Source organism: Eleginops maclovinus, chromosome 2 (assembly GCF_036324505.1).
Source record: "Eleginops maclovinus isolate JMC-PN-2008 ecotype Puerto Natales chromosome 2, JC_Emac_rtc_rv5, whole genome shotgun sequence".
NCBI classification, from domain to species: domain Eukaryota; kingdom Metazoa; phylum Chordata; class Actinopteri; order Perciformes; family Eleginopidae; genus Eleginops; species Eleginops maclovinus.
The window spans coordinates 1,645,194-1,708,866 of NC_086350.1; the positions used below are offsets into that span (position 1 = coordinate 1,645,194).

Consider the following 63,673-nt stretch of genomic DNA (forward strand, 5'->3'; position numbering starts at 1 on the left):
CCTTCATATTATTGAGTTCAACTAACCTAATACTGTATGTGAACTCTGCTGAATGAATACATTTAATGAAAGTCAAAGTTTCAGTTTGTTCAGTTCAAACAGAACCAGAAACGCTCTGCAGGTTTTTCTGCTGGAGGAAAAGCATCACTAATCTGGAGACTGACAGAAATGAAGGACACTTGTGATCAGGGGTCTCAGTGTTTCAGGCAGGGCTCCTGGAGTACGTTGCATATTAAACTGGGCTATTAAATGCACTGCCTGTAAAAACAACGATTTTAACAAAGGACACTAAGATAGTTCAATGATAAAGCATAGCCGTGGCTAACTGCTGCTGAATATTGACACCAAAGCACTGCTTACAGCTTATCTGAAACATCCAATTGTTTTCCTGCAGACCGTTTGTGCTTTCACCCACCGCTACTGTGTTACATATCCCGCAATCACTTCTGATCCTTTGCTGCTTTCACTTTTGAGATCTGTCACAACTGGAGATCCCTTTTAGTGTTGATGAAGTTCTTATCTCATACAAGAGGACGAAGTTTATTTTGGGCTGGCTGCACGCACAACTGACCGTAAAAGTCTTATTGTCTCTAACAGACGCTGAAGGAAAAGCTTCTCTCGGTCACAGATCAATCTGCAGAGACACGACTGAGCAGTGACGGATCAGCTGATCTGTTTTAGAGGAAAAACTTCAAGCACACAATCACATCTTGCATCCACTTTACAGTAAGTAATAATTACCTTTGATATTACCTTATTTATTTGATGTTTTGATGCTATTGAGTATGACTAAGTTCTGCAAGAAACCCTGAAAAATGGATGTAATTATGGGTCATGCAGTGTTTCGCATCCCAGCTGGACTCGTCTCGATTATACTCCAAGAATGATAGTCCTTATTAATGTCAGATTAATGTTCGTCCATTGCAAGCTAACTACCTCCCTTTCTCTCCAGCTCATCATGGTGGTCACGGAGTTCCTGCAGTTCACGTGCCGCGTGACTCCCCTATTGGATAAAATATTAATAATTAACGAACTAATGGATGTAATAAAAAACAATAGTAAGCAATTCAAAAGAATGTCTATGAGACTCGACATGCTGCAGAAGCTCGTGGCTTCAATTAAAATAATATATTAATTAAAGACTCTGAGGATGTCGAAGACGCTTGGAGAAAACTCGTAGAAGTTCTGACCGAAACCGAGGAGAAGTTGGAGGGGTTCAAAAACTCAAACTGTTTGCTGAAGTTTCTGAGATCAAGCTACTACGAAGCGGAGGTCATCGATCTGAACCAGAGTCTCAGTGATGCCTACGAGAGGCTCTCTGGAACTCTGCATGTACAACACAACGACATACAGGAGGAGCTGAAAAGGGTGCAGGAGGAGCAAAAAAGGGAGCAGGAGGAGCAGAAAAGGGAGCAGGGGGAGCAGAAAAAGGGAGCAGGAGGAGCAGAAAAGGGAGCTGGAGGAGGAGAAGCAGAAAAGGGAGCTGGACAGGAAGCAGGAGGAGGAGAAGCAGAAAAGGGATCTGGACAGGAAGCAGGAGGAGCTGAAAAGGGAGCAGGAGGAGCTGAAAAGGGAGCAGGAGGAGGAGAAGCAGAAAAGGGAGCTGGACAGGAAGCAGGAGGAGCTGAAAAGACAGCAGGAGGAGGAGAAGCAGAAAAGGAAGCTGGACAGGAAGCAGGAGGAGGAGAAGCAGAAAAGGGAGCTGGACAGGAAGCAGGAGGAGCTGAAAAGGGAGCTGGACATGAAGCAGGAGGAGCTGAAAAGGGAGCAGGAGGAGGAGAAGCAGAAAAGGAAGCTGGACAGGAAGCAGGAGGAGCTGAAGATGAGCTGGACAGGAAGCAAGAGGAGCAGAAAAGGGAGAAAGAGGAGCAGAAAGGGGAACAGGAGGAGGAAAAGCAGAAAAGGGAGCTGGACAAGAAGCAGGAGGAGCTGAAAAGGGAGCTGGACAGGAAGCAGGAGGAGCTGAAAAGGGAGCTGGACAGGAAGCAGGAGAAGCAGAAAAGGGAGCTGGACAGGAAGCAGGAGGAGCTGAAAAGGGAGCAGGAGGAGGAGAAACAGAAAAGGGAGCTGGACAGGAAGCAGGAGGAGCAGAAAAGGGAGCTGGGCGAAAGACTTGAAGAAAAAAACTGCATTATACTTTAAACTGCGGCATGTTGTCCAAGCCGCGTGTCAGGAGCAGCTGAGGAGCGCAGCAGAGTGCTTCATCAGGAAAAGCTCTTCAATGTTACCATAGAGTTAAAGGCAAGAATGAGCAAACACACTTTGGGCTTGTGCACATTAGGGTTTAATGATGGCCTAGCAATGTACAATCTGCGGTATGAGACAACTTGTTTCCAACGAATCAAATCAGACTGGTTTCAAGTTTTATTTTAGTTGTAGTACGATTCATCTTAATTGGTAGACAGAATCAGAAACCTCCATGTCATGTTTCAGCTAATGATCCATATTCAAATGAGTCACCTCATCGATCATATAACTGTATGGCACCAAAACATGCTGTGAAAGTACTCAATAATACCAGCTGTGTTTTTAGATGGTGCAATGAGACTCAAGAAATATGAAGCCCTCTGATCTGTGTCCTCATCAAAATACAGATTTGCTGCACAGAGGAATCTCTAAAACAGGATAGAAGAGTCTAAAACTAATATTGTTACAACTCATTAAAATCAGGAAGAATTCAAATAATGTGTTAAATTCAGTTTTTCTAGAAAGGAAGTGACTTTGTGTTTCAGTAGAACAAATTAAACTATGGAAACCAAACCTTGTTTTTGTACGAGACTGTGAACAGGTTTATTTCTGCTGTCGAGTTGATCATTTCAACATGGGGGTCTACAGAGAATGACTTGCTTTTGAACCAGGAGGCAATTTAAGGAAGTTCCGGGTGTTTTGTCTTCGTTCCAGAAGTTGGTGCTTTGAGTCAGAAGTCCGGGCTAATTGATGTTTACATCTGTGCCAATCGTATAATAAAACGACGGATGCGACTGCAAGAGACGACTTTGGGATGCTAACTTCCATCATCCCTGCATCACTCTTATTTGTTTATTTTACAGAATATTGGTTTTTGTTTTTAATGATTGGGTCCATTGCGCTCAGGGCTGGATTGGAGACAATGGTGGTGGGTAAAAAGGACATGGGGCTAACGTTTAGTCATGGGGGCCATGGTGTTGTAGACAGGTTTTTCTGCGGCCCATTCCTCTGTGTCCTCACGTCTGACACTAAATGTTTCTCTTGCTTTAGGGAAAAAACAGCTTTGAAGACAAGCTTGTTACAACTGATGTATTGGCTGCTAAGACAATCATTGGGTCCATGGTGCTGGTGGCAGGATTGGAGGAAATGGTGGTGGAAAAAGGGACGGAGTATATGGGGAGCATAGTGTAAATAACAGAGGGTGTGGGGCTACACATTGCCATGGGGGGCATGCGGCTGTAATGCATATGGGGTTCAGGGTTACATGCTGCCATAGGGGGCATGGGGCTGTAAGGAATTGGGGATGGTGGACTCGGCTGAGGCGTGTTGCTGGGCTGAGGAATAGGGGTTGTGGGTCCAGTATTTCCAGAAACAGGAAATCGGGCTCTACTCAGCGTGTCCCCATGCTCAATGAGTCCCGACAGAACCTTGAAGTTATCAGAGAGCCTTTTGTCCAAATACAAGAACTGGCCCTCTTGGCTGCTGGACTTCAGGAATCTCATTACAGCTTTAGTTCGGCCGATTTTCTCCATCAGCGTCTTGGCAGATGTGAGGTTGGAGCAGATTTCCCTCAGAGCGTTGTGCACAGCAGGGGATAGTTGTCCCACTCCTCCGTGTTTGATGATGAGAATGAGTCCCTCCAGTGCCTTCACTCTCTGGGCGATTTGTTGGCAGCGCTCCTTGTGGGCACTGACATTCGCAGCCCTCCTGCAGATTGTTGAACAAAGGTTCAAGGAGAAATCCACTACGCCCAGGAACGGATCTAGTGCAGCCATGTTACGCTGTAGAAACAGAGAGGCAGGCAGCTAGCTTTGATTTAATCACATGGTGCCACAGTTAAGTGAACTAACCAAACTGTGAACGAGCAAACTGAACTGGAGCTGTTTCCATTCACATTTTTATCTCTTGTACTTTCCAGTGATCTAATCTCTGTAAATTCCCCAAATTGTTTTACTCTGAGTTCTCGGAAGGAACAGCAGCAACTATTTACCTTAATATAATTTAACTTTATGTTGACAGAAAGAGGCGTTTACCTGTCCAGCCTAAACCTGTTGGCACTACAAATGGTAAGATATGCCTGTAACACATTTAAGAGGTTATCTTCCAAAGGGGAAGCATTTACTGACTTAAATTACAGAGTGAATTTGGGATTTAGAAGAAGTTTTCTAACTTAGCTTCAGAAGTTTTTTAAGTTATTATGCTCAAACATCTGGAACAAACTCCCTGCAGGTCCGCTGCTACTCTTACTGCTTTTAAATCCAGGCTGAAAACATTTGTTTTTGTCGCTGCTTTTTATTGAACTGTTCTTATCTCACATTGCACTGAGACTTTTGTTCATGTGTTTATTCCTGTTGAGTTACTTTTATTATCTTTGCTCTTAAATGACTGTTTTTAAATGCCTTTTTGTATTGTGTTTCTGCTGCACTATTACTTAATGCTCTTAATGTCTTTCATTTTTGTAAAGCACTTTGAATTGCCTTGTGTTGAAAGGTGCTATCTAAATAAACTTGCCTTGCTTTTTATCCCGCGTCATTCATTTAGCACAGCAAACAGATCTTTAAATGTACAACTAACAGAATGACACACTTCATAAGCAGTAACCTTTACATGTTCCTTCATCATTTGAGGCAACTCCTCGGTCAAAAGAAAGCTTTTTAAAATCAACGCTGAAAGAGTAAATCAAACAGCCAAACACTGATGTGTGTTTGATCAGTGTAAACAACACTTTCTCTGTAATGTGAGATCTCATAAAGGAAGGTCCTTTTAAAAACATTACTCACCTTGTCGACAAGCGGCCAGTCGGGAAGATCAGGGGAGAGTCGAGGTGAAAATAAAAAGTGAGTTTGTTTTTTAGCCCACGGAGTTTATCAGCAACATTCTTGGCCTCCCTTGTTCTGTTAACCTGCCTATCCTGTTCAAGGCTTTAGATCACTGATCATGTTTGCAAGCAACGTAACATCACGCCATGTTTGATGATGCATTTCTTTAGTTGATAGTCCACGTTTAGTCATGTCCAGAGCTCACTTGTTAAGTTACAGTCAGTACACTGTCCCCAGAGTTGGGTGTAGCGCGTTACAAAAGTACCGGAGTTACAGTAATGTATTACTTTTTGCTGTAACGCAGTAATATACGGTGAGAAGTTCAGTCATCCGGGAGGGACTCGGAGTAGAACCGCTGCTCCTTCGTGTTGAAAGGAGCCAGTTGAGGTGGTTCAGGCACCTAGTGAGGATGCCACCTGGGCGCCTCCCTTGGGAGGTGTTCCAGGCACGTCCAGCTGGGAAGAGGCCGAGGGGTAGACCTAGGACCAGGTGGAGGGGTTATATCTCTTCGCTGGCCTGGGAGCGCCTTGGAATCCCCCAGTCAGAGCTGGTTGATGTGGCCAGGGAAAGGAAAGTTTGGGGCTCTCTGCTGGAGCTGTTACCTCCGCGACCCTGACGGAAAAGCGGGAGAAGATGGATGGCAGTAATATAACGCATTACTTCTGAAATGTGGGTAATATAATACCCGTTACATTTCTCAGTAACGCAGTTACAACACATTTTAACCCGAAATGATGTGGTGTTTAGTTTCTAAGAATTCACAAACATCGTGAGACATTCCGACACCAGAGGAACAATTGTGCAGGTAGAATAGTAACTCAGTAAGCCTGTTTCCTATTGGTTCAGAGGGCTGCAGGAACAGATTCACAATGCAGAGCTGCAGACTCACGATGCAGAGCTGCAGGGTCTCAATGCAGAGCTGCAGGAACAAATTCACAATGCTGAGCTGCAGGAACAGATTCACGATGCAGAGCTGCAGGCTCACGGTGCAGAGCTGCAGGAACAGACTCACAATGCAGAGCTGCAGGCTCACGGGTGCAGAGCTGCAGGAACAGACTCACAATGCAGAGCTGCAGGCTCACGGTGCAGAGCTGCAGGAACAGACTCACAATGCAGAGCTGCAGGCTCGGAGAAAAGAAAAGAGAAAGACAGGAGTGCGCGCAGGCCGAAGCATCAGAAGGTCACTTTCTGTCGGGCTGCATGTCTCTTGAACCCTGAGAAGTTGGAGACTCGTGGCAGAGTGTTGGAGATCTGCAGCCTCTGTCCTCTGTGGAATCGCCATCTTTCAGAAAGCTTGTCAGCCAAATCCCCGTTAACACACCAATGACCAGGTGAGCTAACGCTGCATAGAGACTGGTTCATATCCAGCAGGTCACAGGGCCGTGCAGAGGCTCCACTAACATGTTACTAATGACACACAGAGACGTCACGGTACCGGTATCACATATTATCCAGCCCACTGAAACGGAGCAGGAGTTTAACCTCTAGCTCTTTCCTAATGTTCAGCATGTACTGCCAGAGAGAGAGCTTTAATTAATGAGCTGCAGTAAACTGCATGTTAGCATTTAAAGCCAAACTTTAGAGGTTATTCTGGTGAGAGTAACTCAGAGTAACTCAAAGTAACGCATCACAGTTCAGAGACAGTGATGATGTAATGTACCTGATTACTTTAAGAAGACAGGAATAAGTAACATGTACTGGATTACATGCTGGAAGTAACTTGCCCAACACTGGTCATGTCTCATTGTTCACACACACACACACACACACACACACACACACACACACACACACACACACACACACACACACACACACACACACACACACACACACACACACACACACACACACACACACACACACACACACACACACACACACACACACACACACACACACACACACACACACCCACCCCCTCTTAGAGTGATGTGCTCCTTCAGTAAAAACTATTTAGATTATTTAAACCGTCTGAGGCCAGCATTTGAGTTCCAGTACTTGTGTCACGTTCCTAACAAGAAAGTAATACAAAGCTTTGCAGGAAATGTGTTTGTGATCTCAGAAACAAACAAATGGTACGCTGTCAGTTAAGGTCTCCACGAGATAAGCAGGGTAAGGACTTGTATGCACTATGTTGTGCTTTTTGCCTCATAAAAGCAAAAAGTAAATAACGGTGACATCCTCTGCAAAGTGTGGAAGTCCTCCCTGAAGTCTCTGGAGTTCTCTGCAGCTTCTCTTCAGTTGTTCACAATCCACCATAAAGACAAACCCTCGGACAAATGGAGAGAAGCACGTTTTAATCATTGACATCATTGGATTCGGCACCAAAAACAGCTTTGACCTTGATTTTCACAAACAAACGTATTTATGAATAATTAACAAACACGATCATCGACAAATAAACAGGTCTTTAAATGTGATATCAATAATGTGCATAATCAATAATAACCACAAGAGGGTGCGATGAGTCTCAATAGATAGATCGATATCATCTAAACAACTTCTGATCATCTCATACTCAACACAACGACTGCCTTAATCTAATCAACGTATACTTCAAACAACGTATCTTAACCCTTTCTTATAAAGGTTTCTAAAACATGACCATTTCTTTGTAAATCTAAGCATTCCTAACTGTTAATATTTGAACGTTTCCAACTACCAGAAGAAGAAGAAGGGGGAACCCTTACTGGTCCCACAGAGGGAAATGTACATTTTGACCCGTCCCAGTGTTGGGAGCAGTGGGCTGCCATGCGTGCGGCGCCCGGGGAGCAGAGTAGGGAACGGTGCCTTGCTCAGGGACACCACGGTAGCACTCAGTCGTTATGAAATCTGACTTTTTATTCTGGAACTCTCCAAGTTCTGGATTTTTTCAAAAAAACTCAAATTTCTGACTTTTCTGAGAATCTCAAAAGTCAGTGTTTTCAGATTTTCATTAAACCTCGACAGCCAACAGAAACATCTCTTTCCGGGAGATGAAGTGGTGCCACCGCCGCCCTGACACCCAGTAATCATTACATTTGATAGAATAAACTTACGCTAAATTCAAAATACTTTGACTTAATCAATACTAACGAGCTTCTAGTGCAAACAAAATCACTGTAAATAATTTCACATAACCAATCCTTACTCTGTTTAAACAGCTAATGCTTCATTATCTTTTAAGAATGATTAGTTACGCACAAAGATACGCTATACATCCGACTGATTCATTTACATTTTGTATACACAGGCCATTCAAAATGGTTTAAACCGATTAATCCTTAAAATATATTATATAAATCAAAGGAAAGTAACAAAGTGCTGTATGCAGGAATAATAAGACCACATTTGAACCAAGTCTTTCTCCTGCCTCTTTGGGAGTAAAGGTAAGCGAGGTGAGGGGTTTCTGTGTGTTTCAGTTTAACAAATAATAGAAACCAAAGCGTATTACAACACTCGAGTATGGGGTTTAAAACAGTCCTGGAGTCCATTGAGTTCCTGGACGGATCGGGGACAGTAGCGGTGGGAAAAGTGAAGGCGGAACAAATGGGGGCCTTGGGGGTCGGAGGTGATAGAAAGTCGGAGACGGTAATGATACCATTTCTTGCTAAGATTGTTCTGACTAAAAGAGGATCCTTTGGCAAGTGTTTTAAGTAAAGTATGGGGGGTTCGGTGCTGAATTTGATTGGGGGATTCGGGGTCAAGCTTGTCGTGGGGTCCATGGTAATGTCAGGAATGGGGGATTTCGGGCCTGTCATGTCGGGCCATGGGTTTAAGGAAAAGGGGGATGTGGGGCCGGGCATTGACATGATGTTCTTGGTTCTGTTAGGAGTAGGGGTTGTTGGTCTCTCCCTTGTTATGGGGTCCATGGCGCCATAAAGAATAGGGGGTGTAGGCCTGTACATTTCGGTGATGATCCAATAAGAGATGGGGGCTTCCGGCCTTTGCTGTCTCACGGGGTCCATGGTGTTTTTAGGAATAGGGGATGTACGGCCGGGCATTAGGGGTCTTGTGCTGTAAAGAGTAAGGGCTGTGGTTCTCTGCAATGTATTGGGGTCTATGGTGCTGAATGGAACCATGGTTGGGGTGTGTTCGTCTTCACCTTGTCATGGGGAATTGTGTCCTGAGTTTGATGGGGAATGTCGGGTCGACATTGCGTTGCGAGAATTAGGCGCTGTGGATCTTTGCACTGCCACAGAGTGCAGGGTGTTGTTAGGAATAGTGGCTGCGGGGCCTTGCACTGTCATGGGGGGCATGGAGTTGTAAGGATTAGTGGCTGCGGGGCCCTGCACTGTCATGGGGGGCATGGAGTTGTAAGGATTAGGGGCTGCGGGGCCCTGCACTGTCATGGGGGGCATGGAGTTGTAAGGATTAGGGGCTGCGGGGCCCTGCACTGTCATGGGGGGCATGGAGTTGTAAGGATTAGGGGCTGCGGGGCCCTGCACTGTCATGGTGGGCATGGAGTTGTAAGGATTAGGGGCTGCGGGGCCCTGCACTGTCATGGGGGGCATGGAGTTGTAAGGATTAGGGGCTGGGGTGTCCTGCACTGTCATGGGGGGCATGGAGTTGTAAGGATTAGGGGCTGCGGGGCCCTGCATTGTCATGGGGGGCATGGAGTTGTAAGGATTAGGGGCTGCGGGGCCCTGCACTGTCATGGGGGGCATGGAGTTGTAAGGATTAGGAGCTGCGGGGCCTTGCATTGTCATGGGGGGCATAGTGTGGTAAGAAAAAGGGGATGTGGGGCCGGGCATTGAAATGCTGGGCATGGTGCTGTAAGGAGGGAGGGATGTGGGATTGCATATGTCAGGCATGATCCCATAAGAAAAAGGAGTGTTGGGGTTCTGCACTGTCATGGGTGCAATGTTGCTGTATGGAATAGGGGGTGCAGGGCCGAGCATTGACATAGAGAGCATGTTGCTGTAGGAACTAGGGAACGTGGGTCCAGGCATCGACATGGGGGGTCTGGTGCTGTAGGAATTAAGGAACGTGGGTCCAGGCATTGACATGGGGGGCATGGTGTTGGGTTGAGACATAGCGGTTGTCGCTCCGGCACTTCCTGAAAAAGTGTTGTACATTCTGTGCAGCGTGTCGCCCTGCTCAATGAGCAGAGCTCTAGACAGTGCCTGGAAACTATCAGAGAGCGACTTATCCAAACTCAACAATTTGCTTTCATTGTTGGTCTTCCTGAAGCCTATACCAGGTTTACTATGAGCTAGCTTCTCCATTAGCGCCTTGGCAGATGCGAGGGTGCAGCAGAGATCCCTCAGAGCGTTGTCCACAACCGTGGAGGTTTGTCCCGCTCCTCTATGCTTGATGGTTAAAACAAGTTGCTCCAGCTTCTTCACCGTCTGGGCAACTGGTTGGCAGCGCTGGTGGTTGTCATGCACATAAGCAATCAAGTTGCAGGTCTCTGAACAAAGGTTCAAGGCGAAATCCATCATGCCATGGGTGGGATCAGGTGAAGCCAGCATGTTTAGCTGTAGAGACAGAGAGGCAGAGAGCTTTGATTTGAATAAAGTGGTGACACAGCAAAGTGAGCTTTCCCAGACTGAACTGTGAATTGCACAAATAGATAGATCCAATCCCTCTAACTGGTCCTGGGTCTGCCCTTTGGTCTCCTCCCAACTGAACATGCCTAGAACACCTCTCTAGGGAGGAGTCCAGTTGGCCTCCTTACAAGCTGCTCAAACCACCTCAACAGGCTCCTTCTCCCCTCCACCCCAAGGTGATGCCAGCCACCCCCCGGGAAAACTCATTTCGGCCCCTTGTATCTGCAATCTTGTTCTTTCACTCATGACCACCCCCCCCCCCCACCCCACCCCACCCCCCTCTACAACTAAAATAAACCTGCAGTACCCGATTATATTCTGGCTTCTTGTGGCTGACTGAAACAGGGTTGGACATTGATTTTTTTTAAAGTTGATGCAAAGAGCTGCTTGTTTCCTGCTGCAGCATTTCAAAAGCAACACAATCCTTCAGTAGTCTTTGTGTTCAGGTCCAATCTTTTCCCTTTCTGCCGCTTTAAGTGTCAAATGAGCCTTTATATCCACCACCTGGTGTCTTACTAACATACTTATTTTCAAGTAAAAGTCATAAATGATTTACATGAAAATAAACTACCACTCACATTTGTTTCCCTCTGTGACAGGGTTATTATAAATGCTAATATAACACGTAAGGAGAATTGATTTTTGTGTAGCTTCTGTAAACCTTATTTTTATATGTAAAAAATATGAGAAAAAAGCCAGAATTCTGAGATTTAATTCAGAATTCAAAGGTGTGTCAGTATTCTGACATTAAACTCAGAAAAAGTGACTTTCTGAAAATAAAAACAGATCACTTTTGGTCGGACCAACATGTGGCCCTAACCCTATTCCGGATGAAACAGGTGTAGTGGAGTAGTAAGTCTCCTCTAAGATGTGATGAAGTATAAATCAGAATAAGATCTATAAAGTATTTTACTACTACTTTGAATATTCATGAGGCAGGAAGTCATCTCCCGGAATACACTCAGCATCAGGTTTGGGAAATATTTGTTTTGAGAAGGTGGGCGGAGCTTTAGGAGACAAAGCGACTCACATTCATTCAATACCGTGGACAATCCCCACAGGAGCAATTTGGGGGGGAAGTGTCTTTCCCAGGGACACAACGACATGCTGGGACTCGAACCTACAGTACCCTAATCTGAAGATAAGCGCACCATCCCACTGCGCACGGGAGGATAACAACGAGCATCCTCTAACATATTCTAAGGATTAAGAGGACATCTTCTGAATGTTATACTCATTTATCCCCCGTCATGCATATGGAAAAATGCATCAGAATGGGATCTTTAAATGGTCACCAGCTGAATAAATCAAACCAGTTTAAATGTACGAATGACTGCCTGATAAAGGTTTCATCATTATTAACAATGTGAGAGAGGTTTAAAGCAGCAAGCCTTAGCTTTAAATGTTCCCTCTTGATTTGAGATGGATTCTGAAGCAAAATATCCTGTTTCAAAGCAACAAAATCCTCTCAGAATTGTTCATTATCTTAAAGCAGATGTGTTTAAGGCCCGTTAAAACATCACTACAGCAGTGAAATGTGGGATCTTGAAAGCAGCATAGTATTAAAAGATGAATTACCTGTAGGTTGTCTTAGCGAGTCTTTTAGAAGTGGCCTCTTCGAAGTCAAATCTGCAGTTTAAAGAAAACGAAAGTGTTTGTGTTTTATAGCCAGGTGGGTTTTTGTTTTAGCCACAGAACAATTTATGGCATCCAGGCTGACGTTATCTGTTAGACCTGCTGATCATGTTTGAGGATCGAAGAGTGAGGGCTCTGAAATATCTACAAAGCAGCAGCATCTTAGAGATTTGTTCTGTGTATTCGTTACTTACATTATGTTGTTTCCCCTTGAGCATGCACCAGCATTGACTGCCAGACACATATCTACTTTTCATCCAGTTTTCATCCTCATCACTTTTACACTTTTTAAATCTTCTGTGAATCATTAAGCTGCTGGTCAACATTCCTAAAAGATCAAATGCCACGGCAAAAGCTGACTGCAATGAGCTACTGGCACTACACTGTTAAAGAACAGATAGAACAAAGAAAAGTCCAGCACTTCTTCCACCACCACATGGCCTCGTAATGCCAGAGTTATATATGTGGTTTCTGAGAAACATCAAACCAACTTATCAATTACAGAAATGTTGTACAGATGGTTTAGAGGCCGTAGGATAATGTTCTATGCTTTATGCACGCAAAGAGGTGCACCCACCTGTCAATCAAATCCACCACATCCTTTAAATGATGCTTACCTTTAAATCTTAGTATAATTTAAACACTTGCATTGTATAAAACCTCTCCCCCATACAGTTATTGTGAACAGGGAAATTAACAATAGACCAAAATCATGTTTGGAACCAGACCGTTGGGCATATTAGCGTGGGGCGCTGCAGAGATCGTCTCACATCTCGAGCCAACATCAAGAGGCCATTTGAGGCACAAATGTATATTTACAACTGAGGCGACTCCTCCTCCTGATCAGCCTCCATATCCCACAAAATATTTTTGGAGTTTGTTCCCATGGAAAGATTGGAGCCAATAGGGATGGACAACCCATTGTCATTGGAGGTTGTAGCGAGGTCAGAACTAGGGGAAGTGAGGGTAAGCGTTGTCGCAATGGGCATTGGTCGAGTGTCTACGTCATTCACGTTATCCGTTCTTGATTCAGATTCAACTTTATTGTCATTGCACAGAGTACAAGTACTAGGACAACGAAATGCGGTCTCTGCATTTGACCCATCCTAGTGTTAGGAGCAGTGGGCTGCCATTATGTACGGCGCCCGGGGAGCAGTGTAGGTAACCAGTGTCTTGCTCAGGGACACCACGGTGGCACTTGGTCTTTCGGGGACTTGAACTGGTGACCTTCCAGTTCCCAGGCCAAGCCCCTATGGACTTCGCCACCACCGCCCTAGCGTGTCGCCCTGCTCATTGAGGAGTACAGCCTTCGACAGTACCTGGAAGCTATCAGAGAGCCTTTTGTCCAAATGCAACAATTGATTGTCATGGCTGCTGGACTTCAGGAATCTCAAAACAACGTTAGTTTGGTTGATTTTCTCCATCAGCGTCTTGGCAGAGGTGAGGTTGGAGCAGAGATCCCTCAGAGTGTTCTAGAGCAGGGGATGCTTGTCCCGTTCCTCTGTATTTGATGGTGAGAATGAGTTGCTCCAGCTCTTTCACTGTCTGGGCGATTTGTTGGCAGCACTGCTTGTTGGTCTTCATATTTGTGGCGAAGCTGCAGGTTTCTGGACAAAGATTCAAGGTGAAATCCACCAGGTCGTTGCTAGGATCAGGTGCAGCCATGTTGAGCTGTAGAGACAGAGAGGAAAATAAAATGGTGCCACAGTGAGGTGAGCTTTACCAGACTGGACTAAACCAACAAAAAAAGGAACAGCACAAACTCAGCTTTTTCTGATTATTAAGAGGTGGTGTGCGTGGGTTAGCCCTCTAACTAACAGTGTCTCCATTCTGGATTTCTTTTTGTTAATTTGGAAGAAAGAAAAGCTGTAAAGAAAAGTGTTTACTAAAAGCTGCAGAAACCAAACGCTGCAAGAAGCTCCAAACACAACGGAGACCAGGGGACACTAAAGAGAGACGCACACAGCTGGAGACCAGGGGACGCTAAAGAGAGACGCACACAGCTGGAGACCAGGGGACACTAAAGAGAGACGCACACAGCTGGAGACCAGGGGACACTAAAGAGAGACGCACACAGCTGGAGACCAGGGGACGCTAAAGAGAGACGCACACAGCTGGAGACCAGGGGACACTAAAGAGAGACGCACACAGCTGGAGACCAGGGGACACTAAAGAGAGACACACACAGCTGGAGACCAGGGGACACTAAAGAGAGACACACACAGCTGGAGACCAGGGGACACTATAGAGAGACGCACACAAAAGGAGACTAGGGGACACTAAAGAGAGACGCACACAGCTGGACACCAGGGGACACTAAAGAGAGACACACACAGCTGGAGACCAGGGGACACTAAAGAGAGACGCACACAGCTGGAGACCAGGGGACAAAAGAGAGACTCACACAGCTGGAGACCAGGGGACACTAAAGAGAGACTCACACAGCTGGAGACCAGGGGACACTAAAGAGAGACGCTCACAGCTGGAGACCAGGGGACACTAAAGAGAGACTCACACAGCTGGGACCGGAGCGCTGGGTGACGTTCAGGATCATAAAGCTGGACAACTGTCTCTGTCTCAGAGTGAGTCTGTCTCAGAGTTTCAGTTAAACGATTAAAAGGCAGCTAAGAATAAACCACACCTGTCAGTAACAACACGTGGTTTCCCCTGCTCTCATTAAAAGATGTCTAACTAGATCGCTTTTAAGGCAGACTTATAAAGCCATGTCCTTTAATGTTCCCTCGTGCTTTGATCCTGGTGTGTCTTTAAGCCCAGGAAACGGTCTCTTTAAAGCTTGTATTTTTAACAGCAGTGACAGTGAAAGTAGGAGCTTAATATTAAAGATGATTTACCTGCTGAGTCTTTTTTGAAGTTGCTTGTCTGAATTCAAACTCGATTTAGAGAAAATGAAACGGTTTGTTCTTTTTCAAACCATGAAACATTCTTGGCACCAAGACGAGTGATTGCTAAACCTGCTCGTCAAGTTTAAGGAGTGAGAGCACTGAAATAAACATAAAGCAGCCAGATCTAACTTGTATATTTGGTTTATTTGTTTACTTACATTATCCCAAATGTTTTAGAAGGACTTGTGTGAGATTGTACAAAGAAACACAACTTATTCAAACAGAAAAGAGTAAAAAGAGCAAACTCAGAAACCCGGCATGGATGTCTCTTTATCAGTAAAGTGTTTATCAAACACACGATCATCAAACCATGAGGATGCAAATTTAAAACAGCAAGGGTTTAAATCTCTAGCTTGCATGATTGTGTCTGTTCCCAACATGCATCAGTTCAAATCTGATCTCACAAAGTAGAAATGATGCGAGGGATTGACGCAGCGATTTAGGAGACGTGTGGACCTTCTGCCCTCAGCATCGCGGCCGGCCGGAGTCCGTTTTGAAGAGTCTTTTGAGGACGAGGAGCTGCAGGTATCCGGACACGAGGATGACGACGCTTTGGGTCGCCGACCACCAGGTGACGTAGTTGTAGTTGGACTGGAGGAGGTAGTGGTCCTTCCCTTTCCTCATGCGGGCGAAGTTGTAATGACGCCACATGTGGAAGATCTGATTCTGGAGCTTCTGCATACTCTCCTAAAGCAGACATGGTATAGTGTCATAGCAAGCACAATTACCTCCAGCCAAGTGTCCCTCTTTTTTATCTTCAGGTAAGCTGACCATCCCGGACTGAGGGACGTGTTTTAAAATCAAAGTTCAAATACCTCAATACCGGCCAGAGTGCTGTTGAGGACTTTGTCCCCATCCTCCGTCTCTCTCTTCATCTCCTCGAAACCTTCGTAGACGACGCCAAAGCTCACAAACACCCTGATGCCTCCGAACTGGTTGTGGTTCCCGAGACACATCCGGTAGAAACCTGTTGGAAGGAAATGACCTTCAGAGACAATATATAATTCTTGTTTGTAAAAAACTAGAGCGGTGAGAGACGTGAAGTCATGTGACTGTGCTGTAGTTCCTTTATAGCCCAACATTAGCCGCCTTTAGCTTAGCGGTGGTGACGTGAAGTCATGTGACCGTGCTGTAGTTCCTTTATAGCCCAACATTAGCCGCCTTTAGCTTAGCGGTGGTGACGTGAAGTCATGTGACCGTGCTGTAGTTCCTTTATAGCCCAACATTAGCCGCCTTTAGCTTAGCGGTGGTGACGTGAAGTCATGTGACCGTGCTGTAGTTCCTTTATAGCCCAACATTAGCCGCCTTTAGCTTAGCGGTGGAGACGTGAAGTCATGTGACCGTGCTGTAGTATGATGTTTTTTCTGCGGGTCCTACCTGTCAACTCAGTCTGGAAGTTCATTTGACTGACGGGGGCGTGCTTCGAAGCCACGAGGTCGCCCTGCGGTGAGTTTACCGTCACAAACAGCCGGTGATCATTGGCCATCCCCGTCACCCACTGCACCTGTGAGAACATATTGAACAAGTCCAAGTATTCAGATACAAATACAGCCATATGGATTTATTCATTAAGGGGTCGCTAATTATTATCAACTGATGAAATATATTTAATAATATTTTGAATGAGCTTATCCTTTTGTATTTTAACTAGCAAAAGAATGTTTGACTTTTCAGTTGTTTTCTGTAAAGGTATGGGAACACCGATAATGATCACATGTTTAAAAGTCAAACCGGCTCACCTTGAGTCAGTATGATAAGCTCAGGGGGGTGCCCAGATCTTAAACTCAAATCAAAATAGAAATACCACAGTTACAGTATAAGTCCCATATTTAAACTCTTACAATATGTCAGTATCCAAATGTACTTGGAGTAACAGTATGCAGATGAGTACATGTACAAAGTGACTGGATAAGCTTGATGATAAAAGGCCCACAGATGCAGAAACAAACTGTACTTTTTTGGGCGTGCATTAAGTTAAAACACACGTTTCTCTGCAGAATAATGAAATGTAATCCTGCAGGTAAAACCTCTCACCATGTAGGACAGGTAGAAGCTCCCACTCTGGTGTGCAAAGTGCCAGAAACACTCCACTCCTGCAGCAGGCACGTCCAAAGCAAAGTCATATTTGTCGGAGCCTCTGAACAAGCCTGCGTCGGCCTCTCGGAGCGACGGCTCGGACTTCCTGCTCCAGACGCAGCGGGAGCTCAGCGCTAACAGCAGAGCGGTGATGAACAGCATGTCTGCAGAGCTCTGTGGAGCAGCTGCTGCAGGCTGCTGCCGCTCAGATATCAGCTGCAGGATAATTATTAACCAGATACCAACGCTTGATAACATATCAGAGGAACCACAGTCATGCACGGTGTTCGTCCGGGTTTCATGAAAGTCATTCAGGGATTTTTTAACATCATTGCAAGTAACGAAAGAAAGACTGAAACATTATTAATGTCTTATCATTTCTACATAAAACTCAACGCCACTCAAACCACAAGGGAGAGAAAACCCCACAAAGGGATTTTAGCCTTTGCAGCCCATTTACATGCGCTAAAACCTGTAATAGAAAACCCCAATAAGCCAAATAGAGCCTCTTTAAGAGAAGGGAACACAATGAGTACAAAACATCACATGCTCACGTTAGTATTTTAATCACGTTTATTTGTGCTTTGTAGAGAAGTACAGTACATCAATTAACATAACGACCGGCTAACCGTAAATATACTAACACCTGGGCCCTCCTTTTTGTGGATGTAAAACCCGACAGTTATCTGATAACATCGGATAAAAACCTTCAGCAGCGAGGCTTCTCCTCCTCGGCGCCGCTCTTGGTGATGAAGAGCCTCTTGAGGAAGAGGAGCTGCAGGTAACCCGAGGTAACGATGAGGAGGCTGAGGGCCAGGGACCACCAGGTGACGTACTGCGAGTTGGAGAGCAGCAGGTAGTAGTCGGCGCTCTTCCTCATGCGGCCGAAGTTGTAGTAGCGGAACATGTGGAAGACGTAGTTCTCCACTTTGTGAGTCGCACCCTGCAACAAATACTACCAGTGTCACTGCTGCTGTCATCAGAACTACAAATACTACCGTCACTGCAGCTAATGTTGGGCTATAAAGGAACTACAGCACGGTCACATGACTTCACATCTCCACCGCAAAGCTAAAGGAGGCTAATGTTGGGCTATAAAGGAACTACAGCACGGTCACATGACTTCACATCTCCACCGCAAAGCTAAAGGAGGCTAATGTTGGGCTATAAAGGAACTACAGCACGGTCACATGACTTCACGTCACCACCGCTAAGCTAAAGGCGGCTAATGTTGGGCTATGAAGGAACTACAGCACGGTCACATGACTTCACGTCACCACCGCTAAGCTAAAGGCGGCTAATGTTGGGCTATAAAGGAACTACAGCACGGTCACATGACTTCACATCTCCACCGCAAAGCTAAAGGAGGCTAATGTTGGGCTAACTACAGCACGGTCACATGACTTCACGTCACCACCGCTAAGCTAAAGGTGGCTAATGTTGGGCTATGAAGGAACTACAGCACGGTCACATGACTTCACGTCACCACCGCTAAGCTAAAGGCGGCTAATGTTGGGCTATGAAGGAACTACAGCACGGTCACATGACTTCACGTCACCACCGCTAAGCTAAAGGTGGCTAATGTTGGGCTATGAAGGAACTACAGCACAGGTCACATGACTTCACGTCACCACCGCTAAGCTAAAGGTGGCTAATGTTGGGCTATAAAGGAACTACAGCACGGTCACATGACTTCATGTCACCACCGCTAAGCTAAAGGTGCTCACTAGTACTGTGTGTGTGTGTGTGTGTGTGTGTCTGTCTGTCTGTCTGTCTGTCTGTCTGTCTACCTCGATGACGCTCAGGGTGTTGTTGAGGTCCTTGCTGGCCTCCTCCTTCTTCTTCTTCTCTTCCTCTTTGGTCTTGGCGGGGTCTTGGTATCCGTCGTAGTAAACGCCGAAGCTGAGGAACACCTGCATGGTGCCGAAGCGGTTGTGGAAGTTGCTGAAACACATCTGATAGAAACCTGCAGAGACATAATGTTATATTAGATATATTATATTGAAACGCTTCTAATTCTAATAATGGTATTAATCATGTTGACGCACAAATCACGAAAAGGTTCTCTCTTGGTTAGTTCTGCAGAGTAACTAAAGCTCTCAGACATATTTTGTGGAGTAAAAAGATCCACATTGGTCTTAAAATGTATTGGAGAATAACTATAGGAAGCAGAACATTGAAATACTGCATTACCTCCCTGCTTGACTTAGGATAAGATGTACTTAGGATTTGTCACAGCCACATGGGAGAACAAGGTATTGCACAACCTTTATTTCAGAAAACAAACAAAGTACAAACATCTCCAAATAAAGAAATACAACATTTCCAAAGAGTCGAAAATATGCACTTACAGCCAACAAAATGTAGAAGTAGAATATTATTAACATTAAGTGTGCAAGGAATAGCATATTAAATAAAATAACGGAACATATTTAATTTAATATGCTATTGCTTTTGTACAAACCTCTGAAACTGATGCTCAAACATCTCATTTCTCTACTAATTATCAAACTGAAATAAGACATTTAAAGCCACAGTGCAGCCTTATTACTGTTTATTTATGTAATGCCTCAAACTTATGTCCCCCTACCCGTTTCCTCGGCCTCAAAGTTGATCTGACCCTTTGCATCATCAACGGTCGCCATGATGAGGCTGCTGGGAGCGTTCACGGTGACGGTCAGGTGTCTGTCTTGGCCGACGCCCGTCACCCACTGCACCTGCAGACAGAAAATAGTAATAATACCTTTATTAATATAGCACCTTTCATGCAGCACAAAGTCATTTACAGAGTCACACCAGATATATCAAAAACAATAACAAAGACATTTACATAAAGCGGAATGTGCAATGTGACGAAGACACATACTTTGCACATATACGATATGCTCAACAGCTGATGCACAATTTCGATTTTCACAACCTTTTTATGTCTTCTTTCATACCGTCATAATATTGAACACATCATGTTTGAGTTCTAAGGATTCTGATTGTATTTACCCTCCGACCTCTAATGGTACCATGTTGTCAACATTCCACACACTTAAAGCAGAGCCGTGCCATGACATGTGACGGAAAACCTACATTTCTTCAGAACAAAAGGTCCACGTTGTACATAAATACACATGTGCTCCATAACTGATTGACCATTTGGATTGAATTACCCTCCGACCTCTCCAATTAATGCTTCTCTGTTTAAAGAGGACATGATGCTCATTTGAAGTTAGTGAGTGACAGCTGTGACGACACACCAGCTCACTGAGTAAAATAAGACTTCCTTCTGCCTGCTCAGGCAATCTTCTGAGTTTTCACAATTTAAAACCCTCACTTTCAGAGGCCTTCAAAATAAAAGTACACGTTAAAATAACCCTCTCATGTTGAAGGGAGCGTGTTGCGGCCTCACCATGAAGCTCAGGTAGAATCTCTCTCCACGGTGAGCAAAGTGCCAGAAGCACTCGAGGCCGGCGGCAGGAAGCACCACGGAGAAGTCGTACTGGTCGGTTCCCCAGAACAGCTCCTGGTCCGTCATGTTGCCGTGGAAGTCTGTCTGGGGCCCGCCGAGAACCGGACCCCAAAACACGAGGCACAAGAACAGGATAATCCTCAACATGTCTGACAACACGAGGAGCTCCTGTCCACATGGAGGTTTGCTAGAGTCTGCGTGTAGAGGTGAGAAATGATTAACCAGCACCGACAGGTTGCCTCTGTTGGTGGGAAAACTGGGCTGCCTTCACAGGTGTGATAACGAGGAACAACTGCCTGCTATAGTTGCCAGCAGTGTGAACCTCCAAAACCACTCCACAATTGTCCAAATCAGCCAAGCCACTATTAAACTATTGTCTGCATATGCCAACGCAATTAATTAATTAATTAACGCAGCTTATGACCATTGTGCTAATCGCCCAACGTATGCAAGTTAGCATCCGGCAGTTTGTGTGCTCTGGAGACCCGTGCTCTACATTTCTAACATTGGGGTACTCAACAGGACTCTATGAGCTGGCAAACAGACTATGAAGGGGGACTGGGGGAATGAAAAGGGAAGTCTGACCACAGATGTGATGATAAAAAAGAGGAGGAAGAAGAAGAAGCTGGAATCAGGTTTTTTTTCCAAGTGATTGTTTTTTTTTTAAAAGGCAGAATATCGCAGCTGGTTAAGAGGAATATAATCAAATACATTTACAACGTCTTGGCATTTAGTTTGTTTACATTCAGAATATAAAATCGTAAAGACACTGAAAAATGTGTGCTTTTAGATCCTGGGATTTCTCCCTTGTGAGTGACAGAGCTGAGTGGCACTGCTTCATTCATAACGATAAGGTTTCCAAGAAGACATTCATTAACAGAGAGAACATTAACTTTCACGTCCTTCAAACTGAAAAACTATCCAATTTCTTCAAGCGTGTAATGACTACAAGTTGTAAGGGAGTTTCCCTTTCCTGTAGTGTGATCTATAGGTTGTAGTGCATGTAAATGGTCTGCAGAGGCTAGAATCCCTGTGTTCCCTCCTGAGGGCGTTGCTACAGCCTACATGGAACTGACCGGTGAAGTAAAAGCAAGTTGTTGAGCAAATAAGAAAACCATCAGCACTGAATTTCTGCAATTCTTTATTCATACTCTGCTCACACAGCATTTATAATCCAGTATGAAACACTGTTGGACAGGAAGTGAGAACTGAGGTGGGAGAGAGGAGAAGCTCTGGGACAGAATCAGGAGCCCACACTCACAACAATAAGGGGACAAAAAAGACTATCTCTGCAACTTCACTCTTTTTTGCTGCTCTCACCAACACACTTGTGTTTATTTAGATATGAAAGCCGAGCGAAACCATTCTTGCAAACTGAACAGCTAAATGGTTTCTCCCCTGTGTGAACAGTCAAGTGTCTATTCAGAATTGACTTGTATGTGAAACTTTTACTACAAAAAGTACACTTCAAAGGTCTCTCCCCTGCATGCAGAGTTGAGTGATGTGTCAGACTTGTAACTCGTGAAAAGCTTTTACCACAAACTGAACAGCTAAATGGTTTCTCCCCGGTGTGGACAGTCAAGTGTCTTTTCAGATTTGACTTGTCGGTGTAGCTTTTACTACAAAAAGTACACTTGAATGGTCTCTCCCCTGTGTGGACAAGCAGGTGTTGTCTCAGATTGCTACCTGTTGTGAATGATTTACTACAAAGTGAACAGCTGAATGGTTTCTCCCCGGTGTGGACATTTGAGTGTAGTCTCAGATTTGACTTGTATGTGAAACTTTTACCACAAACTGAACAGCTGAATGGTTTCTCCCCAGTGTGGACAGTTAAGTGTTGTCTTAGACTTGACTTGTCGATGTAGCTTTTACTACAAACCGTACACTTGAATGGTCTCTCCCCTGTGTGGACAAGCAGGTGTTTTCTCAGATTGCTACCTGTTGTGAATGCTTTACTACAAACTGAACAGTTGAATGGTCTCTCCCCCGTGTGGACAGTCAAGTGTCTTTTCAGATTTGACTTGTATGAGAAACTTTTACTACAAATCGTACACTTCAGTGGTTTTTCCCTGGTGTGGACCTCTCTTTTAGGTGTTTGTTGACAAACTGAGCTGCTATGAGGGGTCTCTCTAGTCTGAAGTTTCCCCTTGTGGACAAAGCTTCTATCACACTCGATGCCACTTCCTGGTACGGCGTTGTTGTGCAGAGGGGTTAAACCAGGTTTCTCCCAATTTCTACTGTCGTCAGTCTCATACTCAGAGGAGAGTGGAGTCGAGTATTGAGTAGCTGGTTGTAAAGGATGACCTGGATGTGATCCTCCACAGTCCTCTTCATCAGCTTCTGTTCTCTCTGCCTCTCGGTTCTCCTCAGTCTGGATTTCATCAAGCCGTGAGGACTGAGGCTTTCTCTTCACCCTCTTCTTCGCTCTTCACAGAAGTTAATCGGAGGTAAGTATCAGTCACCTCCTGCTCTATCTCCGGACTGGACTGGAGTTCCTCCTGTTCCTCTTTAATGTGGGGGGGCTCTGGATCCTCCTTCTCCAGACTGGAGCTACACGCCTGCTCCCGGGTACCTGTGGAGATAAATGAAATGGATGCAGATGTTAGAAAACTTTAAATTAAAAACTCATTCTTTTAATGGGAAAACACGTACTCTGTGTACTCTTATATAACCAGTAGATATAAATCCATATCAAGCTGGTTAAAGCGCAAACCCCAGCAGTTTCTACCATAACCTCCACCATGGAGCATTGGCAGGTTATTTTCATGCTGCTGTTAATCTGGAGAGCATATCAACAGACTGTAGCCGACACTGCATTTGATTATATAAAATCAGACAACGTGCGTTAAAAAACATCCAGATGTTTAGTTCAGATCAGAGTTCTCGGACTGCGTTCACACCAACCCAAACGAACCAGTACTGGGCATTTTACAGCCTACGGGCCACATCCGGCTCGCGTGAGGGCGATCAAAAAAAATAACAAATGGAAAAAAACCAGCAATCTTTTCAAAACACCTGTCAACTGGACCCCCTCCCACACACCGTGTTAAAGCCTCCCTCCCCTCTCTGGTCCCCCTCATTTCAGCCACCATCCACTCCTCTCACAACTGGTACTGTCCCTTCATCCTTTAAAACTGCTGTCATTACCCCAATTCTGGCGCCGACCCCTCCAACTTCCGTCCTATCTCCAATCTACCCTTCATCTCCAAAATCCTGGAAAAATCAGTTGCTTCCCAACTCCATGCTCACCTATCCCACAATAACCTGTATGAACAGTTCCAGTCTTCATAGCACTGAAACAGCACTCAAAATCACTATCGACCTCCTTATGGCAGCTGATTTTGGACTCCTCACCATCCTCATCCTCCTCGACCTGAGTGCAGCCTTTGACACCATCTGTCACACCACCCTCTGCAACAGGCTATCTTCCATTGGCTTCACCCACACTCCGTTAGACTGGTTCACATCTTACTTCTCTGGTCGCACTCAGTTCATTTAACTCAAATCCTTTAAATCCATCCCCTCTATCGTCACTTCAGGTGTGCCCCAGGGCTCTGTCCTGGGGCCCCTCCTCTTCATCATCTACCTCCTTCCCCTTGGCAATATCCTCCACAAATTTAACATTCACTTCCACTGCTATGCTGATGACCACACTACCTCACCACTAAACCCTAGTCCACTCTCCCTCCCATCTCCCTCACTGATTGCATCTCTGAAATACAAACCTGGTTCAGCTTAAACTTCCTTAAATTAAACGGTAACAAAACCGAGGTTCTCCTCAATGGCACCAAATCCACTTAATCTAAAACCGACAGCTTTTCTCTCACTATCGACAACTCCTCCGTTTCACCCTCCCCCCCAGGTTAAGAGTCTGGTTGTCATCCTTGACAGCGCTAGTGTTGTCACGATACTAATATTTTTGTTTCGATACCAAGTCAAGAATTGCGATTTTGATACTTTTCTTAAAATGGGGAAACCGTCTTGATCGACCGGACTTTTGAAGAGAATGCACGATAAAGCGACCGAAATCAACCTTGAACAGAAATTGGTATTTTTGCATTTTATTATACATCAGGAAGTGTGGTGTAAGTCAGTGTTAAAAATGAACCATGTTGTTGATGGGCAAGAGCATTGAATGACAGAGTTTGTTGCACTTTTGTGGGAAAGTGAGACTGAACATCATGACATACCCTACCATGCAGCTGGCAGGTGGCTCAGCCTGGGCAATGTGCTGAAAAGAGTATGGGACCCGAGAGAAGAGATTCAAGACTTCTGTGTGAAGAAAGGAAACGACATCCTGCACGTGAACGAGCGTTTCTGTAGCCCGGACATTGAACTGTTAGCTGTGGGATCCTATCTTCCTGCACAGTGAGCTTCACCACACCATTGTTGTTGCTGTTTACATTCCTCCATCAGCTGATGCGGAGGTGGCTGGTGACGTCATCCACTCCACTGTGGCCAAATTTCAAACAATACACCCAAATGCGTTCATCACTATCACTGGGGGCTTTAATCATGCTAAACTGGACAAAACTCTACCTACACCAGGGGTCTCAAACTCAATTTACCCGGGGGCCGTTAGAGGTAGAGTCTGGGTGAGCCTGGGCCGCATCAGGTTTCCCACAAGAAAAGTACTAAAAAACATTCCAATGTTATCAAATGTCTTTATTTTTATTTTTTAACACAAAATAAGATGAAAAAATAAATTAACAAATTCATAAGAAAAAAACCAATCAATCAGTAATAAATAAATAAAATGAAAATAATAATAATAATAATACAGCAGATATAGAAGACTGAAGAAACCACATATAGTTGCTGACTAGAGAAATGTAATTATTATTATTCAGATTCAAATATCTGTATTAACAGTTCTTTAACATTTAACTTTCTGAACATGAATGGAACATTGAACATAAACTGTTCTGAACATGGCTTCTTCTACCTACTTCTTGCTGCTAGAGATCTGGCAGCGCTTCCTCTCACATAGCCGAGCCACATTTGGCTTAAGCAGGGATGAAGCAGTTGAGACCCTCAGTAGGGCTTGAAGATGCTCATCAGTAAGTCTGGACCTGTACTTGGACTTATTGAAGTTCAACATAGAGAAGAGCTTTTCGCACAAGTATGTGCTCCCAAAAAGACACATGGTCCGCTTGAACATTCGTGAAAGCTCAGGGAAGCTGGGGGGCAATTCTCTCAAAAATTGCCCGAGCTTGTCTGCTTTTCCACTCACCTCCCTGAACTTGGCTTTGAGTTCAGAGTTGCACTGCAGGTCAATGAGCTCCATTTGAAGCACAGGAGGGGCATCTTGCACATCAAAGGAGAAGGGGTCCGCAAAAATCTGAAAGGTGGCTCTGTGCGTCTTGAAGTCTGCAAATCTGTGATCAAATTCCTCCTGTAGCTTCAAAATGACATACACATACTACTCACCACTGAATGGTGTGCCTGCATCCATGAGTGCCTTGCATGCTGGAAAATGGCAAAGGTTTGTCTTCATAGACGAAGCTGCTTCATAACATAAGTCTTGTATGGAGATTTTGGACTCTCACACCCATTTCATAGGCAGCACAACAACTTGCCCTTGTCCTGCTTACACATCAGTTACTGTTACATTACTCATGTGTCGACTCACATAAAAATCCCTTAAGTCCATCCCTCTATGGTCACTTAGCACAGGATTTCTGGCAACCTCCTCTTTCTCCTGACACTTCACTTCCCTTCAAATCCCCAAAAAATTTAACATTTCCCTTCCAAACGCTATGTGAGTAGACCATCATTACTCTCTGATTGCATTCTGAAAAAAACTTGGTTGCCTATAAATTTTTTAACGTACAAACCGGGTTGCTCTCATCACCTCCACTGAATACACTTTTCTCTACTATCAAACAACCTCCGTTCTAGGTTAAGACGTTGGTTGTATTCCTTGACACGTTTGTGTCTGTGCAATAAATACTTCTGTTTGTTCAACAAGAATGCTACCTACACTCACTCAGTATGTGAAATGCCCCGCCAGAGACAACCACACTCTGGACCTTTTATATGCTAATACCCCCCCCCCCCCCCCCCCCTGGAATGAAGGTCATCACATCACGGGGTTCAAGTGGAGAGACAGACTGACTGTGGGCCCCCCGGAGAGGGCTAACGAGCTGAACACCTTCTCCAATAGGTTCAGCTCCCCAGTGGTGGAGGACTAAAAGTACCTTGGAGTGCACCTCGACAACGGACTGAACGGGAGGGCCAACACTGAGTCTGGTCTCCAGTTTCTTCGGTAAGTGAAATGTTATTATTATTTTATTTATATTTTAGCACCGTTAGCACTAATTATCAGTGTGTCTGCTCCATAGAATGTATAAAGTATCGTCTGCTCACTTGTTAGATTAGTTAGTTAGCTAGCTAATTAGCCGTGGGTTAGCCTTCGAGCAAGACGCCCACGATGCTAAACGGGAGCGAATGATAGCCACCTTGCCGCTGGAGAAAACACTACATGAGAGTAGCAAGCGGTAGCATGTAGTCTAGCTTGGAAGCCTTCGCTAGCTTGGTAGCTTCGAGCTAGATGGGCGTGTTTCAGTAGCCACGCCCGCTTCTGCGCCAACCCTATGTCCATATTTGGATTAGCCGCGAGCGGGCGGGAGGTAGACTGAGAAGATGTCGACGGTGGGAGTCGCCCATTTTGAGCTTCATTACGGCTCTTCACAAACCTATTGGTGACGTCACGGATACTACGTCCATTATTTATACAGTCTATGAGCAGAACTCAGGTCCTTCAATGTGTGCAGCAAGATGTTGGAGATCTGCTACCAGTCTGTTGTTGCTAGTGCTCTCTTCTTTGCTGCCGTCTGCTGGGGGTGCAGCATCACACATACGGTGACACCAGCAGAATCCATAAACTGATCAGGAAAGCTGGCTCGGTCATCAGCATCAAACTGGACCCTTTTGAGACTTTGGTCGAGAGGGGGACTGAACAGACTGCTGTCCATCATGGATAACCCCCCCACCCTCTCCACCTGCAGCTGGACAGACAGCGGAGCTCCTTCTCCAACAGACTGCTCCAGCTCCGCTGTCACAAGGACAGGTTCAGGAGAACCTTCCTGCCCTCTGCAGTAACTCTGTACTATAACTCCCCTCTGGCTGCAGGACTCTCTGCTCCACAGCCTCTCAGTGAACTGGACTGAACGTGCACACTTCACACTGAACATTTACATTATCTTATTGTTGTTGCCTTTTGGTTCATTTCTCATTTTTATTTTTAATTACTTTTACTCAAGTACAGGATCTGAGTAATAATAATAATAATACATCAAATTGATATAGCGCCTTTCTAGAAACCCAAGGTCGCTTTACAAATCGGGTAAGAGGGAGTAGTACTTTTACTCGCGTACAAGATCTGAGTACTTCTACTTTTACTCAAGTACAAGATCTGAGTACTTCTACTTTTACTCAAGTACAAGACCTGAGTACTTCTACTTTACTCAAGTACAGGATCTGAGTACTTCCACTTTACTAAAGTACAGGATCTGAGTACTTCTACTTTACTAGTACAAGATCTGAGTACTTCTACTATACTAGTACAAGATCTGAGTACTTCTACTATACTAAACTACAGGATCTGAGTACTTCCACTTTACTCAAGTACAGGATCTGAGTACTTCCACTTTACTAAAGTACAGGATCTGAGTACTTCTACTTTACTAGTACAAGATCTGAGTACTTCTACTTTACTCAAGTACAAGATCTGAGTACTTCTACTTTAACTCAAGTACACGATCTGAGTACTTCTACTTTTACTCAAGTACAAGATCTGAGTACTTCTACTTTTACTCAAGTACAAGACCTGAGTACTTCTACTTTACTAGTACAAGATCTGAGTACTTCTACTATACTAGTACAAGATCTGAGTACTTCTACTATACTAAACTACAGGATCTGAGTACTTCTACTTTAACTCAAGTACAAGATCTGAGTACTTCTACTTTTACTCAAGTACAAGATCTGAGTACTTCTACTTTAACTCAAGTACAAGATCTGAGTACTTCCACTTTACTTAAGTACAGGATCAGAGTACTTCTACCACCTCTGTACTTTTTAGTACTCATTTGTCTAATGAGCGGATTACTTGTAGCAGCAGTTTCCCAGTATGGTTTAGAGCAGTGGTTCTCCGTTTTCCATCGTAAATAAATTGGTTATTACCGATATCATATTTAAGGCCATTTATCTTGTGGTACTTTGTTCTGCCAGCTGAAGCTGCTGCTCCTCAGAGAGGAGAGAGAGAGAGGAGAGGCTGTGAATCCTTTAGATTGTGGATAAGGGTAGATAGCCCCCATTGTTCTGGGGGTCAAAATTAAAGACAGCCTACACATGTTTTAGTTATTATAAATCAGACAGAATCTGATGGGTCACCACCTACTAAATGTTAATCATCAAACCGGAGTTCTTTTTTTCTTTAAGTGTTTATTTCTATCTGAAGTAAGTTTGTTTTATTCAGAAGACGATCACATCGTGACAGCAGCGGCTACCGCACGCGCAGCATTAGACATTTCGGCCTTCAAAATAAAAGTGGACTTAAAAATCTGCGACCCACTTTTGGTTCGCGACCCACCAGTTGAGAAGCACTGGTTTAGAGTAAACATAGAACACTTTACAAACCTGCTCTGTGTAGCCGGACTTCCGGGTTTAAAAGGGCGTCCAGTAGTTGCTTTTGTCGCTGGTTCTCCTTTAAAGTGGACTCCAGTTCCTCTGCTATCCTCCTCTGAAACACCACAAAGATCTCCTCAGCAGCTGCAGTCAGCCGCTCGTTGACAAAAGCTCTCAACGTTTCGACTTCAAACATGTTTTAGATTCAATCACAGCAACTTTCCCTCCGGATTCAACACGCAGAGCTCTGCTGCTAGGTCACGGTTGCCTCCGTCTCCAGCTAGCGAGCTAACTTCCTCGGCTTCGTGGGGAGATCTCTTAAGCAATGAACACCACCCACTATTTTCACATAGGTGTATTTCGACACTGTTCGTCCACTAATAATACCGGTTGGTCTCTCAAAGGAACGCTGTGTGGTCCGTCTCTGAGCAGATCGCACGTTATGCTAACTTCCGTTAGCAAGCTTGGCTTCCGGAGTCTCAGCGGGAACTTCTTCTTCCGTGAGCTTTATATCCGCTTGACAACGGCAATAAACGAAAAGGTGCATTACCGCTACCTACTGGACTGGAGTGTGGACACACATACAGACAGACAGACAGACAGACAGACACATCAAACTCTGACTCAGCTGATGCTCTCCAGGAGGGGTGTCACATTATACCGTAGTTACAGTAACCGTGATATTCAAAAAATGAAATATTGACAATTGTAGAAGTGTCCTTTTATTCGAAGTCCAGGAGTTGTTTTTAAAAGAAAACAAAGTGAGGCTCGTCAGATAAGTTTTAAAAGGAGTATTTAATAAAATGATGCGGCAGTAGGTTTTACAGAAGTTTCACAGCTGTGGTTCAATAGTTCGGAACACGCTTCCACAGGCCACGTGAGAGCAGAGACTCGAAGCGGTTATCTGCCTGGCGGTCAGCGAACAGAGAGATCGATTCTTCAGTTCAGTATTCCTTTTATTCTGCGATCGCCTTTTTCCTATTGGTCGCCTCAAAACAAAACAGAACTTCCGGTCAGGTTAGTGATTACGTGGCATTGGGTCGTCTCCCTTCTTAGGGTATTACAGCGTCAATAAGGAGAATCAGACAGTGTGTTTAATGTATAACACCACAAGTCACTCTCCGTATTACTCTTTCTCTACATTCTGTCCGCTAAGGAAACCCAAACTAAAAACGGCAGTGTAGTGTACATCCGGTTACAAAAATAAACAGTTTCAAAATAAGACAGTGTTGTAGTTACACATGATATTGACTTTAATTCCTTACACAATATGTAAATTATATGATAATCAGGGCCGTATCCACCATTGAGGTCACCGAGGTCCGGAACTTGGTACTTTTTTTCGAGGTGTATAAAATAAAAGTCGTGAAATAATTCCCTAAAAATAACTGGGCTCTATCTGAGTAATTACATACCCCACCAGGGAGGGATATCAAGGTACATTTTTAATATCAATCAATTAAGAATGAATAGATACAAGTTCTAAAGCAGCCAGAGTACCGTTACCGTAACCCCTTTATATCATTGTGAAGATTCAGTTTGATGCCCCATTATCATTTTTAATCAAAAGATCCATCCTGTCTGTATACTTTAGTTTCTTTACATCTTACCTGTTCCTCCCCCCTCCAGGTTGCCGCACCCCCGGACAGGATGTTCTCTGCCTGGATCGGCGGCTCCATCCTGGCGACCCACTCCGGCTTCCAGGAGATGCGGGTCACGAAGCAGGGCTACTATGAGTCCGGCTCCACCATTGTACACCGCAAGCTTATAGAAAGCGAAAAACGGGGTTTCCATCATTTTAATTCTGGTAAATGACCCGTTAAAGATGAAGAATGACTTCTTATTTATAGCTTTTAGGTTGTATAAATATAAAAAGATAACAAAATATATAATTAAAACAAATATATAATAGCATAATAAAAAACCCACAAAAATAATCATAATAAAAATCATTAAAAAATACTAACTGAATCTATATTAAATAATCATTCATAATAAAGAATACTAATAAAGATAAAAATAATAAAATATATAATAGTAATGAGAACACACCATAAATTATAATAAAATAACAAAATATATATTTTAATGAAATAATCACTAGTAAGAAGATACAACATTAAAATAATCACATTTATGCAAAATAATACATTAAATGTTCGTTATTTGACTCAAAAACTACAATACAATACACTGCCCGGCCAAAAAAAAAGTCCCCAGCCTGTGGGGGCCGGCTATGATCTGGGGCTGCTGCAGTTGGGCTGGTCTAGGTTCAGCAACGTGCTCAAAGCATGAGGTCAGCTGACTCCCATACTGAAGGACCAGGTTATTCCATCCATGGATTTATTCTTCCCTGATGGAGCGGGCATGTTCCAAGAGGACAAGGCCAGGATCCATCGGGCTCAGACTGTGAGAGAGTGGTTCAGGGACCATGAGACATCATTTCACACATGGATCGGCCCCCACCGAGTCCAGACCTGAACCCGATTGAGAATCTTTGGGATGTGCTGGAGAAGACTTTGCACAGTGGTCCGAATCTCCCGTCATCAATACAAGATCAAAAATAATGCAAGACAGAAATAAATGGTGAGACATTGCAGCAGCTTGTGGAAACGATGCCACAGAGAATGCGTGTTGTGTCAGTTGGTGTTATTCCTCCTACGGCCTCTAGGGGCAACCAAGAGAAAATCCCAACCCACACATGAAAACAAACTTCGACTCAGAGGTAAGATTTATGCATAATCTGAAGCATTTTAACACTTTATTCATACTTTTTAAACATGAAACCATATATAAGGAATAACTACTTCTCAGTTATAGCTTTATTTGGGTAAATATCTCTCCTTTTATTGGTTAAAGAGCGACTCAAAGCTATTTCCGTGTTGTTATCTCTGGGAAACGGGGTCAAAATATCAATGAATTTATATCATAAAACCAACATTTCTTATCCATGATTTGATGTAGAAATACTTTCCGAAATGTGAGTTATCTTGCTGAACATAATGCAGGTTATAACAATAGTAGAAACACAATAACTACAGCTGAATATTAATATGTGAACCCTCTGTTCATGAGGATGTTTAATACATTTCATATTAAGCTTTAATATCATTCAGGTGGGAATACAAATCACCCACAAAATGTCTCTTTTTGCAGCTCTTTTTACTGGTATTTTATCAGTGTACATGCCGGTGCTGAATATCTAAAAAGAGGAATCAGTGGCTGAATAAATGACAGCCAGCTTAGGTTAGCTTATGTTAGCTAACTCACGGAGAATGCTTCTTTATTTACAGTCATGGCACTTTGCTTTCCATCCGTATAACATGCTTGTGACTTGTGTTTACTGTAGTAAATGTACTTCATTTACAGGGGGATTTATTTAGCAACCAAACAGCTAAAAGGCTTGAAGCCGGTTAGCTTTGTTATGCTAACGTGTTATGCTAGGTTAGCTTAGCTTGTTTTGGTATGGAGTATTTAGACACAGATTTCTCGTTAATGTACATGAACACTTCAGGTACTTGTACTTAACTTGTGTATTTCTACTTTAGGCTACTTTATACTTTACTACATAAGTGGTACATATTCAGCTTTTTACTCGAGGAATACAAAACATGATAAATAAATGCACATTTGTAATTTTCTATAACTATTTGCACAACAGCTGCTTTGTTAATTGTGATTTACATATAATCCGACGCCAATATGTGTCTTTAGTTTATTTCTATATACTCCTGTAGCTAAGTATGTTGTAGAGTATTCATGTTCGTTATATTGTGAATTATTTAGATGCCCTTTCTATTTGTATATACTATTTATATGTTAATTTTGAATTGTAATATATGTGTATGTTATTGTATATTTTATATATTCTCAGCTCTTGTAATGCTTGACAACACTGCTGCTGTGACAAAACTAATTTCCCCATTGTGATAAAGTATCTATCTATTGATATTATTCTATTAGAATAGTACATTTCTCTAGCAACATGTTTTATTAAATATAAAAACAGACTAAATAAACACATAAAAAGTTGCCACACCTTTATATATTGATGCTTATACGTTTATCATATATATATATATTATCATATTTCTACACCATTGTAACTTTCAATCATGTATATGTACTTGTTTTTACCTTATGTGACCCATTACTTCTCTTAAATACAACTTTTAGGTACTTTTACTTTATTTCCCTGTCTTTGTTTTTGCTACTTTATACCCTAACTCCACTACAAGTAGGTTACTTTTATTGAAGTTAAAGATCTGAATACTTTTTCCAATGCTTGATCCTTGTTTACAGCGATGTGACTCCATGGATAAGCTGGAACAGACGAGATAATGCTATAGAGTCGAGAGGTTTTCAAGTGAGTAACTAAGCATCATGACTTCATCCTTCTGATCTAAGCTGGACTTCTATGAGATGTGTCTTCACTGGGATGTCAAAATACAATGCATTATTTGTTATATTTGCTGTTGCAACACTGCAGATTGTTCCGTAGTTGGACTAATAAATAAAACCACTTTTTCCTCCAGGATGTCCTCAGGCCACAGGCTGCGGGACGTGGAGCAGCAGCGCCCCCTGCTGGTCGGGGAGGAGGAGGGTGTGCAGGCGGTGGAGAGGATTCCCCACGGAGAGGCGAAGCCACTCTGGTTCATCCCGGACTGCTGCGGCATGGTGTGCGCCTTCATCACCTGGTTGCTGGTGTTCTACGCCGACTTCGTGGTCACCTTCGTCATGCTGCTGCCTTCCAGGAGCTTCTGGTACGCCGTGATCAACGGGGTCCTGTTCAACAGCTTGGCGGTGCTGGCGCTCGCCTCCCACCTCCGAGCCATGCTGACCGACCCGGTGAGGAGGGGGAGATGACAAACATTAGAAGCTCTGAGTTAAAATTCAAGCCCTGACATAAACATCACATTTAGCTGGATTATTTTTCTCTGATATTCCAAAAATCTACATTTTATGAGAGAAGACGTTTCCAAAACATGGCTTTTTGATTTAATGGCAGAAATCAGAAACTCCTAGTTATAATCAAGCCCTAAATGTCACAGGGAGGGTAAGGATGCAGGACCCAAACACAGCACAAAAAGCAGATAAACCAATGTAAACAAAAGGCAAGTTTTATTAAAATAGAAGCTGGTAACAGAGAAGAAACGACACGGGTACAAACCGGGGAGCACGAGGTAAGACCATGCATGGGAACAACGACGAACCGACAAGGGAAAGTAAGACTATACACCCAAGGTAATCACAAGACAATACACAGCTGGGGAGGAGAGGTGAAACACCATGGGGAAATAAACATCAAAATAAAACAGGAAACACAAAAACTGAAATTGTGACACTAAAGGCCCTAACACAAACATCCACACAACTTAGGAGGCAGCGGTACAAAGAGCCGACACATGCTCTCGTAGTGTATCAGGGTCTTTGAGATTTTTCCCGCTCTCTTTCCCTCCCTTTTCATCTCCTGGTTTCCTCCCTCCTCTCCTCAGGGAGCCGTTCCTAAAGGAAACGCCACGAAGAAATACGTGGAGAGTCTGCAGCTGAAGCCGGGCGAGGTCATCTACAAATGTGCAAAATGCTGCAGCATCAAACCTGAGAGGGCGCATCACTGCAGGTCAGAGGAGCTCTAACTCTGCTATGCATTGATTTGGAATAAAACACCTGCCCTTATCTTTCTCCGACACATCAGTTAACATTAATTGAACAGTGTTGTTGTTGTAGAAATTGGTAAATTGGATTCCTGTAAGGATGCAATTCCATCTGCCCCCAGGCCCTTTCACAATAAAAGACCTATCTGTTAACACCGCAGTACTTCCTACAAGCTGAGCACTTTGCTGAGAGGAATCTCAATAAGATATCTTAAAGAATCTATCCGCAGGAAGTGGGACAACAGGAGAAATGTTACTTACGATGGAAACTCTGGGAGTTAGTGAAATTGAGATGTAAGTTGTTCTCCTTCTTCTCCTTCTTCTTCTTCTCCTGCAGTATCTGTAAGCGCTGTATCCGTAAGATGGACCACCACTGTCCCTGGGTGAATAACTGTGTTGGTGAGAAAAACCAGCGCTTCTTCGTCCTCTTCACCGTAAGTCCATTATTGTGTCCACACACCAACCAGTTCAGTAGTTCAGACTGACTTCCACACACATTTCAAACAAAATACAATTATTTTAATTGTTCTCATTTTAGTCCTGGGAAATCATTTCATGTATTTAACCTCTTTCAAATATTATGGATTCATTTAAATATATCATGACTTATTTTTCGTATAAAATACCTAAAAACCGGTATGTTTGTTCTGCTCTGAAAACCTGAAAATACTCTCACTGGTCGGGTATTTAATTCAGACAGCAGGATAGAGAAATTAGCTTTACCATGTGTTATTTCATGTAGGCTATTTCTATTAAAATACCATAAACGTGCTTTATTGAGACATGTTTGTAGGGTTTCTGAACTGTTGCATGGTTATTTGACTCCCATATTTTTCTTCTTTTCTAAATCCTGACTCTTGGAAAAACCCGTCTGCTGATTGAAGAATCAACCCTGGTGACAAACTGTGTGGAGAGATTAGAAAGCTGTAGCTCTTTGTTAAATAGTTAGAAAAGTGTTTAGAGCTTCAAATACAGAGACGTTTCTCAGGGGCTCACTCACAAAAGGACGGCACTGCTTTTGTGAATGAGCCCCTAAAAATGACCCCTCAGACTCTGAGATGTTCAAACTCTTCCTCCAGATGTACATCGCTGTGATCTCCAGTCACGCTCTGGCTCTCTGCGGGTATCAGTTCATCACCTGCGTCAAGGTGCAGTGGAGCGGTGAGCATTTCTACTTTAGCTTTCACCTGTACTTTTAAATCTAGGGCTGTGCATCTAAGGGTTTTCAAACGACACCAAGTTCCTCTCGTCAGAATGAACTGAGTGACTGCAGGGACAGGGGCCGTGTCTGTCATCTTGGTGTTTGTGCTTTTCCTGAACTTTTTTTATTATACATGAAAGAAAATACTGAGAGGGCAACATAAAGACGGAAGAATCACAAGGGTGTGCGTCATTTTTGAAGGAATACAACACGTTTCTTTTAGCAATGGTTAGTCAAATCTTAATTTCAGATTGGGATTTACCAACCTCTTGTCACCCCTTAAAGACTTTGCCTGAAGAGACAGGAAAATGTCTCCGAAAAATATCTGAGACGAAGACATGAACAATAATTTCGTATAATTTGAATTGTTCATTTCTGCCTATTTAGCTGCCATACAAGGATCTGAAATATATATACTAATCACAAGGGCAATCCACAGCTGGGGAGGGAAGGGAACACACAGACAGGAAATACAAACAGACACGGGTGAAGAATTTTCAAAATAAAACAGGAAACTGGTGTGACAATAAATGGTGGTGGTTTTGGTGGGATTTCACATGGATAAAGTCTGCTGTGTTTCTGTGTCAGAGTGCAGTGACTTCTCTCCTCCGGTGACGATGCTGCTGATGATCTTCCTCTGCATGGAGGCGCTGCTCTTCTTCACCTTCACCTCCGTCATGTTCGGCACTCAGCTGCACTCCATTTGCAACGACGAGACGGTGAGAGCACACATTCCTCCGGTTTATCGACTGTGTATTTGTCCCAGAGAAAAGACGAGACAATGCATCCCGATACAGTAAGACACATAAAAAACCTAGTGTGTGTGTGTGTGTGTGTGTGTGTCAGGAGATCGAGCGTCTGAAGAACGAGAAGCCGACGTGGGAGCGTCAGACTCGCTGGGCGGGGCTGCGCTCGGTGTTTGGGGGCGGCCCGCCCTCTCTGCTGTGGATCAACCCGTTCTCCGGACTCAAACTACCGACCCTGCTGCCCCGACGCTCCTGGAGAGGGGGGGCCGAGTTCTCCGTCTGACAGGCTGTCAAACACACAACTCCGACGGGGGGGGGGCTGTAACCCTGAAGAGGACAGCGGGGGCTGCAGAGCCTCAGGACTCAGAGCCCAGAGAGATCTCCGTCAGGCAGGGGCTTCAGGCTTGTGTGTGTGTGTGTGTCCCCTCAGCTTAAAGACGCTGTTGGATGTGATGGAGGGTTTCCGTTCACACTGAACGACAGCAGATTCAGACCACAGTTCCTCTCAACATGGACTAGATCAAAATATCAGAGTGAAGTAAAACAAGGCACGTTTATTTATACAGCCCAATGTCACAAAACCCCCTCCTCTCAGGGGGCTGTACAGATCCACAAACATAGATGACAGTGTAAAATATAATTCAAATAAGCAGAGAAAATGTCGACACAACGTAAGCAAAAACACTTCAAGCATTAAGTGTGGTAACCAGAAACACATAAGAAAGGATATCTGAAAACAGTCGAGAGAGAAATGTAAGACAGGTGTAAAGTGTAAACGCTTCGGGAAAGATATGAAAAAATAACTGAAATATTTGAAAGCAGCTGCAAAAAGAAAATCTTCCATCTGGATTTAAAAGAAGTAACGTGGAGCTGCATGTGTTCGGCACGGATCCTCTTAAAGGGGCCCTGTTTAACTGATTTGGGGTTTTCCCTCTCCTGTGTTCTATAGGCTGTAGTGCATGTAAATGGTCTGCAAAGGCTAAAATCCCTGTGTTCCCTCCAGAGGGAGTTTCTGTACTACATACACCCCCCCCCCCCCCCCCCCCCGCCTGAAATGCCCTAATTTGACTCCTTTGTTTACTTCCGGAATATGGTGACACTCGTGCTTCTATTGGCTAGTGCTCCAACACATTGTATGTGCTAAGGGGCGGGACATCTCTAGGCGGTTGACCAATCACAGCAGAGCCGACCAGCTAACCAATCAGAGCAGACTGGGCACTGGCTTCAGACAGAGGGTGAAAAGAGGTGCTGCAGTACAGGCAGTCTGAGAAACATAAAGAGCTTTCTGAACATTAAAGCAGGAGACATGTCCCAGGAGAGACACTACAAACCGATATCAGCTGAACATATTTCACAATGAGGTTCCATCCGTTACCGGGAATCATATCAAGTCCAAATAATCACAGCTGGTTATTTGTTCCAAATCGTGCGGCGCTAGTCTGAATGATTTTTCTTTTTGTATTCGCTCGTTGAGATGCTGGATTTTCTGAAAGCAGCTGCTGCCTACAGACATTACGATGTGAGGAAACAGACTACAGCTGCTCTGATTTTACTTTTGGGTGATTTTAGGAGTTTATCTGCACTGTTCGCACCAGGGTTTCTGTAATACTGAAAGACAAACAATAAAATAGCCTTCAAACTAAATGAAAGAGAATTTGTAAACCTTTTAAAATGCTCCCCTCTCTTCGGAGACAGTGTCTGATTATCCCACAGTATTTTCCTTAAATTAAATCTGATTAGAATCACAAAATGGAGGGATTTAGAAACCCTGGTATGCATCGATATATAAACGATAAATAATGTATTGTAATGGTTCTTCCTTTCTGTTGATTTGAAATCAGATCATGTATTTTCTGTCCTGTGGAGTTTTCTTGTACACAAAGACAAGTTATAGATGGTTCAGTTTGAGTTCCTCTCTAAAACACACTGTGGGGATCCTTAAAGCATAGAGTGATTCATATAAATTCACTTTCTTCACTTTCATTTTAAATCCTGCAACTACAATTTATCCTTGGCGCTATCAAATGGTTTAAAATGGAAAACATGCTGAACAAATCCAAACCATCATTATTGTTTTCTTCTTGAAATTGGAATGGTTGCATAAATCAAACACTGCAATGTTTTCTAACTTTGATTCCAACGTTTCTACAGGTCCAAAGTCAGAGCACAATTGGGTTTTCTGCAAGAACTTTCTTCCTGTTAAATCTCTCTTTCTTTTGACGTGTGTTCCTGTGAGTGTTTTTAGTCAGATTCATCAAAAACTGCACAAACGTGGCGTCAATAACTTGTTTAAATGTGATGAACTCTACCTTCATAAGGCAGCCTGTTCTACGTTTCATTCAGAAGAATGTCTCCAAAAACACTTTGCCTCAAAGAGTGAAGTTTAGCTGTCAGACATTAAGGATTGTAAAAGTTGTCATGCCAAAACACTCCAGTATTCAGCATTATTGAAGCTCTGGTAATGGTATCTCTGTTAGCCATAGCTCTGCGGGCTATATATATTCCCATAACCCTCAGCGGGTCTTTGTTTTAAGTATGAACATGCCAATGTTAGCATGCTAACACAGGCTCAACTAAGACCATGCTAAACAGAAGCATGTTAGCATTTAGCACACAGCCTCACATGCTACTAGCGTTTTTATTCTTCATTTTTTTGGAGTCGAAATGATCACACCAAACACTGTAACTCCAAGAGTGAAGTTTTGCTGTCAGACATGAAGGATTGTAAAAGATGTCATGCCAAAACTCAAGTATTTAGCATTATTGAAGCTAATGTTATTTCTATTAGCCATAGCTCTGCGGGCTGAAGTATTGATCTATCGTTGGGATTTATTTAGTTCAATACTTCAGATTTTGACTAAAGATCTCCAGAAGGATTGACATTCCCTATAAGCCTCAGCTGTTTTCTGTGTTCATTGTGAATTTGCCAATGTTAGCATGCTAACACGCTAAACTAAGACCATGCTAAACATAAGCGTGTTAGCATTTAGCTCACATGCTACTAGCGTTGCTTCAGTTTTCTTCCTTTCTTTGGGTCGATTTGGGGGATTTTAACTACAAATATTATACTTTATGTTTGGAAAGCACCGATATCCTGAATAACAGGCCAGTTAAGAACAAAATGTGCTCATAGGAATGTTTCTTCTTGAGGCCTTGTGTCCTTTCTTTGTGTATTTTGTCAAATGTTAAGTGTGTGCAGTGGGATTTAAACTTGAGTGTGTTGTTTGACATTCCCGGAGAACATGAGATGTTTCGTGGTGTGTGTGTTGTTTTTTTTACCCGAGTACAATCTGTTTTAACCCCCAGCTTCAGAGGATGAACAGCTGATTCTTTCTGGTGATTCAATGCTGCTTCTTTACAGTTTTCCTTAGTTATTATTCACTAAATGTGTCTCCAAAAACTCTTTGGAAGACACCTCTACAAATTAAATCAGTGTGTCTGCAACTCTTTGAGAAATGAAGCTATGGAAACAGTAAAATCAAATGTAAAACAGTTTGGCATCATTTTAACATGGTCTGTTGGGAGTCAAATCAGTGCTGTCCTTCAGAGATTTCTATCTAATGATGTTTTGATATGTTATAAAGTTTTGAAAAGACTTTAACAACGAAAGAGTTGAACTGACAGCACATTCCTTTATCTGAGATTTCTGAGGCTTTTAAATGTTGATTTGTTTCCACTTAGAATAAACTGAGTTCCTTTCTACCTCTCATATCATTTCAGCTTCATTTAGTCTGTCTGTGTGTCCACCCTCCAGCCCAGTAGGTGGCGGTAATGCGCCTTTTCGTTTATTGCCGTTGTCAAGCGGATATAAAGCTCACGGAAGAAGAAGTTCCCGCTGAGACTCCGGAAGCCAAGCTTGCTAACAGAAGTTAGCATAACGTGCGATCTGCTCAGAGACCGACCACACAGCGTTCCTTTGAGAGACCAACCGGTATTATTAGTGGACGAACAGTGTCGAAATACACCTATGTGAAAATAGTGGGTGGTGTTCATTGCTTAAGAGATCTCCCCACGAAGCCGAGGAAGTTAGCTCGCTAGCTGGAGACGGAGGCAACCGTGACCTAGCAGCAGAGCTCTGCGTGTTGAATCCGGAGGGAAAGTTGCTGTGATTGAATCTAAAACATGTTTGAAGTCGAAACGTTGAGAGCTTTTGTCAACGAGCGGCTGACTGCAGCTGCTGAGGAGATCTTTGAGGTGTTTCAGAGGAGGATAGCAGAGGAACTGGAGTCCACTTTAAAGGAGAACCAGCGACAAAAGAAACTACTGGACGCCCTTTTAAACCCGGAAGTCCGGCTACACAGAGCAGGTTTGTAAAGTGTTCTATGTTTACTCTAAACCAGTGCTTCTCAACTAGTGGGTCGCGACCCAGGAGTGGGTCGCAGATTTTTAAGTCCACTTTTATTTTGAAGGCCGAAATGTCTAATGCTGCGCGTGCGGTAACCGTTTGACTGGAAATGTGGGAGACCAGAAACGGTTTGGAAAACTGCTGTCACGATGTGATCGTCTTCTGAACAAAACAAACTTACTTCAGATAGAAAAACACTTAAAGAAAAAAGAACCCCGGTTTGATGATTAACATTTAGTAGGTGGTGACCCATCAGATTCTGTCTGATTTATAATAACTAAAACATGTGTAGGCTGTCTTTAATTTTGACCCCCAGAACAATGGGGGCTATCTACCCTTATCCACAATCTAAAGGATTCACAGCCTCTCCTCTCTCTCTCTCTCCTCTCTGAGGAGCAGCAGCTTCAGCTGGCAGAACAAAGTACCACAAGATAAATGGCCTTTTATAGTTTATATATAGTTTGTTTAGTTTATATTTAGTTTATATTTAGTAATATTTAGTGTATATTTAGTGTATATTTAGTAGTTTAGTTATATTGAGTGTATATTTCTCCTTCCTCCTTTGTATTGAACTGTTGCACCTCAATTTCCCTCGGGATAAATAAAGCTTCTTGAATCTTGAATTTAAATATGATTAAATATGATATCGGTAATAACCGATTTATTTACGATGGAAAACGGAGAACCACTGCTCTAAACCATACTGGGAAACTGCTGCTACAAGTAATCCGCTCATTAGACAAATGAGTACTAAAAAGTACAGAGGTGGTAGAAGTACTCTGATCCTGTACTTTAGTAAAGTAGAAGTACTCAGATCTTGTACTTTAGTAAAGTAGAAGTACTCAGATCTTGTACTGGAGTAAAAGTAGAAGTACTCAGATCTTGTACTTTAGTAAAGTAGAAGTACTCAGATCCTGTACTTTAGTAAAGTAGAAGTACTCTGATCCTGTACTTTAGTAAAGTGGAAGTACTCAGATCCTGTACTGGAGTAAAAGTAGAAGTACTCTGATCCTGTACTTTAGTAAAGTAGAAGTACTCAGGTCTTGTACTTGAGTAAAAGTAGAAGTACTCAGATCTTGTACTTGAGTAAAAGTAGAAGTACTCAGTTCTTGTACTTGAGTAAAGTAGAAGTACTCAGATCTTGTACTTGAGTAAAAGTAGAAGTACTCAGATCTTGTACTGGAGTAAAAGTAGAAGTACTCAGGTCTTGAGTAAAAGTAGAAGTACTCAGGTCTTGTACTTGAGTAAAGTAGAAGTACTCAGATCTTGTACTTGAGTAAAGTAGAAGTACTCAGATCTTGTACTTTAGTAAAGTAGAAGTACTCAGGTCTTGTACTTTAGTAAAGTAGAAGTACTCAGATCTTGAGTAAAAGTAGAAGTACTCAGGTCTTGTACTTTGGTAAAGTGGAAGTACTCAGATCTTGAGTAAAAGTAGAAGTACTCAGATCTTGAGTAAAGTGGAAGTACTCAGATCCTGTACTTGAGTAAAGTAGAAGTACTCAGATCCTGTACTCGAGTAAAGTAGAAGTACTCAGATCCTGTACTTGAGTAAAGTAGAAGTACTCAGATCCTGTACTTGAGTAAAGTAGAAGTACTCAGATCCTGTACTTGAGTAAAGTAGAAGTACTCAGATCCTGTACTTGAGTAAAGTAGAAGTACTCAGATCCTGTACTTGAGTAAAGTAGAAGTACTCAGATCTTGTTCTTGAGTAAAGTAGAAGTACTCAGATCTTGTTCTTGAGTAAAGTAGAAGTACTCAGGTCTTGTTCTTGAGTAAAGTAGAAGTACTCAGGTCTTGTTCTTGAGTAAAGTAGAAGTACTCAGGTCTTGTTCTTGAGTAAAGTAGAAGTACTCAGATCTTGTACTTGAGTAAAGTAGAAGTACTCAGATCTTGTACTTGAGTAAAGTAGAAGTACTCAGGTCTTGTACTTGAGTAAAGTAGAAGTACTCAGATCTTGTTCTTGAGTAAAGTAGAAGTACTCAGATCTTGTTCTTGATTAAAGTAGAAGTACTCAGGTCTTGTTCTTGAGTAAAGTAGAAGTACTCAGGTCTTGTTCTTGAGTAAAGTAGAAGTACTCAGGTCTTGTACTTGAGTAAAGTAGAAGTACTCAGATCTTGTACTTGAGTAAAGTAGAAGTACTCAGATCTTGTACTTGAGTAAAGTAGAAGTACTCAGATCTTGTACTTGAGTAAAGTAGAAGTACTCAGATCTTGTACTTGAGTAAAGTAGAAGTACTCAGATCTTATACTTGAGTAAAGTAGAAGTACCAGAGTGTAGGAATACTCTGTCACAGTGAAAGTATTCTAAATGTTCCTCCAGTGAAAGTAGAAAGTACTCTCCTCTAAATGTACTTAAAGCAGCGACAGTAAAAGTAGTCATTGTCTGATTGGTCCATTTCAGAATAATATCTCTGATATGTTTTATAATGATTGATCATTAAAGTGTTCTCAGAGCTGGTAAAGGTGCAGCTAGTTTGAATGCTTTGTATACTGCAGGGTAGCTGCTGGATTTACTGCAGGTGAACTACAGTCTGATTTAAGGGCTGATTCTAGTAGGAAATGAACAACAGCTGGAAGGGCCAATGTTAGCAGCAGCTAGCTCTACAGCCAGCTCACCCAGTTAAAACAGAAAAGCAGCACTTCTACAGGAAAAAGACACTCCAGGCGGAGAGAATGCAAACTATTAGGCAATTTACATTTCAGTCTATTGAAATTGTGGACAGACAAGGGACAGTATATGCATGGTAATTACAAACCCATCCGTATGATCATTTCCTGAGAATGGTCAAGGCCACACCTTTCCCTGCCGTGGGATTACTGAAGGATTTCTGATTCTTCTGGAGAACAGAAGAAGTGAGCCAATAGAGAAACTGCTGGGATTTGCGCTTTAACCAGCTTGATATGGATTTATATCTACTGGTTATATAAGAGTACACAGAGTACGTGTTTTCCCATTAAAAGAATGAGTTTTTAATTTAAAGTTTTCTAACATCTGCATCCATTTCATTCATCTCCACAGGTACCCGGCAGCAGGCGTGTAGCTCCAGTCTGGAGAAGGAGGATCCAGAGCCCCCCCACATTAAAGAGGAACAGGAGGAACTCCAGTCCAGTCCGGAGATAGAGCAGGAGGTGACTGATACTTACCTCCGATTAACTTCTGTGAAGAGTGAAGAAGAGAAAGCTCAGTCCTCATGGCTTAATGAAATCCAGACTGAGGAGAACCGAGAGGCAGAGAGAACAGAAGCTGATGAAGAGGACTGTGGAGGATCAGATCCAGGTCATCCTTTACAACCAGCTACTCAATACTCGACTCCACTCTCCTCTGAGTATGAGACTGACAACAGTAGAAATTGGGAGAAACCTGGTTTAACCCCTCTGCACAACAACGCCGTACCAGGAAGTGGCATCAAGTGTGATAGAAGCTTTGTCCACAAGGGGAAACTTCAGACTAGAGAGACACTTTATCGTTGCCCCTTCTGTGATTACACCTCTTCGATAAGGTCATGTTTGAGCATACACCTCACAGTTCATGAGAAAGCAAACCCTCATAGCAGCTCAGTTTCATCTAAAAGAGAGGTGGTGTCGAACATGAGAATCCACACAGTGGAGAGGCCATTCAAGTGTACGGTTTGTAGTAAAAGTTTCTCATACAAGTCAAATCTGAGACAACACTTAATTGTCCACACGGGGGTGAAACCATTCAGCTGTTCAGTTTGCAAAAAAAGTTTCAGTCGGCGGTGGTATTTTCAAAGACACAAGTGTGTCCGTGAGTGCAGCGAATAACGTGAAGTTCAGAGAGGTTTTCTGCCGCGGATACGGATAAATGTGTTCGCTTTATTTCAGTGTAACTCCTTTTGACTGCTTTGTTTTGGCCCTTTAACCTGGACTATAATGCTGTGTGAGTAGCGTATAAATAAAGAGTCGCAGAAATTCAATCTTGATGGTTTTCTTATTTTGTCAACAACCTGCTTTCACTCTACTGGTCAGTCCGATCCACAGAGCATTACGAAGAACTCCCAAAAAGAAATTCAACAAGCAGTCGAAAGTAAGATCAGGAGGATAATGGAAATGTAATCACACACCATTATGTGAATTTATGAAAGAGTACATATTCTGGTCATTTGGGGTCTGCACCTCTCTATTCAGCCCTGTTTTGATCAACATTTGCTGATACAGACATTTTGAACACAGCTGCTGATGCACAGGAGTACTTATGAGGCGTGTTCCTCTACATCTGGATCAGAGAACATGTCCCAGATTGTTCATTAATATATATTTTTGCAGACGTTCGCTCAGACAATGTTTTGAACCATGTTCACAAGGTTGTGATATGGATTGGTATCTACTGGTTATATAAGAGTACACAGAGTACGTGTTTTTAATTTAAAGTTTTCTAACATCTGCATCCATTTCATTTATCTCCACAGGTACCCGGCAGCAGGAGTGTAGCTCCAGTCTGGAGAAGGAGGATCCAGAGCCCCCCCACATTAAAGAGGAACAGGAGGAACTCCAGTCCAGTCCGGAGATAGAGCAGGAGGTGGCTGATACTTACCTCCGATTAACTTCTGTGAAGAGTGAAGAAGAGGATGAAGAGAAAGCTCAGTCCTCACGGCTTAATGAAATCCAGACGGAGGAGAACCGAGAGGCAGAGAGAACAGAAGCTGATGAAGAGGACTGTGGAGGATCAGATCCAGGTCATCCTTTACAACCAGCTACTCAATACTCGACTCCACTCTCCTCTGAGTATGAGACTGACGACAGTAGAAATTGGGAGAAACCTGGTTTAACCCCTCTGCACAACAACGCCGTACCAGGAAGTGGCATCGAGTGTGATAGAAGCTTTGTCCACAAGGGGAAACTTCAGACTAGAGAGACCCCTCATAGCAGCTCAGTTTGTCAACAAACATCTAGAAGAGAGGTGGTGTCGAACATGAGGATCCACACAGGGGAGAAACCATGCAAGTGTACGGTTTGTAGTAAAAGTTTCTCATACAAGTCAAATCTGAAAAGACACCTGCTTGTCCACACAGGGGAGAAACCATACAAGTGTACGGTTTGTGGTAAACGCTACAATGACAAGTCAAATCTGAGAAGACACTTGACTGTCCACACGGGAGAAACCATTCAGTGGTCCAGTTTGTGGTAAAAGCTTTTCACGAGTTACAAATCTGACATCACTCAGCTCTGGACGCAGGGGAGAGACCATTTAGTTGTCCAGTTTGCGAGATAGGTTTCGCTTGGCTGTCATATTTTTATAAACACAAGTGTGTTGGTGAGAGCAGCAAAAAAAGAGGGAAGTTGCAGAGATAGTCTTTTTTGCCTTTCGAATGTTTTCTGCCGCGGATACGGATAAATGTGTTCGCTTTATTTCAGTGTAACTCCTTTTGACTGCTTTGTTTTGGCCCTTTAACCTGGACTATAATGCTGTGTGAGTAGCGTATAAATAAAGAGTCGCAGAAATTCAATCTTGATGGTTTTCTTATTTTGTCAACAACCTGCTTTCACTCTACTGGTCAGTCCGATCCACAGAGCATTACAGAGAACTCCCAAAAAGAAATTCAACAAGCAGTCGAAAGTAAGATCAGGAGGATAATGGAAATGTAATCACACACCATTATGTGAATTTATGAAAGAGTACATATTCTGGTCATTTGGGGTCTGCACCTCTTTATTCAGCCCTGTTTTGATCAACATTTGCTGATACAGACATTTTGAACACAGCTGCTGATGCACAGGAGTACTTATGAGGCGTGTTCCTCTACATCTGGATCAGAGAACATGTCCCAGATTGTTCATTAATATATATTTTTGCAGACGTTCGCTCAGACAATGTTTTGAACCATGTTCACAAGGTTGTGATATGGATTTATATCTACTGGTTATATAAGAGTACACAGAGTACGTGTTTTTAATTTAAAGTTTTCTAACATCTGCATCCATTTCATTTATCTCCACAGGTACCCGGCAGCAGGCGTGTAGCTCCAGTCTGGAGAAGGAGGATCCAGAGCCCCCCCACATTAAAGAGGAACAGGAGGAACTCCAGTCCAGTCCGGAGATAGAGCAGGAGGTGGCTGATACTTACCTCCGATTAACTTCTGTGAAGAGTGAAGAAGAGGATGAAGAGAAAGCTCAGTCCTCACGGCTTAATGAAATCCAGACGGAGGAGAACCGAGAGGCAGAGAGAACAGAAGCTGATGAAGAGGACTGTGGAGGATCACATCCAGGTCATCCTTTACAACCAGCTACTCAATACTCGACTCCACTCTCCTCTGAGTATGAGACTGACGACAGTAGAAATTGGGAGAAACCTGGTTTAACCCCTCTGCACAACAACGACGTACCAGGAAGTGGCATCGAGTGTGATAGAAGCTTTGTCCACAAGGGGAAACTGCGGAAACACCCTGGAGAGACCCCTCATAGCAGCTCAGTTTGTCAACAAACATCTAGAAGAGAGGTGGTGTCGAACAGGAGGATCCACACAGGGGAGAAACCATACAAGTGTACGGTTTGTGGTAAACGCTACAATGACAAGTCAAATCTGAGAAGACACTTGACTGTCCACACGGGAGAAACCATTCAGTGGTCCAGTTTGTGGTAAAAGCTTTTCACGAATTACAAGTCTGACACATCACTCAGCTCTGGACGCAGGGGAGAGACCATTTAGTTGTCCAGTTTGCGAGATAGGTTTCGCTCAGCTGTCATATTTTTATAAACACAAGTGTGTTGGTGAGAGCAGCAAAAAAAGAGGGAAGTTGCAGAGATAGTCTTTTTTGCCTTTCGAATGTTTTCTGCCGCGGATACGGATAAATGTGTTAGCTTTATTTCAGTGTAACTCCTTTTGACTGCTTTGTTTTGGCCCTTTAACCTGGACTATAATGCTGTGTGAGTAGCGTATAAATAAAGAGTCGCAGAAATTCAATCTTGATGGTTTTCTTATTTTGTCAACAACCTGCTTTCACTCTACTGGTCAGTCCGATCCACAGAGCATTACAAAGAACTCCCAAAAAGAAATTCAACAAGCAGTCGAAAGTAAGATCAGGAGGATAATGGAAATGTAATCACACACCATTATGTGAATTTATGAAAGAGTACATATTCTGGTCATTTGGGGTCCGCACCTCTCTATTCAGCCCTGTTTTGATCAACATTTGCTGATACAGACATTTTTGAACACAGCTGCTGATGCACAGGAGTACTTATGAGGCGTGTTCCTCTACATCTGGATCAGAGAACATGTCCCAGATTGTTCATTAATATATATTTTTGCAGACGTTCGCTCAGACAATGTTTTGAACCATGTTCACAAGGTTGTGATATGGATTTATATCTACTGGTTATATAAGAGTACACAGAGTACGTGTTTTTAATTTAAAGTTTTCTAACATCTGCATCCATTTCATTTATCTCCACAGGTACCCGGCAGCAGGCGTGTAGCTCCAGTCTGGAGAAGGAGGATCCAGAGCCCCCCCACATTAAAGAGGAACAGGAGGAACTCCAGTCCAGTCCGGAGATAGAGCAGGAGGTGGCTGATACTTACCTCCGATTAACTTCTGTGAAGAGCGAAGAAGAGGGTGAAGAGAAAGCTCAGTCCTCATGGCTTAATGAAATCCAGACTGAGGAGAACCGAGAGGCAGAGAGAACAGAAGCTGATGAAGAGGACTGTGGAGGATCACATCCAGGTCATCCTTTACAACCAGCTACTCAATACTCGACTCCACTCTCCTCTGAGTATGAGACTGACGACAGTAGAAATTGGGAGAAACCTGGTTTAACCCCTCTGCACAACAACGCCGTACCAGGAAGTGGCATCGAGTGTGATAGAAGCTTTGTCCACAAGGGGAAACTTCAGACTAGAGAGACCCCTCATAGCAGCTCAGTTTGTCAACAAACACCTAAAAGAGAGGTGGTGTCGAACATGAGGATCCACACAGGGGAGAAACCATTCAAGTGTACGGTTTGTAGTAAAAGTTACTCCAACAAGTCAAATCTAAGACAACACTTAACTGTCCACACCGGGGAGAGACCATTCAGCTGTTCAGTTTGTGGTAAAAGTTTCACATATAAGTCAAATCTGAGACTACACTCAAATGTCCACACCGGGGAGAAACCATTCAGCTGTTCACTCTGTAGTAAATCATTCACAACAGGTAGCAATCTGAGACAACACCTGCTTGTCCACACAGGGGAGAGACCATTCAAGTGTACTTTTTGTAGTAAAAGCTACACCGACAAGTCAAGTCTGAAAAGACACTTGACTGTCCACACCGGGGAGAAACCATTTAGCTGTTCAGTTTGTGGTAAAAGCTTTTCACGAGTTACAAGTCTGACACATCACTCAACTCTGCACGCAGGGGAGAGACCTTTGAAGTGTACTTTTTGTAGTAAAAGTTTCACATACAAGTCAGATCTGAATAGACACTTAACTGTTCACACAGCGGAGAAACCATTCAGTTGTTCAGCTTGTAGTAAATCATTCACAACAGGTAGCAATCTGAGACAACACCTGCTTGTCCACACAGGGGAGAGACCATTCAAGTGTACGGTTTGTAGTAAATCATTCACAACACGTAGGAATCTGAGACAACACCTGCTTGTCCACACGGGGGAGAGACCATACAAGTGTACGGTTTGTAGTAAAAGCTACAACAACAAGTCAAATCTTAGAAGACACTTGACTGTCCACACTGGAGAAACCGTTTAGCTGTTCAGTTTGCAAGAATGGTTTCGCTCGGCTTTCATATCTAAATAAACACAAGTGTGTTGGTGAGAGCGGCAAAAAAGAGGGAAGTTGCAGATGTGTTCTTTTGCCTTTCATGGTTGTTGTTTTGCTGCAGATACTGCTATTGGTGTTATCTTTATTACAGTTTAGGCAGCTTAACAAGGGCGGGCGGGTCTAGACATTATTTGATGGGGTGGCACATTTAAATCACTTTAAAAATTAGAACTGTAAAAATGACAGCCCTACTCTCTAGAACATACATGATGAACAGCACAAATGCAAAAGAGGCAACTTCACATGTACAGTTTTGAAGATCCAGACGGGCGTTGCTTGGATCTAGTAACATCGGGGGCTTAGCCCAGCCCGACGATTGTGCATTTCAAAAATATATTCTGTATATATCAATAGAGTTTATCAAGACCCTCTATAATAGACCGATCTACCACCCAAACAGGAACATATGTACATAAGTTACTCAATAAAAAGTGTGCAAATCTATTTAGTATCCTAGCCCTTTGAGTGTTTGTCTTTTTTATAAATCTTTTTGGAGTTTTCGTTCATATGCAAATACTTGACACATACAATGTTTCCAGGTAGACCTGTTAAGACGTAGTAAGCGGTTTGTCTTACAGTGTATGCTGAAAACAACAACCAATTTAACCTAAGCCAGAACGGCTTCTATGACTGAACCTTAGTTACCCATTATCCCTTCCCACCCAGCAAAAACAAAAAACAACAAAGTGCCTGGCTTGAAGAAAACGGACAAAGTGAGAGTGGGGTAATTCGAGCCTGGCTGCAAGCTCTGTAAATCAGTCAAACTGTTTTTTGTAAAGGTCCTTGACATGCAGCAGGCCTTTGTTTCGCCAGATATTAAAAGTAGGGTCTGACAGGGAGGGTGGAAATAGATGGTTTTTAACAATCGGGGCTAAAGCTGAAGGTTCATTCAAGCCATAATGTTTACGGAATTGCATCCACATTTTCAGGGAGTTGGTAACAACAGGGTTCTGTGAGACATTATGAATCTTGAGAGGGAGTCGCGCGGTAAGGCGGGACCGTAGTTCTATCTGAGCCCATGAGGGACCTGTGTCAGCTCCTCTGTCAAACCAATGAATAAGTTTGTTAACGCTGCATGCCCAGTAATATTGGGTAGTGCGAGACCGCCCAGCTTTTTGGGGAGTGGCTTGTTCAACCACAGAAACGACGATGTTGTCTGGTCTAGCTGCTGAAAAGAGGATTTTCTCATCAACATTGGAATATGCTGGAAGAAATAGAGGAATTTCGGGAGAATCACCATCTTTACCAGGTTAACTCTGCCAGTTAGGGAAAGGGGGAGAGAGGACCAACGAGTCATATCAAGCTTATATGGGGTTTGATACATATAACAGCAAATCGTCCGCGTACAGGGACAGCTTGTGGTTGACATCATTCCTGGTGATACCCTCGATTCTCTCCTCCCCCCGAAGCCAGATGGCCAATGGTTCAACAGCTAAAGCAAATAGGAGGGGGGAGAGGGGGCCTCCCTGTCTGGGGCCTCTACGAAGGGCAAAGGAGGGCGACCTCACACCATTTGTAAGGATATGGGCAGTTGGGTCATAAAGCAGTCTAATCCATGCAATAAAGTCAGAGCTGAAGCCACATTTTAACATAAAGAGAAGAGGGAAAGAGAAGAGAAGAGAAACGTTCGTTATTGCCATCTTTCTTGGTGATTTGAAGCTTTGCTGGGTAAAGGAGAGCTGGTCGGAGGCCTAGGTTATACAGCTTAGCCATGACATCGCGGTAGGCCGTACGTTGCTCTAAGACGTCGGGGCAATAGTCCTTGTAGATGCAGAACAGCGAGTCACGGTACTTCAGGTCATTCCTCCGTTTGCGGGCTCCCGGATTATCAGCTCTTTGGTCTGGTGTCGGTGAAAACATACGATCACAGGCCTGGGCCTATCTCCCTGTCTTGGCTTAGCAGCTAGGGAGCGGTGGGCCCGGTCTAGCTCTGGTGGGGTTTGTAGCACTTGGTCCCCAAATATCTCCATCAGGACTTCAGAGAAAAGGGTCGTGGGTCGTGGGTCGTGGACCCTCTATGGACTCTGGCAGGCCGACAATCGTGACGTTGCTACGCCGGCTTCGTCCCTCTAAATCCATGTTCTTGGTTTTGATCTTAGCACAAGCCTCTGCTAAAGTGGAGCATGATACTTCGAGGGCCTGGATACGTCCTTCAGTTAAGTTGGCGTTGGTCTCCAAACTTGCAATTCGTTCACCAAAGTCAGTCACTGTGGCCTGTACTGTGTCTAGTTTAGCTTGAAGAGAAGCAAACGCCGACCTGAGGTCAGCACACAGCGCTGTCCATATGGACTGGCGGTGCTCCTCCAGCAAGCTAGTCAGAGCGGGCATGCTAATCTGGCTAGCCCCGGCGGACGAGTCGTCTCTTTTGGTGTCTTTTTCCTTAGTCTGCTTAGTTTTTGAGGCCATGAATCATGTAGAAGATATTACTAGAGAGTCGTGTTGGATTTGGGTTATAAAAAGCTATGTTTTTTCAGAACAGTGCGGGAGAGCGCGATGCATGCGTCTACTCCATTCCTCTCTCCACCGGAAGTCCTTGAAGGTGTTTTTATGTGGGGGGTGGACCTCACATCCTCACAACCAAAAACACACCATAGCCAATAACAATTCATTTAAACTTTGTTTTTGTCCCCTTATTGTTGTGAGTGTGTTTGGGCTCCTGGTCCCAGAGCTTCTCCTCTCTCCCACCTCAGTTCTCACTTCCTGTCCAACAGTGTTTCATACTGGATTATAAATGCTGTGTGAGCAGAGTATGAATAAAGAATTGCAGAAATTCAATGCTGATGGTTTTCTTATTTGCTCAACAACTTGCTTTTACTTCACCGGTCAGTTCCATGTAGGCTGTAGCAACGCCCTCAGGAGGGAACACAGGGATTCTAGCCTCTGCAGACCATTTACATGCACTACAACCTATAGATCACACTACAGGAAAGGGAAACTCCCTTACAACTTGTAGTCATTACACGCTTGAAGAAATTGGATAGTTTTTCAGTTTGATGGACGTGAAAGTTAATGTTCTCTCTATTAATGAATGTCTTCTTGGAAACCTTATCGTTATGAATGAAGCAGTGCCACTCAGCTCTGTCACTCACAAGGGAGAAATCCCAGGATCTAAAAGCACACATTTTTCAGTGTCTTTACGATTGTATATTCTGAATGTAAACAAACTAAATGCCAAGACGTTGTAAATGTATTTGATTATATTCCTCTTAACCAGCTGCGATATTCTGCCTTTAAAAAAAAACAATCACTTGGAAAAAAAACCTGATTCCAGCTTCTTCTTCTTCCTCCTCTTTTTTATCATCACATCTGTGGTCAGACTTCCCTTTTCATTCCCCCAGTCCCCCTTCATAGTGTGTTTGCCAGCTCATAGAGTCCTGTTGAGTACCCCGATGTTAGAAATGTAGAGCACGGGTCTCCAGAGCACACAAACTGCCGGATGCTAACTTGCATACGTTGGGCGATTAGCACAATTGTCATCCATCCATCTTCTCCTGCTTTTCCGTCAGGGTCGCGGAGGTAACAGCTCCAGCAGAGAGCCCCAAACTTTCCTTTCCCTGGCCACATCAACCAGCTCTGACTGGGGGATTCCAAGGCGCTCCCAGGCCAGCTAAGAGATATAATCCCTCCACCTGGTCCTAGGTCTACCCCTCGGTCTCTTCCCAGCTGGACGTGCATGGAACACCTTCCTAGGGAGGCGCCCAGGTGGCATCCTCACTAGGTGCCCGAACCACCTCAACTGGCTCCTTTCAACGCGAAGGAGCAGCGGTTCTACTCCGAGTCCCTCCCGGATGACTGAACTTCTCACCTTATCCCTAAGGGAGATAACAGCCACCCTGCGGAGAAATCCCATTTCGGCCGCTTGTATCCGTGATCTGGTTCTTTCAGTCCTGACCCATCCCTCATGACCATAGGTGAGGGTAGGAACGAAGATGGCCCGGTAGACAGAGAGCTTTGCGTTCTGGCTCAGCTCTCTTTTCGTCACAACGGTGCAGTAAAGCGACTGCAGTACCGCTCCCGCTGCTCCGATTCTCCGGCCCATCTCACGCTCCATTGTTCCCTCACTCGAAAACAAGACCCCAAGATACTTGAACTCCTTCACTTGGGGTAAGGCTTTATTCCCTACCTGGAGTGGACAGTCCATCGGTTTCCTGCTGAGAACCATGGCCTCAGATTTGGAGGTGCTGATCCTCATCCCAGCCTCTTCACACTCGCGAACCGATCCAGTGACCTTTAGCACAATGGTCATAAGCTGCGTTAATTAATTGATTGCGTTGGCATGCAGACAATAGTTTAACAGTGGCTTGGCTGATTTGGACAATTGTGGAGTGGTTTTGGAGGTTCACACTGCTGGCAACTATAGCAGGCAGTTGTTCCTCGTTATCACACCTGTGAAGGCAGCCCAGTTTTCCCACCAACAGAGGCAACCTGTCGGTGCTGGTTAATCCTTTCTCACCTCTCCACGCAGACTCTAGCAAACCTCTCCATGTGGACAGGAGCTCCTCGTGTTGTCAGACATGTGGAGGATTATCCCGTTCTTGTGCCTCGTGTTTTAAATATGTTCCGTTATTTTATTTAATATGCTATTCCTTGCACACTTACTGTTAATACTATTCTACTTCTACATTTTGTTGGCTGTAAGTGCATATTTTTGACTCTTTAGAACTGTTGTATTTCTTTATTTGGAGATGTTTGTACTTTGTTTGTTTTCTGAAATAAAGGTTGTGCAATACCTTGTTCTCCCATGTGGCTGTGACAAATCCTAAGTACATCTTATCCTAAGTCAAGCGGGGAGGTACTGCAGTATTTCAATGTTCTGCTTCCTATAGTTATACTCCAATACATTTTCAGACCAATGTGGATCTTTTTACTCCACAAAATATGTCTGAGAGCTTTAGTTACTCTGCAGAACTAACCAAGAGAGAACGGCAGAGATAGACGAGGCACGTTTATTCATACATCACATTTCAACGTCAAGGCAAAACACTTTGCCTCAAAGAGTGAAGTTTTGCTGTCAGACATGAAGGATTGTAAAAGATGTCATGCCAAAACTCTCAAGTATTTAGCATTATTGAAGCTAATGTTATTTCTGTTAGCCATCGCTCTGCGGGCTGAAGTATTGATCTACCGTTGGGATTTATTTAGTTCAATACTTCAGATTTTGACTAAAGATCTCCAGAAGGATTGACATTCCCTATAAGCCTCAGCTGTTTTCTGTGTTCATTGTGAATTTGCCTATGTTAGCATGCTAACACGCTAAACTAAGACCATGCTAAACATAAGCGTGTTAGCATTTAGCTCACATGCTACTAGCGTTGCTTCAGTTTTCTTCCTTTCTTTGGGTCGATTTGGGGGATTTTAACTACAAATATTATACTTTATGTTTGGAAAGCACCGATCTCCTGAATAACAGGCCAGTTCAGAACTCTTTATTGATCCCAAATTGGTAAATTCTTGCATTACAGGAGCAGCAGGTGGAATAAAGTATGATAAAATCTAGATTCAGACACTTACAGCAAATAATATAAAGTATACACATATAAGCAGTATAAAATTCATACACCACAATATAAAATATTCCTGATGAATTAAAATCATCCATAAAAGGCCAACAAAAAAACCGCAGCAACAGAAACAGATTTATACTCCAGAGCCGATTTAATAGCTAGACTGGATATGTGTTGCAGCTATCTGTGACTAGGCGCAATGACGTTGTAGATATCTTCAATGACAATTCCAACTATCCAAAATGTAATTACGACTAGTCAGAAAGACGTTGTTGATATCTACAATGTTAATTCCGGATAGTCAAATGCAGCTATGAAATGTTAGGGCTGGCCATACACCCTGCGGTCTCGTTGCTCCCGGTTGCCGGTCGTCTGACTCGAGGTCACATAAGGTTGACATAAAGATCCATCTGTTATTGAGATTATACTGCACTAGTTTAACAATGCTTGTTTCAAATATAGACGTAATTTGCAACACTATATTTGGACCGGTACCGTTAACGTTTCATTTAAACAGAATGTTAAATGTTCACATGATTCAGTTCGCAAGTGGTTTCTGTGGAACACTGGACTACAGCGTTACTTTGAATATGTTTAATAAGCCGAGTCACGTGATGTAAATGTGTTTGCATAGTCATAGTTATTATTGCTGCTTTAAGGAATTATACCCAGGGGTGCACATCACTTTTTCAGTGAGTTACTCAGGTGAGTACCAGGAGATGGTGTTTGGTACTCACCCCATATGTAGCGTGGTCTTAATAAGTGCAGTCTTCCTCACTGTCCTCCTCAGTGTCGCCCCCACTGTCCTCTGCTTCAGCTTCCTGCATGGTAGATGATGATGATGATGATGCTGCAGATGCACCTCCCTGTCCTTGGTTGAGCCTCCGATTAGCTGTCTCCATCCACAGGTCAAATGTCTCTGTGGTCTGCTTTGACAGGTGAATGTGCATCAGGGCTGAGAGACGAGCATGTGACAGACGAGATCTGAACTTGGTTTTTATTATGTTGAGATGTGAGAATCCCCTCTCACAAGCTGCACTGCTTAAAGGCAGTGTAAGAGACAGCGTAACCACCTTGTTGATGTTGGAGTAAGTATCTGTGTTACTTGTATTTACTATTTGGACCAAGTCATACACAGAAGAGGCTCCCAGGCGTTTTCCTGCCTGCTTTAAGCGCATCCATTCTGTCACAGTGGTGTCTTTGTCAAGTTGCAGGGTGGCCTCATATTTCTTGAGAATGCTGCAAACTCTTGTGTTTCCAAAACTGTGGAGGTCTTGCATTTTATTTCCTGAGGCCATGTTGAAGGATCAAATACTAACAAATGATCACATGACTTGAGGGAGTCATATCTGATTTCAAACTCTTGAATTAACCCCCTGAGTAAGTTTGTCTTGTCTCTGTCAGCATCAGCATTAGAAACAGTGTGTGCCCTGTGGCCTTCACCATCAAGCAGAAGTGTAAACTGTCCAATGGCCACCATGAGTCCATCCTTACATTCTCCAATGGTCAGCTTTTCCTTCTGAAACCTAATGGAGGCGGTCTTCAAAAAGTTGCCAATGTCAAGCATGTTTGACCGAAAGCACTGCAAACGCTCTGTGCAGATATGCTGCAAGTCACTGTTATCACTCGTAGCCTGTTGCATTTTACTGGCTGGCAATAGTCTTGATATTTTTAACAGTGTTTCATGCCTCCATGCAGACCATCTGATATTATGAAACTTACCCAGTTTCACAAAAGAGATCCCATTTTCGTCACACAGCTTCTTCAGTGCAGCAGTTTGACCACAGAGCGATTAAATGTCTCACAGTAAGGAACGTTGCGATCAGCTGATTTTGCACAATTCTCCAGTGTGTGCGCAGTGCATAGAATGTGCACAGGGGAGTCTCCAAACGCAGCAAGTTGCCGGAGTTTTGGCACAACGCCGTTGTACACACCGACGTTGACAGCAACCCCGTCTGTGCACACAGCGACCAACTTTGTTGTCCAGTCATCCAAGCCTGTGTCCTGGAAAAGTCTCATAAGTCCCTCTGTTATGGCCTGCGCCCAGTTCAATCACTCCAATAAAGTCCAAGGTAAACTCTCCGTTGCTGGACACAGACACAATGTAAACGATTTCCTGCTCAGTTTTTGTGATGTCCTCAGATCCATCAAAAAGCAGCCCCCAAAAATCAGCAGACTGCAACTTGGCTCGTAACTCCCCGCTGATGGTGTGAGCGATGCTCTGCATGCGTGTGCCCCCTTCACGTGAATGATATGCACCTCCGACATTTACTCCAAGCCGCTTCAGTAAAGGAACATCCTCAGAATAGGAGCGTGCGTGTTTAGCTTTATGGAAGGCGAGGAGAAAAATATTAAACAGAGCTTGCCGCTGTTCTTCATTCAGCTTGTCTCGCCATCTGGCAAGTGGGCGACTGGACATTTCGTCTCGGCTAGCTTGTTTATTAGCAATGCTTTGGGTCACATTCATGTGCTCCTTGCTCTTTTCATGTTTGTCAAATAAAGGACGGTTGAAATTCTCTGTGCCTTTATAAAACGCACCTGTTTTGTCTGCTAGATATGGATTTGAGCGGCAAATCTTGCACCACATTTCAGTGCGTTCATCGTTAGCGTCAAGCTACTGCACTTGGAGCCACTTTTCCGAAAAAAGTCTTATTTTCTTCGGCTCTGGCTCCAGTTGGCGTTTCTTTGTAGGTGGCAAAACGCCAAAGAAGCTGCTTAATGTCTGTTGCTTTTTGGACATTTCTGACAGTAGTTGACAAGCAACATGTGCAAGGTTAGATGAGATCGGTCAAGTACGCAAAGGTGTGTAGTAACAGGTGGCATTACGCATTCCTGATTGTGTCCCTGCGTACCAGTTATGTGCACCCCTGATTATACCAAACAACCAGAGGTGGGACCAAGTCATTGTTTTGCAAGTCACAAGTTAGCCTCAAGTCTTTGCTTTCAAGTCCCGAGTCAAGACAAGCAAGTCCCGAGTCAAGTCCCAAGTCCTACCGTTTGAGTTTCAAGTCCTTTTAACAACGGAGAAATAATATTTACACAAATCATGTATGCTTTTAAGATCTGTATATATATTTATCAAACCAAGAGCATTGTTCAAACACATCTGAAATAAACAAAGGCAAACGTAATTTCCACAGAAAGTGCTGACATTGTGTTTCCATTGCTTATTGCACGAGAACTGTCTCAAGAGATCCTCATTTTTGCAAAACACTCTTCACCTTAAAACTTAAATCTAGCCTTGAACTAAAAAACATGTCTTCTCCCTCAAACAGGGATTTGGAGGATCACAGAAACAGTTGAATGTAACTTTTCCAAATGTGTCACCACTTTATAAAACATATGTTCAGTCTTTTTAACTCATTTCAAAACTTAAGTGTAACCTTAACATTTCAAACATGTCCCCACTTTATACAAGATATCCTCACTCCCAAAAAAGTGTGTGTGTGTGTCTGGAAGGGGACTGGATGTGAAGTGACCCTCATGAACATGACAATGAACAGAGTTGTGCTTTTCTATGTCAGGGCCCTACGCTGCATTGCATTTGCAAAAGATCAAATTGGCCAAAGGTCTGTCAGTCATTTGTGCACGATAGGGACGTAGTATGATGCCACCATGGCTGAAAACTCGCTCCACTGGAGCACTAGAGGCAGGCACTGCCAAGACTCTGGTGGCCACTCGGAAGAGTGAAGGAAGGGACTTCATGTTCAGTGCCCAGAACAAAAGGGCGCTCTGTCCTTCGGCTGTGTCTACGTAGTGACTTAGCTGTAGTGCTGGAGTGGTCCCAACATCCTTCTTCTGCCTCTTATGGTATGCAGCAAACAGCCCTTCTCCTTGTCCAATGTCCTCTTGCTCTTCTTCATCAACCAGAGGCACAGGTTGCTCAGTCTCTGCAGCATCTTGCAGGATCAATTCTGGAAAAACATTTAACAGCAGAAACAAAAGAGCCCTGTCACCGTTGGTGTTGGTGATACAGTGTTAGACTTGATGCTGTCAATAAGATCAGACTGCCAGAAAAAAAGTTGCATTGAAGTCAATAATATTTACCTTTAACTTGTTGTGCCACCTCTGCCTTGATGTCACGATTGACCAGTACATGGTGCTCCACCCACAGCAGAGAAAAGGCTGGATCCAAAGCGGCTGCTTTGAGGTAGACTGGGTCTGAAAAGGGGGCAGTGATCCCATCTTGAGTCCCGGCCATTTTCACATTAATGAAGATCCCAAGAAATCTTTTGTTCAGGGATGCCTGGAGACTTCCGATCAGGCCGCTCAGGAAACAAACTTGAGGCTTCAGCTTCTCAAGGTGATGATTAAGGGACAAGACGGATGGAACAACTGCACTGATTGTGACGACCTTCTCTCCCTGTGTCAAATCAGTTGTTTCTCCAAACGGCTTCAAGATGTCCACCAACTCCTTCAACAGATTCCACTTTTCTAGAATGGCACAGAGCTTTATATGATCACACTGCAGGACTGCCTCTACTTGCCTCAGTGTTGAGTTCCATCTTGTGTTGACTGCAGCAGGGATGCCTTTCTGTTCCCCAAATTCACTATCAAACACATCTTTGAATGTTGTGCTTGTGTGCAGCAATGAGCTAAGTTTTGATAACTTGGAAAGAGAAGGACATGCCACTTTTGTTTCTTTCAAACCGTCTCCCACCACCAGCTGAAGAGTATGCGCAAAACACTGCAGGCGCTGTTTCTTTCCCATAGCAGCATCTACCGTATGCTGTTCTTCCAGGGTTATGTCACACCAGAGATCAAGGTCATCAAGATGATCTCCGTCATCATCCTCTTGTTCACTGGGGAAGCACACAGTGAAGGCCTTTCGCATGTTAGCAGCATTGTCACTAATAATGTAGTCCAATTTATCTTTGATGTTGTATTCATCGCATATTGACTCAAATTGGTCTCAGATTCGTTCAGCTGTGTGTGAGCCTTTGAAGCGATTGCAGGCCAAGAGATTTGTATTTAGCTGTATCCTCTCTTCAGCTGTCTCTTTCTATATCCAGTGGACAGTGACACCAAGGAATCCCCACATCTTTCGGTCAGACCAAATGCCCACAGTGACTGAAACATGCTCAGAGTTGCTCAATTGAGTTTTTAATCTTGAACGTCTCTCCCCAGCGAGGCTCTCTGTTTTTGATGTCAACGTTCTGCGACACACTGGGCTGTACTTACTGTCAATTACTGTCAGAAGGTGCCGAAAACTCTTGTGTTCCACAATAGACATGGGAAGGTTGCAATCAATAATCAAGTCGGACAGTATTGCGTTGGTGATAGCCTTCTGCTGTGGATGACTCATGCTGTAATGCGCTTCACGACTGTCCAAGAATTGTGAGATTGAAGGCTGTTGTGGCTCATCTATGATGCTTCTACTCATCTGGTATTCTTCAAATCTGTAACAGGTAAGCATATGAAACAGATGTCAGAAAGTCCCTTATAGCCACACATAAATTGCATTTGAAACTATCTCCTCATATATCAATGCTAACATTTATGTTTGTATTATTATGACTTGTATTGTATACTGTAAGATTGTGTTTGTTTTAACATTGCATTGATAAAATACATTTCCATTTTCAGTGTACACTTACTATATTAATTTATATTTGTCCTGCTTTACCTTGCCATCAAGCAGCCCTTTCCGCCAGGAAACTGAAGCATGCTTGTTAATTCACTCTCTCCAGAACACCTGATTCCATTGGCAAAAACAGCAATTTTACCTGCATCACACAGAAATGGCTGGTCTACTGCTGACTCAATGATTCAGTTTAATTGTGGTATTCTATGTCTTCGTTGATAGTTCAGCTTTGTTGTGATTTACCTAAATTACATAAACGACCTGAATGAGGCAGCAGTAGACTAGCAACTCCTTTGTGCCGCAAAGTAAAATAGCCATTTTTGTCAATGGAATCTGGTGTGCTGGAGAGAGTGAGATATACTTAGTTTTCCTATCGGAAAAAATCGTCTGGCAGCAAGCTCAAATGGTACACATATTTATAACATAAAGTACATTAAACTGACCTTGATTTGATTAGGCTTGCTTTAGTTTTGCTGCTGGTTGCAGTCTACTGTGTATGATCCACTGACTAGCTGCTAAGTCCATACAATCTCGCTTCAAAAAATCCTAAACTATCCTTTTACAATATGAGTATGGATAAGTTCACTATTTCGCACTTTGAGCCCCATTTCTGGTTTGTCTAGGATGAAATAGTGTGTTTGACACCGACAGTTTAACGACTGGTCCCCCATGCTTCATGTACGGGCATTCATAAAGCGGTCCTTAAAGGTTCGTTTTCAAAGATGTGCACCTCACCGAGTGCTCACTGGTTTTTCTGTTTAATTTGGCATGTTGTATTCCAAATATCAAGCGGAAGTTAAAAGCCTACTCAGTGAGGTATCTGGAAACATAGCTAGTTCCACAATAGCAAATAACAGGATGGAAACCAAATACTTCGCCGATATATTTCTTTAACACCCACGAACACCGCTTACCTCTCGGTGAGTTGCTCATCCTTGAAAGTTTAGGGTTGTTTTAAGGACAATGTTATGAATGCCTGTAGCCAACCATTCTGAAGCAGGGGGTGATTCCAAATTAGCCAAAAGCTGGAGACTGGACCCATCATCAACATTTCTATTTCATCCAAGACGACCCAGAAAGGGGCTCAGAGTGCAGAATAGTGAACCCATCTATTACTGAACCCACAGGAGATACCGTTCAGTGTGTTCGTAAACCAAGGCGACGTTTACAGTCTCATCGATATGTAGCTAGCTAGCAGTTAGCCGATAAGCTAGTGCTGGCTTTCATTCAAAACGTACCGTTCTTTAAGTTCAAATGTCGAACGAAGTTGGAAGTTGTCTCGTCTCCGTCTGTTATCTTCGTCCCGCATGTTTTACAGACTGCAGGTCTTTTTTTGGTGACCACCTCAAAGTTTTTAAATCCAAACAAAACTACCCGTGGTTTCATTGCTGCCTGCTTGGCGCCTTAGTCTGTTCCGCCTCGTTGGTTGTCCAGTACTTTGATTGGTTGGATGCTGTCCGATCAAAACAACGTGGATCTAATTTGATTGGATGTCGTGCCATATACACACACACACACACACACACACACACACACACACACACACACACACACACACACACACACACACACACACACACACACACACACACACACACACACACACACACACACACACACAGACAGACAGACAGACAGACAGACAGACAGACAGACAGACAGACAGACAGACAGACACACACGTTACGCACACAGATGCACACAGGTGCAAAGAGAGATAGCGCAGTCCATGTAAAGAGTTTGTAAAAGTGTTTCAGAGTTTGTAAAAGTGTTTCGGAGTTTGTAAAGAGTTTGTAAAAGTGTTTCAGAGTTTGTAAAAGTGTTTCAGAGTTTGTAAAGAGTTTGTAAAAGTGTTTCAGAGTTTGTAAAGAGTTTGTAAAAGTGTTTCAGAGTTTGTAAAGAGTTTGTAAAAGTGTTTCAGAGTTTGTAAAGAGTTTGTAAAAGTGTTTCAGAGTTTGTAAAGAGTTTGTAAAAGTGTTTCAGAGTTTGTAAAGAGTTTGTAAAAGTGTTTCAGAGTTTGTAAAGAGTTTGTAAAAGTGTTTCAGAGTTTGTGAAAGTGTTTCAGAGTTTGTAAAAGTGTTTCGGAGTTTGTAAAGAGTTTGTAAAAGTGTTTCAGAGTTTGTAAAGAGTTTGTAAAAGTGTTTCAGAGTTTGTGAAAGTGTTTCAGAGTTTGTAAAGAGTTTGTAAAAGTGTTTCAGAGTTTGTGAAAGTGTTTCGGAGTTTGTAAAGAGTTTGTGAAAGTGTTTCAGAGTTTGTGAAAGTGTTTCAGAGTTTGTAAAGAGTTTGTAAAAGTGTTTCAGAGTTTGTGAAAGTGTTTCAGAGTTTGTGAAAGTGTTTCAGAGTTTGTGAAAGTGTTTCGGAGTTTGTAAAGAGTTTGTGAAAGTGTTTCAGAGTTTGTGAAAGTGTTTCAGAGTTTGTAAAAGTGTTTCAGAGTTTGTGAAAGTGTTTCGGAGTTTGTGAAAGTGTTTCGGAGTTTGTAAAGAGTTTGTAAAAGTGTTTCAGAGTTTGTGAAAGTGTTTCGGAGTTTGTAAAGAGTTTGTAAAAGTGTTTCAGAGTTTGTAAAAGTGTTTCGGAGTTTGTAAAGAGTTTGTAAAGAGTTTGTAAAAGTGTTTCGGAGTTTGT

The 63,673-nt window shown here is 43.3% G+C and overlaps 5 protein-coding genes and 1 long non-coding RNA gene across 12 annotated transcripts; 2 read left to right on the forward strand and 4 right to left on the reverse strand.

Annotated features, from left to right (window-relative positions):
• Positions 1-2,261: 2,261 nt before the first annotated feature.
• On the reverse strand, positions 2,262-6,556 carry LOC134874298 (uncharacterized). The gene is made up of 2 exons (XR_010167050.1): positions 4,968-6,556; positions 2,262-3,968 (listed from the first exon to the last, which is right to left on the reverse strand). It is a non-coding gene; the product is annotated as an uncharacterized LOC134874298 (long non-coding RNA).
• A 733-nt stretch (positions 6,557-7,289) lies between these two features.
• On the reverse strand, positions 7,290-15,048 carry LOC134873961 (uncharacterized). Of its 2 annotated transcripts, none has more exons than XM_063897903.1 (3): positions 15,028-15,048; positions 12,119-13,846; positions 7,290-10,468 (listed from the first exon to the last, which is right to left on the reverse strand). In XM_063897903.1, the coding sequence occupies exon 3, from the start codon at positions 10,460-10,462 to the stop codon at positions 9,098-9,100; it is 1,365 nt and encodes a 454-aa protein (XP_063753973.1). In that variant the 5' UTR covers positions 10,463-10,468; positions 12,119-13,846; positions 15,028-15,048; the 3' UTR covers positions 7,290-9,097. The 2 variants fall into 2 exon arrangements, with proteins under 2 accessions (XP_063753973.1, XP_063753965.1); XM_063897895.1 differs by lacking the exon at positions 15,028-15,048 and adding an exon at positions 14,691-14,773.
• A 155-nt stretch (positions 15,049-15,203) lies between these two features.
• Positions 15,204-17,580, reverse strand: LOC134883843 (transmembrane emp24 domain-containing protein 6-like). Its single transcript, XM_063912299.1, has 4 exons — positions 17,113-17,580; positions 16,456-16,582; positions 15,894-16,045; positions 15,204-15,765 (listed from the first exon to the last, which is right to left on the reverse strand). Exons 1-4 carry the CDS (start codon positions 17,410-17,412, stop codon positions 15,544-15,546), a joined length of 801 nt encoding a protein of 266 aa, XP_063768369.1. The 5' UTR covers positions 17,413-17,580; the 3' UTR covers positions 15,204-15,543.
• A 133-nt stretch (positions 17,581-17,713) lies between these two features.
• Positions 17,714-21,890, reverse strand: LOC134881036 (transmembrane emp24 domain-containing protein 6-like). The gene is made up of 4 exons (XM_063908145.1): positions 20,555-21,890; positions 19,745-19,871; positions 18,945-19,120; positions 17,714-18,097 (listed from the first exon to the last, which is right to left on the reverse strand). The coding sequence occupies exons 1-4, from the start codon at positions 20,759-20,761 to the stop codon at positions 17,864-17,866; spliced, it is 744 nt and encodes a 247-aa protein (XP_063764215.1). The 5' UTR covers positions 20,762-21,890; the 3' UTR covers positions 17,714-17,863.
• A 9,677-nt stretch (positions 21,891-31,567) lies between these two features.
• LOC134881028 (palmitoyltransferase ZDHHC7-like) lies at positions 31,568-40,555 on the forward strand. The gene is made up of 8 exons (XM_063908133.1): positions 31,568-31,970; positions 33,548-33,611; positions 33,781-34,093; positions 34,741-34,865; positions 35,237-35,333; positions 35,979-36,060; positions 36,689-36,819; positions 36,947-40,555. Exons 3-8 carry the CDS (start codon positions 33,782-33,784, stop codon positions 37,127-37,129), a joined length of 930 nt encoding a protein of 309 aa, XP_063764203.1. The 5' UTR covers positions 31,568-31,970; positions 33,548-33,611; position 33,781; the 3' UTR covers positions 37,130-40,555.
• Positions 40,556-40,693: 138 nt separating this feature from the next.
• On the forward strand, positions 40,694-52,742 carry LOC134880954 (zinc finger protein 271-like). Of its 6 annotated transcripts, none has more exons than XM_063908012.1 (5): positions 40,694-41,152; positions 44,210-44,812; positions 45,618-46,154; positions 47,148-47,690; positions 48,603-52,742. In XM_063908012.1, the coding sequence occupies exons 1-5, from the start codon at positions 40,969-40,971 to the stop codon at positions 49,889-49,891; spliced, it is 3,156 nt and encodes a 1,051-aa protein (XP_063764082.1). In that variant the 5' UTR covers positions 40,694-40,968; the 3' UTR covers positions 49,892-52,742. The 6 variants fall into 6 exon arrangements, with proteins under 6 accessions (XP_063764082.1, XP_063764092.1, XP_063764117.1 ...); XM_063908022.1 differs by having other exon boundaries at positions 45,618-46,148; XM_063908047.1 differs by having other exon boundaries at positions 47,148-47,695; positions 48,603-48,940.
• Positions 52,743-63,673: the final 10,931 nt, after the last annotated feature.

Bases quoted from the DNA above. Each gene is read 5' to 3' on its own strand.
- LOC134880954 (XM_063908012.1), top strand. From the start codon at position 40,969: ATGTTTGAAGTCGAAACGTTGAGAGCTTTTGTCAACGAGCGGCTGACT. The intron at 41,153-44,209 runs GTTTGTAAAGTG...TCATCTCCACAG, and splicing joins AGTCCGGCTACACAGAGCAG to GTACCCGGCAGCAGGCGTGT. The intron at 44,813-45,617 runs GTACGGTTTGTA...TTATCTCCACAG, and splicing joins AGTGGAGAGGCCATTCAAGT to GTACCCGGCAGCAGGAGTGT.
- LOC134883843 (XM_063912299.1), bottom strand. From the start codon at position 17,412: ATGTTATCAAGCGTTGGTATCTGGTTAATAATTATCCTGCAGCTGATA. The intron at 16,583-17,112 runs GTGAGAGGTTTT...ATGTTCTCACAG, and splicing joins GCTTCTACCTGTCCTACATG to GTGCAGTGGGTGACGGGGAT. The intron at 16,046-16,455 runs GTAGGACCCGCA...TCCTTCCAACAG, and splicing joins CTTCCAGACTGAGTTGACAG to GTTTCTACCGGATGTGTCTC.
- LOC134873961 (XM_063897903.1), bottom strand. From the start codon at position 10,462: ATGCTGGCTTCACCTGATCCCACCCATGGCATGATGGATTTCGCCTTG.
- LOC134881036 (XM_063908145.1), bottom strand. From the start codon at position 20,761: ATGTTGAGGATTATCCTGTTCTTGTGCCTCGTGTTTTGGGGTCCGGTT. The intron at 19,121-19,744 runs GTAGGGGGACAT...ATGTCTCTGCAG, and splicing joins CTTTGAGGCCGAGGAAACGG to GTTTCTATCAGATGTGTTTC. The intron at 18,098-18,944 runs GTAGACAGACAG...TATTTGTTGCAG, and splicing joins ACACCCTGAGCGTCATCGAG to GGTGCGACTCACAAAGTGGA.
- LOC134881028 (XM_063908133.1), top strand. From the start codon at position 33,782: ATGTCCTCAGGCCACAGGCTGCGGGACGTGGAGCAGCAGCGCCCCCTG. The intron at 34,094-34,740 runs GTGAGGAGGGGG...TCCTCTCCTCAG, and splicing joins GAGCCATGCTGACCGACCCG to GGAGCCGTTCCTAAAGGAAA. The intron at 34,866-35,236 runs GTCAGAGGAGCT...CTTCTCCTGCAG, and splicing joins GAGAGGGCGCATCACTGCAG to TATCTGTAAGCGCTGTATCC.